This window comes from Myotis myotis, unplaced genomic scaffold (genome assembly GCF_014108235.1).
Source record: "Myotis myotis isolate mMyoMyo1 unplaced genomic scaffold, mMyoMyo1.p scaffold_m19_p_3, whole genome shotgun sequence".
Classification (NCBI taxonomy): Eukaryota; Metazoa; Chordata; class Mammalia; order Chiroptera; family Vespertilionidae; genus Myotis; species Myotis myotis.
In genome coordinates this window covers 207,783,064-207,852,565 of record NW_023416335.1, presented here as the reverse complement: position 1 = coordinate 207,852,565, position 69,502 = coordinate 207,783,064, and the positions used below count along the sequence as shown (strand labels likewise).

At 53.9% G+C, this 69,502-nt stretch overlaps 2 protein-coding genes and 1 long non-coding RNA gene across 5 annotated transcripts; 2 read left to right on the top strand and 1 right to left on the bottom strand.

Annotated features, from left to right (window-relative positions):
* Window positions 1-14,985: 14,985 nt before the first annotated feature.
* On the top strand, window positions 14,986-32,342 carry CBX7 (chromobox 7). 3 transcript variants are annotated; one of them, XM_036299097.1, is made up of 6 exons: window positions 14,986-15,293; window positions 17,536-17,579; window positions 23,768-23,833; window positions 27,675-27,741; window positions 30,070-30,421; window positions 30,790-32,342. In XM_036299097.1, the coding sequence occupies exons 1-6, from the start codon at window positions 15,225-15,227 to the stop codon at window positions 30,975-30,977; spliced, it is 786 nt and encodes a 261-aa protein (XP_036154990.1). In that variant the 5' UTR covers window positions 14,986-15,224; the 3' UTR covers window positions 30,978-32,342. The 3 variants fall into 3 exon arrangements, with proteins under 3 accessions (XP_036154990.1, XP_036154991.1, XP_036154989.1); XM_036299098.1 differs by having other exon boundaries at window positions 14,988-15,293; window positions 30,247-30,421; window positions 30,787-32,342; XM_036299096.1 differs by having other exon boundaries at window positions 14,989-15,293; window positions 30,787-32,342.
* Window positions 32,343-40,042: 7,700 nt separating this feature from the next.
* On the bottom strand, window positions 40,043-62,762 carry LOC118650761 (DNA dC->dU-editing enzyme APOBEC-3F-like). Its single transcript, XM_036299056.1, has 7 exons — window positions 62,601-62,762; window positions 57,585-57,870; window positions 57,244-57,358; window positions 47,704-47,842; window positions 41,416-41,701; window positions 41,075-41,189; window positions 40,043-40,188 (listed from the first exon to the last, which is right to left on the bottom strand). The coding sequence occupies exons 1-7, from the start codon at window positions 62,745-62,747 to the stop codon at window positions 40,182-40,184; spliced, it is 1,095 nt and encodes a 364-aa protein (XP_036154949.1). The 5' UTR covers window positions 62,748-62,762; the 3' UTR covers window positions 40,043-40,181.
* Window positions 55,028-56,284, top strand: LOC118651330. The gene is made up of 3 exons (XR_004966198.1): window positions 55,028-55,573; window positions 55,669-55,778; window positions 56,086-56,284. It is a non-coding gene; the product is annotated as an uncharacterized LOC118651330 (long non-coding RNA).
* Window positions 62,763-69,502: the final 6,740 nt, after the last annotated feature.

Sequence of the window (69,502 nt, the reverse complement as noted above, 5' to 3'; positions counted from 1 at the left end):
GGGCGGGGGCGGGTGCTGCACCTGAGGGCTCAGGTGCCGGAAAGGATGTGCCTGCCCACACCGTCCTCCTGCCTCCTCATCCGGTGCCCCGCACGCACCTGCCCGCGTGGGGAAGGACACGGATCCCTTCCAATCCTGGGGGAAATCCTCGTGGGGGTGTGGAGATGGGCTGCAGGAAAGGGACAGGGCGCGTGGGCGGCCGTGTCTGCAGCAGGTGAGGGACAGGAGGGGCCGCTGGGGGACGATAGAGCAGCAGGTCTCCTAGGACGGGGGCGGGGGGGGGGGTGGCAAAGGGTCGTCACCAGTAGCTGAGGAAGGGCCCTGGCCTTGCAGCCACGGAGCCGAGTCCTCCTCTCGCTTCTGCTCCACACGGGGGATGGGGGGGTAGGGGGGAGGGGGGTGGGGGGGGAGTTGTTCTCTCTGGGCCTCAGGGTCCTCGCCTGTGAAGTGAGGGGCTCTGGCTGTAGGCAGAGGCAGCAGGCCGGTCTGTGCCTACGAGTGTGGGTTGGCAACTGGATTGTCGGGACGCAACCCTGGCCCCACAGCCACACCAGACAGACCGTGGGGAGGCATGTTAATAGCACACGGTGCAGCCTGGCCGGCGTGGCTCAGTGGCTGAGCATCGACCTATGAACCAGGAGGTCACGGTTCGAGTCCCAGTCAGGGCACAGGCCCGGGTTGTGGGCTGGATCCCCAGTGGGGGGCGTGCAGGAGGCAGCCAATCAGTGATTCTCTCTCATCATTGATGTTTCTATCCCTCCCTCCCCTTTCCTCTCTGAATCAATAAAAACGACACACAGTGCAGTATGGTCGACAGAGTGGAATGTTCTGGCTCCTGCGCTCACTGGCTGTGCAGCTTGGGCAGGATGCTCAGCGTCTCTGTGCCTGTTTCCCTGCAAGAAGAGGATTGTCACAGCACCCACCCGCTGGGCTGCCGGCCGCGGAGTCAGTGCACCTACGCCGGGCAGGTTGTGGGTGCCCACAGAGCCACCCCAGGGTGCTTCTCCCTGGGGTCCCCGGAACAGCGTCACTGCCAGGCCCTGTGTCCGCCCCGGCCCTCGGGACAGAGATGGGAGCAGGTGGAGGAGCAGGAGGCGAAGTGGGAAACTGGCTGACCCAGAGGTTGGAACGGTCGTCCTCGCCTCGGTCTCCCGGCCCTGACCATGGTCATCCTGGGGTGGGGCCCCGGGTCCGGCTGGCTCTGTCCGCCCCTCTCCCTGGACTGAGCCGGCGGGGCCTGCAGAGGAGCTGGCTGGGCGGCGCACGGCCCCAGGGAGAGTGCGTGGCCTGTTTCTCAGGCGGCACTTGACCCTCGGGCTTCAGCGAGCGCCTCTGTAAAAGCAGAGCAAGAGGACCCGCGCACATCACCCAAGGGGGGCCTGCGGGCCTGCGCCAGGAGGTGCCCCCAGCCTCCTGACCGGGGCCTTCCCTTCCCGAGTCCAGCTCCCCCTCTTCCACCGGCTGCGCCCTCTACTGGTTGTCCCCCAGCAGCTCAGAGACAGGCTCAGTGTCTGCCCTAAAGCAGCGGTTCTCAACCTGGGGGTCGAACGACCCTTTCACAGGGGTCGCCTAAGACCATCGGAAAACACATCTATAATTACATATTGTTTTTGTGATTAATCACTATGCTTTATGTTCAATTTGTAAATGAAAATACATCCTGCATATCAGATATTTACATTACAATTCATAACAGTAGCAACATTACAGTTATGAAGTAGCAACGAAAATAATTTTATGGTTGGGGGTCACCACAACGTGAGGAACTGCATTAAAGGGTCGCGGCGTTAGGAAGGTTGAGAACCGCTGCCCTAAAGCAAACGAGCCGTGACCCCAGCTCCCACCTATCCTTCTCCCCTCTCCCCTTTGTCTGCACGCCCTCTCCCCATCTTCCCAACGCACTGCGGTTGCTTCGTAGCTGTCACATCTCTCCCGAGCCTGCAGCACCTTCCGTGAGCCCCTCCCGCGGGGCCCCAAGATGCCTCCTCTTCATTCTCCTCCGACCCCTCGTGGCTCCCTCTCAGTCTGGTTGGCTTCCCCTGCCAGCCTGGACCCTCTGGCCTTGTTCCTGGGGCCTCTGCCTCCACCCCCTGCCCTCCTCCCAGTCCCAGGCTCCGCATCCACATCTAATCCCTCTCCGGCAGGATCTCGTGGGCCAGAGCCCACCTCCTCGCTGTGTGACTTTGAGCCCGATACTTAACCTCTCTGTGCATCAGTGTCCTCCTCTGTAAAATGGGGCTAACGGTGGTTCCTACGGCGGTGGAGGGATTCACTGAGTACCAAAAGCACTCAGAATATGCCGCGCACAGCACGGCCCAGCCCCCAAGTCCCACAGCCAGTACGAGGCCCAGTGGGCGCTTGAACCCAGGACCCATGCTCCGCCATTTTTTTCTTTTGCTTGTTTGACACGCCTGTCACCCAACACACTCTCCCCTGAAAGGTTTTGCAGTGTAAAGCCGGCATCCCATCTCCTGCGGTGGGAGCTCGGGCACAAACAAGCAGATGGAACACGACCCCTGAGGACTGGACGTGACATCAGGCCAAGAGGACCCTGTTGTGCGGCTGCTGGGCATCCTGCAGGAGGCTCTGGCCTCCCTGGGACTCCATCTCAGGAGGGAAGTTGGGGACAGCGCCCAGGGCAGCCAGACACCTGGGAGCCTGGCGCCACCTGGTGGTTGGAGCGAGTCCCACTGTCCTCCGGGACTCGCCCTGGGACCTCCGGCCCAGCATCCTGCCGCCAGCCCTCCGCGATGGGTTTTCCCAACCCTTTTATCAGCCCCACCTTGAGCCCTCGTCCCCGTGCCCTGCTGAAGGCCGGCCTCTCACTGAGTATTTGTTTATTCACTCAAGAAGCACTACCCCCTCTTGTGTGCCTGGCCCCCAGCAGAGCCCCAGGATGGTGAGGTGAGATGAATAAAACGTGTTCCCTGTCCTGGGGCGCTCCCAGTCTGATGGGGAGACACACCCGGACTGACAGCTGAACCAGGACTGTGACTGAGAGAAGCCCAGAGGCTCTGCTGGGGGCGGGCAGAAGGGTAGTCCAGGGGGCTTCATGGAGGAGGAGGCATTGGGAGGAGGGGTGCGGACTGGCAGGAGGAGAACAGACAGCATGAGCCACTGAAGGGTGGCCGGTGTGTGTGTTTTCCGACACCACCAAGCAAAAGTCACCTCTTCAACACAGACTCAGAGGTAGTCAAAGGGTTCGTTATGAATATCAAGACACCCTTACCACTCTTATCACTTAGGCACTTCCAAGGGTTTTGGGAGCTCTGTGCTACAAATGGGGAAGAAGACCAAATATATATATATAAAATATATATATATATATATAATTTTTTATGATAATCACAATAATTAGTATGGAGCAATGCTGTCACTCTGGCTGCCAAAGCTAGAGGTGGCAGGGGCTGAAGAGAGAGGTGCTGGTGGCTTGATCTGGGAGAGGGGGTGGTGGTGGTGTGGTGTTGACTCCAGGGGTTGGGAGAAGGGGTTGGAATTGAGAGGTGGGTGGGAGGTGAGCCAGAGGAGGGTCTGGGACACCATTCAGGGTCTGAGAATCTGCATGTTTATATTTAAACATCAAACTTTAAAAGAATATATTTAATTTTATTATTGATTTTAAACATCAAATGTTCACTCGCCATTTGTATGGCGAGAAAATATTTGCAAAACAGCCTATCTAATAAAGATGTGATATGCAAATTGACCACCACACCATCACAAATCAATTAACTGAACAATAAAAAACATGATTATCTCAATATATTCAGGAAAAGCATTTGACAAAATTCAACACCTATTATAATAAAAACCCTCAGAAAACTAGGAATAGAATGAATCTTTCTCAATCTAATAAAGGGTGCCTACAAAAAAAAATCTGTAGTTATAGCTGATATCAAAACTATTGGTAAAAAATATGAGTGCTTTCTCCCTAACATCAGGAAAAGGCAGAGATGTCTGCTTTCAATACTTATGGTCCTCGTTGTACTGGAGGGCTTAGCCAGTGCAATAAGGCAAGAAAAAGAAGGGCATATAGATTAGAAATAAAGCAAAACTATCTTCACAGACATGAAATCTGGGTGGAATTTACAAAAAAGCTCATAGAACTAATAAATGAGTTTAGTGATATTGTAAGATATAAGGTCAACATTAAAAAATCACATTTGGGCCCTGGTTGGTTTGGCTCAATGGATAGAACATCGGCCTGCAGACTGAGGGGTCCCAGGTTTGATTCCAATCAAGGGCACCTGCCCAGGTTGTGGGCCCAATCCCCAGTAGGGGGCGTGCAGGAGATAGCCTATCAATGGTTCTCTCTCATCATTGATGTTTCTATCTCTGGCTCTCCCTCTCCTTCCTCTCGGAAATCAATAAAAAAATATTTTTAAAAAAATCACATTTGGGCCCAGCTGGTGTGGTTCAGTGGTTGAGTGTCAACCTATGAACCAGAAGGTCATGGTTTGATCCCCAGTGTGGAGCGTGCAGGAGGTGGCCGGTCAATGATTCTCTCATCATTGATGTTTCTCTCACTTTCTCCCTCTCCCTTCCTCTCTGAAATCAATTTTTAAATAATCAAATTTGCCCTGACCGGTTTGGCTCAGTGGATAGAGACCTTGACAAAACATATACCTATATAGAAAAAAAAATGAACCTCACATCATATACAAAAATTAACTCATAATAAATCATACACCTAAATGTAAGAGCATTTGTCTTTTGAAAGATACAATTAAGGAAGTAAGCCCTACAGTTTTGGCTCAGTGGATAGAGGGTTGGCCTATGGACTGAAGGATTCCGGGTTCGATTCCAGTCAAGGGCACATGCCTGGGTTGCGGGCTTGATCCCCAGTAGGAGGTGTGCAGGAGGCAGCCGATCAATGATTCTCTCTCCTCATTAATGATTCTATCTCTCTCTTCCTCTTTCTTCCTTTCTGAAATCAATAAAAATATATATAAAAAAGAATTCCTAAAAAAAAAAAAAAGACAGAAAATAAAAGACAAGCCACAGTATGGGAGAAAATATTTGCAAAACATCCTATCTAATAAAGATGTGATATGCAAATTGACCGTCACACCACCACAAAGATGGCGGCACCCTGTCCCCTCAGCCCCACTGGGGGGCGGCAGGTGCACAGTGCGGCAGGACCCACCCACTGCCCCCCATCCGACCCAGGGCGGGCCTGAGGTGCAGGCAAGCCTTTGATGTCGGCTGCCCAGCTGCCCAGGGCCACCTGAGGCTCAGGTAACCAGGGCCAGCCAAGGCTTGCACTGCTGGCAGTGGTGGAAGCAGAGGTGTGATGGGGGCGTTGCCTTCCCCTGATGGCCAGGTCTTCTCCTGCCCCTGAGGGCTCCTGGACTGTGAGAGGGGGCAGGCCGGGCTGAGGGACCCCCCTCCAGTGCATGAATTTTCATGTACTGGGCCTCTAGTATATGTGATAAAGGACTTGGAACATATAAAGCATTCTTATAACTCGAGAATAAGAAGACATACAACCTGAGTTTTAAAATGGACAAAAGATTTGAAAACACAGTTTATCAAAGAGGATACATGAGTGGCAAATAAGAACATGAAAAGATGCTTGTCATCACTAGTCATTGGAGAAATGCGAATTCTCTACATTATATCAGTACGCATGCTATAAATAGTTAAAATAAAAAAGACTGCTGGTATCAAGTGTTGGCAAGGCTATGGAGCATCTAGAACTCTCAAATAGTGTTGATGGGGATGTAAAAGAGTCCAGCCATTGTAGAAAACAGTTTGACAGTTTATTTATTACTATTAATGTTGACATACGATATTATATTAGTTTCAGGTGTACAAATTGTGACTCAACATTTATATATCTTATGAAGTGATCACTACAATTCTAGTAGCCTTCATCACAGTACAAAGCTACCACAACTGCCTCATAGGGATCTAATGTACAGCTTAGGGAATATAATTAATAAGTAGTGGTCTGGTGCACAAAATTTGTGGATGGGGGTGTGTCCCTCACTCTGGCCTGCACCCTCTCCAATCTGGGACCCCTTGGGGGATGTCCGACTGCTGGTTTAGGCCCGATACCTGTGAGATTAGGCCTAAACCAGCAGTCGGACATCCCTCTCGCAATCGGATCGCTGACTCCTAATCACTCACCTGCCTGCCTGCCTGATCTCCCCTAACCACTCCACCTGCTGCCTGCTCGCCCCCAGCTGCCCCCCTTGTCAGCCTGATTGCCCCCAACTGCCCCCCCTGTCAGCCTGATTGCACCCACCTCTTCCCCCGCCAGCCTGATCACCCCTAACCACCTCTGCCTCGGCCCTGCCACCATGGCTTTGTCCAGAAGGTCTCCCAGCCTAATTAGCATATTACCCTTTTATTAGTATAGATATTGCAATGCCTCTTACGAATGTTTTGTTGGATGAGAAAAGTAACCTCCTATTTGTTGAAGGCACTGCGTTGTATTTTCGGTCACATAGAGCATTTTTAACTGGCCCCAAGGTTAGGATTTTAGATTCAAAGTAATTTTCCCTTAGAATTTGCAGGACTTCCTTTGCTGCCTCTCTGTTATTGGTGATGCCAGACTAATTCCTGTTCCTCTCTTTGTGATTATTTTTTAACAGAAAGCTTTTAAATTCGTGTTCTTTTTCTTCTTGATATTCAGACATTTCTTAGTGTGTCTAGGTGTTGGTCTTAAAAAAATCTATCCTGCTTATCACTTGACAAGCTTTCCAGTTTGGTGTCTGCGACCCTGTTCAGTTCTGGGACATTCTTTTCCACCATCTCCTCCCCTTTGTTCTCCCACCTTCTCTTTCTGAAAACTCCTGATAGCAGATGCTGGGCCGGGATCAATCTTTCGAGTTTTGTCTTTGCTTTCATATTCTCCGTCTTTGTGTTCTCTGCTCTAGGGTCCACTAACTCGTCTATTAATTTTTAAATTTTCAACAATGTTTCTGATGTTCAAGAACTCGTATTTTCTGATTGCTCCTTTCTCATAGCACCTCGTTCTGGCTTTCTGCATGTGATGTCTCCTAAAACAGCTCTGAGGCACTTTTACCACAAAGTTATCTTTTATATCCTGAATTATTTTTATTTCCTTTTGAGTCAGTTTTTCCCCCCATTACTCTTAGTATTTCTCTTCCAGCTACAGTTCTCCCCCAACTCTCAGTATTTTTAGGATAAAGATAAAAACCCTTAATATAGCTGAACATGCTCTGTATAGTATGGCTCCTAAATTTTTTAAAAAGATCCTCTTCAGAGGATATGTTTTCTTATTGATTTTAGAGAGAGTGGAAGGGGGTGGGGGAGAGAGAGAAAGAAAGAGAGAGAGAGAGAGAGAGAGAGAGAGAGAGAGAGAGAGAGAGAGAGAGAGAAATGTCGATGTGAGAGAGAAATACGGATTGGTTGTCAGGGACCAAACCCACAACCCAGGCATGTGCCCTGACTGGGAATCGAACCGTGACCTCCTGATTCATAGGTTGACACTCAACCACGGAGCCACACTGGCTGGGCTGCACTCCTGCATTTTTGTTCCAGTAGGTTGTCTGTCCTTCATATTGATCCCAGGGATTCTGTCCATGGTCTCCTTGGTCAATTCTGTGTGTTTAAAATATCTTCTTTATCTTTTACCCCTTTGGAGTCTTTCAATAAAACAAGTTTATAATTTTAATGTAGTCAAAGGTATCAATGTTTCCATGCTCTTTGCTTCTTGTGTAAGAATGATTCCCTAGCCTGGCCAGCATGGCTCAGGTCAGGCAAATGCCTGGGTTGCAGGCTGGATCCCCAGTGTGGGGCATGCAGGAGGCAGCCGATCAATGATTCTCTCTCATCAAGATGCTTCTATCTCTCTCTCCATCTCTCTTCCTCTCTGAAATCAATAAAAAAAAAATATATTTTTTAAAAAAGAAATGATTCCTAGCTCATGTTAATAAAGATATTTTAAAATATCATCTAACAGTTTCAGTTTTGCCTTCCACATTGAAGCTTTGAAGTAATATGGAGTTAATTTGGGGGATGTAGGAGGTCAAATTTCATCCCCCCCCCCCCAATATGGCTAACTAGTAACTCCAGCACCATTTATTGAAAAGCTCATACCCCCTGACCAGCAGAGTTTGTCTCTCTCTGTCTCTGCCTCTGTCTCCTGTAAGGGCTTTCCTTTTTGTTCCATTGTCCTATTTGCCTATTGGGTCAGTAGTGCACTGCCTTATTTGCTCTTGTTTATAATGTCTTGGTATCGGCTAGAGACGATGCCATCGCCACCATCTCTCCCTCCTCCTCCTCCTCCTCCTCCTCCTCCTCCTCCAGGAATTCCTTGGCTAGTCTCAGCCCACACACGTCCATGTACATCTTCATTCAGCTTATCCCCTTCCCCCCAAAATGCCCGGTGAGTTGCATCAGGATGGTCTTAAATCTATAGACCAATTTGGAGGAAACCGGCATGGTTCCAACACTGAGTCTTTCAGTCCATAAATTTGGCCGAACCCTCCATTTTTAGATCTTCTTTAATGTCTCATAATAAAATTTTATGGTTTTATTCCATAAAGACCTGGTACATGTTCATTATACTCCTAGGTACTTTATATATTTTTTATTACATTATAAGTGATATATTTTCCTCATTATAGATTTCTTTTTGTTTATTGCTGGCTTAGAGAAATACAAAACAACATATTTTTGTATATTGATATTTTTTTAAATTAAATCTTTATTGTTCAGATTATTACAGTTGTTCCTCTTTTTCCCCCCCATAGCTCTCCTCCACCCAGTTCCCACCCCACCCTCTGCCCTTACCCGTCCCGCTGTCCTCATCCATAGGTGCACGATTTTTGTCCAGTCTCTTCCTGCACCCCCACACCCCTTTCCCCCTAAGAATTGTCAGTCCACTCCCTTTCTATGCCCCTGGTTCTATTATATTCACCAGTTTACTCTGTTTATCAGATTTTTTATTCACTTGGTTTTTAGATTCACTTGTTGATAGATATGTATTTGCTGTTCATAATTTTTATCTTTACCTTTTTCTTCTTCCTGTATATTGATATTTTAAATTGACTAATTAATAACTTGGAGATTTTTTTGGATTTTCTATATAAATCTGAAAATAATGACAGTTTTGCTTATTTCTAATCTTTCCACCTTTGTTTTATTTTGTTATCTTACGCTCTAGGACAGCACTGTCCATATATGCAGGCCACATGTATAATTTTAAAATTTCTAATAGCTACATTAAAAAATTACATAGGCAGGTGAAATTAACTTTTATGATATATGTCATGAAACCCTATGTATCAAAAATAATATTGTTTTAATATGCAATCAATACAAAATTATTAATCAGGTTTTCAGTAGTTTTTTTCATACTAAGTCTTTAAAATCCAATGTGTATTTAATTTTGCTCTTACATCTCATTTCGGACTAGTCACATTTCAAGTTCTCAGTAGTCACAGGTGGCTAGTGGCTACCGTACTGGGCAACACAGGTCTGGGATAGCCAGTGCAATGTTTATTGGAAATGGAGTTTGCAGCCACCCCTGCCTTGTACCGATCTGAAGGGGAGTGCTTCTAACAGTCATTAGGAGAGTTGCTGTAGGCTTCTCGTAGACACCTTTACTAGGATGAAGACATTCCTTGTATTCCTAGTTTGCTACAAGCTTTAAAACACAAACAGGTGTGGGTACAGAGCCACCACTCCCCACCTTTCACCCCAGACCTCCCATTGAGGAGATTGAAGAGTTAATGCAGGGCAGAGCCAGGGGTCTCTTAGGCTCTGCTGGGTACCATGAGAGGAACGATATGCATTCAGGTTTTCTTTTGTCAGTTTTGGTAAGTTATACTTTTTTACGAATTTGCCCATTTCATTAAAACATTTAAGCTATCGTAATACATAGTTATTCATAATATCATTTATATTTCCTTTTTTTCAATGTCTGCAGCCTCTCTAGCTTTCCATTCTTGGTATTAGTTAGTGGTGCCTCCCCTTTTTTCTTGATCCATTGCCGGGAGCTGGTCCATCCTTGCTGTTTCAAGGGACCTGGCATATATGGCATACTGTTCTTAAAATGTTTGCTCACCTTCTTGGCACTATGTGTTTTAACCAAGGTCTCCTCTCTGAGAAAGGTTGTTTCCCCAGGTAGGGATTTTCCCCTGAAGTTAGGGAGGGAATAAAACCTCTTAACTAAGTGCCAGGCGGGTAATTAATCACTTTAACTACGAACAATCATGCTTAAGCTACATAATCTTTACTCCCTGGAATGGAGATAAGAAACGCCCTAACCTTTGTGATAGAGATTGATAGGATTGAATCAACTGGTATAAATACAGATGTAACTAGACAGCAAGAGACAGAACTTAGAACACAGAACTTAGAATACAGAGCTTAGAACACAGAACCTACAGACAGAAGAACTTCGCTGGAGAGAACATGGCAAAAGATCCTGGACTGAACCTGACTACAGAAATTGGCAAGAGAACCTGACTGGAACCTGGTGACTGAACCTGGCTGGAGAACCTGGACAGGACCTGGCTGGAGAACCTAGCGAGGGAACATGGCTACAGAACCTGGCTGGAGAACTTGGAGAACCTAGCAAGAGAACATGGACACAGAACCTGGCTGGAGATCCGAAGCAGAACTTCGCTGGAGATCCAGACCAGAACTTGGCTGGAGATCCTGGCTAGAGATCCTGGCTAGGCTGCTGATCAACTGAACGCTGTCTCCGTGTCATTCCTTCTTCACCGACTCCGTCCACACCTTTGGGGACCCCTGGACCTGCTGGGGTTGGACCCCAGCATCTGGCGCCCGAACAGGGACCCCTAGGTAAGCACCTCGCACTCGGGACGGATTGGACTCCACCGTAGGAAGAGGGTGGATAGTCTTCGCCGACTCCGTCCACACCTTTGGGAACCCCTGGAACAGGATTCCCCTGGGTAAGGCCCCCCCCCATTGAGAACCCCACACTCGGGACGGATAGGACTCCACCAGGGTACTGCAGACCCCCCTATAGAGGATAAGTAGGGTAAGAAGGTGGATAGTACAGAACTTAGATTGAGAAGATGTGCCATACTGAGTCCAAAGAAAGAAGACTCTGTATTGATCTTTAGATTAAGAAGATGTGCCATACTGAGTCTAAAGAAATAAGACTCTGTATTGATCTTTTAACACATATGCTTGCTAGCAGAGGAATTAAGGTTACTCCTAGTCAGAACGTTTTATACAAGAAGTATGTCCATGCTTTTCTGAGGAAGGAAAGGTAAATGTAATGGCATGGGAGAAGGTAGGCCCAAGGAGCCTTATCCTTAACCCCACTGCAGCCTTTCCACCCCGGGAAAGTGCAGGATTGGCAAGCTCTCCCTGGGGTGATAGATCAGGATTCAGGTAATAGCGGAAAGCGCCAATCCTACTCTTAAAATGGATACAAGAGAGCATTTCAGGTTTTTCTTTTAATGCCTGCTTTTAAAAAATAAAAAAGGGGGAATTTGCCGGGAGCTGGTCCATCCTTGCTGTTTCAAGGGACCTGGCAGATATGGCATACTGTTCTTAATATGTTTGCTCACCTTCTTGGCACTATGTGTTTTAACCAAGGTCTCCTCTCTGAGAAAGGTTGTTTCCCCAGGTAGGGATTTTCCCCTGAAGTTAGGGAGGGAATAAAACCTCTTAACTAAGTGCCAGGCGGGTAATTAATCACTTTAACTACGAACAATCATGCTTAAGCTACATAATCTTTACTCCCTGGAATGGAGATAAGAAACGCCCTAACCTTTGTGATAGAGATTGATAGGATTGAATCAACTGGTATAAATACAGATGTAACTAGACAGCAAGAGACAGAACTTAGAACACAGAACTTAGAATACAGAGCTTAGAACACAGAACCTACAGACAGAAGAACTTCGCTGGAGAGAACATGGCAAAAGATCCTGGACTGAACCTGACTACAGAAATTGGCAAGAGAACCTGACTGGAACCTGGTGACTGAACCTGGCTGGAGAACCTGGACAGGACCTGGCTGGAGAACCTAGCGAGGGAACATGGCTACAGAACCTGGCTGGAGAACTTGGAGAACCTAGCAAGAGAACATGGACACAGAACCTGGCTGGAGATCCGAAGCAGAACTTCGCTGGAGATCCAGACCAGAACTTGGCTGGAGATCCTGGCTAGAGATCCTGGCTAGGCTGCTGATCAACTGAACGCTGTCTCCGTGTCATTCCTTCTTCACCGACTCCGTCCACACCTTTGGGGAACCCCTGGACCTGCTGGGGTTGGACCCCGGCAATCCATCTCATCAGAGGTTGTCAAAACTATTAGGCTTTCCCTAGAAATATTTTTTTTGGTTTTGCTGATCGTATTTCATTCTTTTCTGCACTTACCGTTATTTTTATTTCCTTTTGTTTTCCAGTTTCTTCAGATGGGTGCTTACTTATTACTTTCAGCCTTTTATTTTTTCTTAGTTTATTGCAAGCCATAAACTTCCCTTTAAGTCTTGTTTTAGTTGTATCTCACATTATTTTAATGTAATATTTTCACTCCCATTCAGTTACATACATTTTATAATTTCCATTATGATTTTTTAATCCATCAGTTATTTAGAATGTACTTCTTAATTCCCAAACATATGGGGCTTTTGAAGTTAGCTCTGGCTTATTTGTGTTGTGGTAAAATATATATATATATATATATATACTATCTGATTTCACACTTGAAATTTCTTGAGATTCACTCGTTTTGTAAATATTCCACACATCTTGCGAAGGGGAGTATTCTGCAGCTGAAGCCAGGGTGTTCTAGAAAAGTCCAGTAGACAAGTTTCTTAATCATATCCTTATTGAATATATATCTGTTTATTCTACCAATTCCAGAGGAATGTGTTTTAAAATCGCCCGCTATAACTGTGGATTTGTCTATTTTTCTGTGTAGTTCTCTTCTTTGTGTTTCTTATATTCTAAGACTATTTGCATGCAAATTTGAAATCGTTCTATCTTTCTTGTGAATTGGACCATTTTCATTCTGAAGTGACCTTCTTTATTTCTGTGATGGCTTTTCCTGACATTAACAAACTGCATTAGCCTTCTGTTCTGTCTCTGCATGCCCTTTTCCCATCCGTTTACGGCCACTCTTTCAGTGCCCACATGTTTCGGAAGTGGCTCCTGTGGGTGTCTCTTGCAAACTGCACACAGTTAGTTGGATTTTATCCAGGTGAGAATCTTAGTATTTTAACTACAACATTGAGTTCAGTTACATTTGTTGAATTATAGTATATCTGTCATCTTTCTGGCCCATTGATTTTATATTTTTCTCTCCATCCTTGCTTACTTTAGGATTGATTGGGTTTTCTCATTCAATTTTTGCCCTCTCATAATTCGGATAAATATCATATACTGCAATTTCAATCTTTTAATGTTTACCCTGTAATGACAGTTGCATTATTAATTCATCAAAGTTTAAGTGTATTTGGTATCTATCTTCCCTTTCCTCTTGAAGAATAAGGAGCTCAGAACACTAACTCCAGTCGCCCTAGTTCTATGCCATTCTTTTGTGTAGTTGAGCTCTATTTCGATCCAGAAGACAAGGTTATTGTTTTGTATTTTCAATGTTCTCCATTCCCTGTTGCATTAGACCTCGGTCTGTGATCGGCTTCCTCCCGCCTGAAGTACCTCCGCTGAATGTCCTTCAAGGAGAATCTGCTAATGATAAAAATCTTAGTTTTTGTAAATGTTATTTCCCTTCGTTCTGGCGAGATATCTTCACTGGATATCTAGTTTTTGGAAGAAATTTTCACTGGGTATAAACTTCTAAGATGATGTTATCTTCCAATTCCTCTGCCTTCTGGCTTCCACTGCTTCTGATAAAAAGTCAAATATAAAGTTGTCATTTCTTTTTTTTCCCGTGCCCCAGGCAAGCAGCGTTTGGACGTGGTTCCGAGAGGAATGGGGAGTTGGGGAAGTTTTTAAGCGCTGGGCCGACCCAGCCCGCTGCGCCTTTTAGGAAACGCCCTCGGGCTTTGTGCGGACGCCGGTTGGAAGGACGCAGCCCGGTCGGAGGGATGCAGCTCGGAGAGGGTCGCTGCTGCGGTGCTGAGATGGACGAGGCAGAGGGTGTGGAGGGAGGAGGCCCCAGAGGCGGGACTGGGGAGGACTGCCCTGGGCGCTGGGAGCCACAGGGGCGCGGATGACTGCGGTTCCTCGCGAGGATGGATGGCGGTGCAAAGGGGAAACGTAAGGGTGGTGTGGATGGGTGGCTATAAGGAGTTTGTCCCGGACCTCAAGATCCATTCATGCCACCAAGAGCTGAACACCTAGTGTGTGCCGAGCGCCGTGGGGCCGCCAGGCAGCCAACCCCGTTCCGTGCGCACTTTCATCCGCCGCGGCCGCACCTGCCGCGAATTATTGCTTCGCCCGGGGCCCTCGAGACTGCACCCGGCACCCGGGTCTGACCCGACGCGTCTGCACTACCGCTACGGACCGACGGACAGACGGACGGATGGAACGATGTACGTGGAGGGGCCTGCTCTGCGGTGGCCGAACGGTGCGTCTCCGCAGCTTGGATCTAGGGAGACCGCGGTGCCGCGATGTCACGACAGGTGGGGAAACCTGGGCCGTGCCGCCCTTCCGCAGCGCGGAGTCCGCGGCCCCCTGCTCTTTAGTGGGAGAACCTGTGCCCGCTTCCTCATCTGCCCAACCCGGGCCGTTCCGCTTCCGGCCCATCAGAGTCCCCGGGAGGATTTTGGAAACGCATCTCGGCGTTAAGACCTCGCCCGGCTGGGAGCCGAGAAGAGCGCGCGCCGAGTTAAGTTCCGCGGGCTGGCGGCTGGGGCGCTGCGCGGACCCTGCCTCCCCGGCGGGCGGGGCGGGGCGGGGCCGGAGGTGAGGGCGGGGCTCCCGCGGGGCGGGGCCGGCGGAGAGGGCGGGGCTCCCGCGGGGCGGGGCCGGCGGAGAGGGCGGGGCTCCCGCGGGGCGGGGCCGGCGGAGAGGGAGGGGCGGGGCCTGCCGGGAGCGAGCCGCGCCCCCGCCCCGCCCACTCCCGCGCGCTCCTCCGCTCGCTCGCGCCGAGGAAAACGTTGCGCAGGTTCAAAAATGGAACGTCGTCGGCGTGAGGGAGCGCGAGGGGGTGTGCGCGCGTGCGCGTGCGCGTGCGCGCCCGGGCGAGGGTGACCGGGACCCCGCCGCCGGCCCGAGCATCGCGCGCCGCAGCCGCGGGCCCGCAGCTCCGCCCCCGGCCCGGCCCGGCCCGGCCCCGGGCCCGCTCGTCCGCCGCCCCGCATGGAGCTGTCAGCCATCGGCGAGCAGGTGTTCGCCGTGGAAAGCATCCGGAAGAAGCGCGTGCGGAAGGTGAGGCTGCCGGGGGGCGGCTCCCGGGACCCCAGTGGGGTCCCCTCGCGTTCCCAGCCCCGTCACCTCCCCGCTGGGGGCGTGGGGAGATGTGTGGTGGGCGGCCCAGGCGGCCCCGCGCGGCTGGGCCTGTCCCCCCAGCCGGTGCCTCAGTTTCCCCCGGCACCTGGGAGGGCGAGTGGAATAAAAGTTGTCGCCCCGGGATGCTGGGGGCCGCTGAGCCGCCGAACTGGAGACTGGGCTCAGACGTAGGGGTCCTGGACGCCATCCTTCCCCCACGCCCCGCTTCTGAACGTGGGGAGACTGAGGCCCAAGTCGAGGAACCGGCTTGCCTAGTGCGTTCGCGTGGGAACTGGGTCTCGAACACAGGACTCTGGACTCTTGGTACCAAGACCTTTGAAGTTGGAGGCGGGGCTCCGGGACAGCTCAGCCTCCGAAGTCGACCTGCTGGACTTGGACCTCCTCCGCTCCTCTCCGCTCCCACCTCCATCTCCTCCTCCGCCGGCGCACGCCCCTCCGGCTTCCCCGCCTCAACTTTCCGCCCCGCCCCGCCCCGCCGGGCCCGGCGCCGCCCACGGTGCGCGGCTCCGCCCCCTTCGCCGCCGAAACGCCCACCTGCCTTCGAGGACGGCCCGGCCGGCGCGGGTCCGTGCTCCCGGCTGCAGAGCGGGGTCGCCGCAGGCGGGAGCCGGGGTCGGAGTCGCCGGGGAAGCTCCCCTCCTGCGCTCACCACCGCCTTCTCCCCGCGCCTCTGTGCAGCCCCGAGGGACGCCCCCGGCCGGGCTGGGCGGGTTCAGAGGCCACCGCCCCGCTTTGACGGAGGCAGAAACCCAGGCCCAGGCCCAGGCCCAGGCCCGGGAGGTGAACGGATCAGAGTCACCGGGGAAGTCAGCGATGGAGGGAGAGCGAGGAGCCCAGGGCGGCTGGCGGCTGGCGGCCAGCCCCTCTTCTTTTGTGATAGAAAACTCAGTCTTGGCATCTTGGGCTCAAGGTCACGGTGGTCCATGAGCTTCTTTTCTTTTTTTAAAAATATATATTTTTATTGATTTCAGAGAGGAGGGGAGAGAGAGATAGAAACATCAGTGATGAGAGAGAATCATGGATCGGCTGCCTCCTGCACGCCCCCTACTGGGGATGGAGCCCACAACCAGGGCACGTGCCTTTGATGGAATCGAACCCGGGACCCTTTAGTCCACAAGCCGGTGCTCTATCCACTGAGCCAGACCGGCTGGGCCATGAGCTTCTTTTCTTCCCCATCTCTGATGGGGCTGAACACGGTCCTGAGGTTGGGCTGCCCTCCCCCTTCTCCCCTCCTCCAGTGTGTCCTCGATTTTAATTTATTCCCCAGAGCCCAGCTGGTCATGGAGTGTAGCCCAAGCAGCTGCAGTGGGTACCCTCTTCCAGGCCAGGCCGGAGGGGTAGTGCCAGCGTCATTCCTTCAGCCATTCATTCAGTACAGATTTACGGAGGATCTGTTATGTACCAGCCGCCATTCTAAGCTCCAGGGAGGGATCACTGAGCTGGCATCCTGGCAGAGGAGACGCACCGTGAATGAGGAAATAAACACAGATGCCCTCCAGCGGGCTCCATGCTGCACACCGTGAGGTGGGGGGGATGGCATTCGAAAGCATGGCCGGGCCAGGCCTCTTGGAAGAGGTGGCATCTTGGTCTCAAAGTTCCTGTGTGGACAGGAAACTTTTAAAGGCCCCTGTCAGCTCTGAGGAAGGGAGGGGTCTGCTCTGTTTTCTAACTCCTGGAGGAGTGACCATCGTGTCCGTAGGTGGAGGTTTTGTCAGCCTTCTCCGGGTCCTGCCGGGTCTTTTGAGAGACGCACTGGCCTGTCACCTCTGGTCAGAGGCAGCCTCTCGGAAGGGGCTGGTGGGATTGGACTGAGGAGTTTTCTGACCTGGAGAGTCTTCTGACCTAAAGATGGTCTTAGCACTCGGATTCTAGACACTGGGTCTTTGGTGACCCCATGTGGTCTCAGTTTCCCCATGTGTCACAGGAGCCCCAGAGGTGTCTGGGGCCGGATGCACTTCTGTGCTCTAGTAGGGAGGACATCTGGGGTGGTTGCGCAGCAGCCAGAGTTTGGGGGGTCTCTGGATTGGTGGGGGGTCTGGTGGGGGGTCTCTTGTATGTGTTGGGGGACATGTATCTGTAGAGGGGGTTAGGCCGTACTGTCCTGTGGGTGGTCATCGGCGCGGCTGTGCATCTCACTGTGTCTGCTTCTCTTTCTTCCTAGGGTAAAGTCGAGTATCTGGTGAAGTGGAAAGGATGGCCCCCAAAGTAAGGTCCTTTGTGTGTGTGTCTGCCTGCCTGCACCTCCCTCCCCCCGCCGGTGCCCTCTCTCCTGCCTGACTTTCAGCTCCAGCTGCTCTAGCTTGGCCAGCGGGCCTTGATGAGATCATCTTCTCTAGCTTTCAGTTGCCCCTCTGCCAGCTGAGGGGCTTGGAGCACATGAGGGTCAAGGCGGGCCCCAGTTGCCCTTCTCACCTCCCTCAGGTTAAGTTCCATATCTGGTTGGAGGCACCCCCCTCCCTCCCCCGCTTTCTGGCTTTTCTTGGCACCTGGGAGGTGAAGGCCCAGCATCTAGGGTTCAGAGATGCCTGCTGGAGGAGTGGAGGGGCTGGGCAGGGGTTTATGAGACTGGGTAAGACAAGGCTAGCCAGCGGCGCATGAGTCCTCAGTGACAGAACTAGGGACAGTCTGAGCCCACCTTGCCTTTGGACCGCTCTCTCCAATCTACAGAGCAGGTTCCCATTCAGTCTTGTGAGGCAGGTGGGGTAGTAATCTCTCTAAAAGATATAGAAACAGGCTCAGAGAAGGTAGGCAGCTTGCCTTGGATCACACAGCAAGTGAGGTCAGAGTTGAACTAGGCCATTTTCAGGTACCTCCTCTGTGCCTCCTCCATCTCAGAGTTGGGGGGCAGGGAGCTGGTCTAGGACCTCTCCCAGTCTCTCCACCTCTCATGCTGAGACCCAATTAGAACCTTCACACCAGCCAATCACCTCCCAGCAGGGAGTTATTTGAAGAGGGTGGGGAAGGAGGGAGTCGTGGGGCCTTCCCATTGGTCTGTAGGTGCCCCACCCCCCTGCCCTGCCAGTAGAAACTGGCTCCTGGAATCCCCCTCTACTCAGAGCTGCTGCTGTCTGTGCCAGGCACTTTCTGCAGTGCTGTGCTGAAAGGGGGTGGGGGGTGACGACTGACCTGTATTGGGTCGTGGAAGTGTCTGGGGGCATGGTGGAGAAGACAGCAGAGAGGACAATGGCCCATGCTGCCTCAGCATCCTTATGTGCAAAATGGGTTCAATAGTCAAGGCCCTGCCCCTGCCCCCACAGGCTTCTTTACCTTGTGGGGCATCCTGAAGATTCGAGTTGGTGGCTGGCCAAGCAGATAATGCATTTGTCCATTCCTCCTGTCCCTCCTGCCCCTTCCCAAACACCCCAGGACTGAAGGAGGGTCCCTTACTCTCTGGGCAGATGAGGCGTGGACTTCCAGCCTGGGTGCAGGACAGTAAGAGTGCGGGAGGACTAGACAAGGGTGCGGGGGCAGCAGGGGCATGGGCTCCCTGAGCACTGGCGCCCCTGGCTTCTGCGCCGGAAGGCATCCATGGGAGTGTGGTCCCAGCCCAGTAGCCTTCAAGGCACTGTTGGCTATTTTTCCTCCTCTAGACTCCATCTCTTGAAAGACTTCCTTCTTTAAACAGCGGCACTTATCCCACTTTTATTAATCCCAGTGAATATGTCTGCCCACCGGAGCTTCCATCAGCAGGAAGGACGCAGAGCTCTAGGAGCAGTCCCTCCCTGTTTCTGCTGGCGGAGCCCCAGCCCTGGGGCCCACTTGTTTCTTAACATGATGGGACCACTAGATGGGCTTCCATGACCTTTTATGACCCCCTCAAGGGGTTCTGGGAGCTCTGTTTGACCAGATGACAGGTGCACTTCTGGCTCCCCCACACTTTGGTCCTGGGTTCCTATCCACCTGTGAGCCCCAGGAATGTAGTTCCTAGAAAGGTCATAAGAAGAGAATTGCCAACTCCATGCAGCATGGTCCCCACTTCATGCCATTCACTGTGTCACCCACTTCACTTGGGGGAAACAGCTTCAGTCAGAGGGAGAAGCAGGAGCTCCTTTGTAACCATTTGGTCTTCCCTTTCCCCTCGCCAGGGGGTCTGGCTTGGACCCCAGCAGGTGGGGAGTGGGGAGTTGGGCAGGCTGCAACCTGCAGGCCTGGGAGCCTTGGCTAGGGCAGTGCCAGCCTCAGCGGGGAGGGGATCCAGATCCTCCCGCTCCTCACCCTGGCCAGGCAGGCCTATATTAACGACAGAAACGGCAGAATGCTCTCCCTGTGCCTGTTCAGCCACAGGCTTTGCCTGTTTTCTCTCCAAACGGCAAAAAAAATGACTGCCCTTCCTCCCCAGCAGGTGGGGCAGAGGAGCTGTCTTGCTAGTTATGGAAGGTACAGCAAATAGCACGGAAAAGGGCTGCGGTCACAGGGCAGAGGATGTTAAATCAGCTACAGGTGCTCTCAGCCCCGAAGAAACCCTCAGACATACTACTCTGATTGCAATCTGCCCAGGACTGCGGCCCTTCCTTCCGTTTTCACTAGTGAATGCTACCGCACCTTCTAGGGTGGACCGCCTCCATGGAGCTTTCCTAATGTTACTGTCAGTGGACACAGCAATAACCAGGCTGCTCAGCAGTCAGTCCCTAGTATGATCAGACATTGCCTATTGATTTATGGCAACCCATTTTACAGATGGGAAGGCAGAAATCCTCAGCAGAGGAGCCCTTGTCCAGGGCGTACAGCTGGGATGATCTGAGTGACGGGATGCCTGCCCCCAGGGCTTGCAGGTCTAGCCCCTTTGATACACAGTGGGCTCTGGCCAAGGTGACCCAGGGTGATGGCCTGATGGTCCACTCAGTGGGACGTGCTCAGGCTGTGGAGTCAGATTAGGCTGCCTTTGAACTCAGTTCTATATATTTAACAACTGTACGACCCAAGGCACAGCCCTCAGTCCCTCTGCATCCGTCGCGCTACTTGTAAAAAGGAGGCCCCGGCGCACAGAGCCCACCGCGGGCTGCCCCGGACGGCACACGGTTCCTAACGGTGTCGGAGGGACGCAGGAAGGGCGCTTCTCCCTCCTCCAGGACGGTTTGGAGCCCAGGATGCGGGCCTGGCAGCTTCTAGTGCTCTCTAGGCTTTCGAAATGGATTTAATGAATGCTTATTTGCTTTCATTATGTACCGTACTGAACGAAGTGCTGCACAGGCTAACACAGCTAATAGTCACATCAACCCTAGGGACTATTTTGGTAGCCCCCCTTCACGCAGAGGTAAAGCGACTTGAATCACTTGCTCAAAGCCACCCCTGCGGGCTGGCCACCAACCCCGCGGCTGCATCTCATTTGAGCCGCATTACTTTGGGGGCGAGGCGGGACCGGGCCTTGGTCAGTGGGGCGCCCCCCCCCCCAGCATAGCCGGAGTCTGCGCACACGGGGCTGGAGCAACTGCCGCTGCCTGTTTACCCAGCCGGCCCGGCAGCGGTCACGTGGCCGTGTTTACCTCCCAGCGGGCACGCGCCGTCCCCGCCCCCACCCCCCATTGGTTGGCCCGGTCATCCGGACGCGCCTCCTGCCTCCTGCGTGCGCGCGCGCGGCTCCGGTGCTGCGGAGAGAGGGCGGGCGGGGCCCAGTGGTCCCCCGCCTCCCACGGAGCGCCCCGTTCCCGCCCAGCTCGTACCCAGTTCCCCAGCCCGCCTACTGTCGCCTAGGTTGTGGACCAAGCCGCCTCCTGCCCTTGCGCCCGGCTGTTCCTGAGTCGGGTTTGCCTCTGGATCACCACTGAGGAGGGGCCCTGTGGCCTCCATTTTGGGGTGCCCCGGTGTTCGACAGATACTTGTGTAATCCACCTCCCCTTGCTCGCCCTTCTCACGGGGCAGGGCCAGGCCTCCTGCTGCCAGGTCTGACCCTGTGCTCTTGCCTCAGGTCCCACGGATGGATGCCCCAAGCTAATAACAGGCCCCCCTGAATCTACCAACCTTTTCCGTGCACCTATTGTGTGCCAGGCCCCCAGGTCAGACACTGAGGACTTGGTTAGTTAGGCAGTGCCCCTTTCCCAAGGACATCCCAGCTCAGTGCATGACATGTGAGGTACCTGAAGGTAGAGCGTGGCGGAGATTGAGCTGAGTTCCAACCACAGACTGCCCACTCGCTGTCACAGTGGCCTCGGCAAGATGCTACCCTCGGGCCCAGTGTCTTCATCTATAAAATGGGTCACCTACCTCTTCCGGGTGTTGAGAGGAATGGATGAGTCCCCGGCAGTAGTCTGCGCTCACTCCTTGCTGTTGATGGCTGTGGTGCTGCTAGTGATTCTAAGATGAGGAAACTGGGATCCAGAGAAAATTAGGGACTTGCCAGGAGCCTAACAACACTGCAGCAACGTGAACAAAACTGGGTGAGGAGGTGGGGAAGTGGGCAGGGCAGAGAGGACTAGAACAAGGCAGGGACATTTCAACAGCCAGAAAAAGAGGAGGCAGCCACAGCAGGAACACAAAACTCCCCCTATAACTAGTTTCAGCTGAGAAAACCCAACCTTGAGGAAATAAAACTATGAGCCTCTGGTTGGTCATAGTTTGGGTTTTACCAAAATATACATTTAACCAGTTTTAGTTTCACTTTCTTTTCTTTTTTTTTCTTTTTAGTTTCACATTTCTTCGGGGTGAAACTGCAGTGGCTTCTAGAGCCATTCCCAGAGCACCTGGTGGCTGGGCCTGGGCTGAGTGCTTGGGGAGGGGTTACATCTGCCCACCAGGGCGCCAGCTGCATTCAGTCATTATGGCAGGTGCCCAGGGCAACGAGGGGAGAGGGGATGAGAGGACCGTTCGTCCTGGGAGTGGCACAGCTGGGAGAGGGGCGACAAGAACCTGGCTCTTGAAGAATGAGTAGAGTCCTCTGGAGGGCTGTCCACGCGGACCGCATAGCGTGTACAAAGGAAGAGAGGCGACCGTGCCTGCTCAGGCTGAGCATGTGGCACTGGGTATGGCTATGTGGTCCTCAGGGCACGGCCCTTCGTTGCTGAGTTACGGGCCGGACGGGCGACACGAAGTAGCCGTGCAGCAGTGTCCGTGGAGAGAAGGAGCCGAGGAGCCTGTTCTCGGGCAGCTTGTTGTTTGTGTCCGGACTGGACACCTGTAGGTTTCACAGTCCCAGGACCGTGGAAGATGAAGTTTCGGCTTAGCTTGTGTGGAGGCCACAAGGCAGGGCCATGCCCAGCCTCCTTCTGCTTCGTAACCCTCCCCTGAGACCTGCTCCTCTCCCTTCTTACCCAGCGGAGCTGGTGCCGCCTCCGCCAGGATCACAGTCCAGCGCTTAGGTTTTGTCTGTGCATGTGCATGTACATGTGCACAGACACCCAAAGGCATAATTGTACGTTTGTGTGTATATTTATTTGTATGCATGCACATATGCACACATACATGTTTTAAAATTTTAATTTTTAGGCACTAGCATCTGTTTATAGTGAGTGGTACTGTTTTATCCAATTACAAAAGTCATATACAGTTAGTTTTTTAAAAAATTTAATAGATGAAAAAGTGAGCGGCTTAAAGGCAGATTCTAAGTAAATAACGGAGCAGTGGAACACGGGTGGCTGAGCTCAGGAAGTGCCGCGCCATCTCAGTCCAGGCCTGTCCCTGCAGGGAATACGCTCTGGTCCGGAGTGGAGGAGATCCCCTGGGGAAAATCCTAGTGGGTCCTAGCCCTATGACCGGTGCTAGACATTTACCAAATTCCTGCTGTGTGCCAGGCCCTGCCACCAGGCACTTCACAGCTGGCCTCGATGGCACAGATGTGCGCCCAGAAGGAAGGGAGCAGCTCAGCCTGACAGAGGCTGTGCTGGGTCTGGGGTTTGAGAAAGGAGTGGGGATAGCAGCAGTGATAAACACAGAGCACTTCCTGTGTGTCAGGCCCTGCTCTAAACACATAGACACTTGATGCTTTTTCCAGCACAGAGTCTTTCGCACATGGGGAAATCGAGGCACAAAGACCTTAGGGAAATCGTTCAAGGTTTTACAGCTTCCAAGGGCAGAGCTGGGATTTGAACCCAGGCAGCCTGTCTCAGAGCCCCTGCCCTTTATTACGGGCTCTTACCTCTTCTAGGAAGGGCCTGTGGGACGTACCGCCCTGCCCTCCCCTGAATTATATCCCATGAGCTGCTGAGGTGGACATAGGTCTCATCACACCTTTTGTAGGTAGTATGGTGAGTGCTCAGAATGAGGGGGTTCTGGTGTCATTGGAACCCCTAGGAGGCCCTGACCTCGCTTCACTGGCCTGGGACAGCTCTGAGGAGTAGGTGACAATTTTCTGGACCAGGAAGGGGCGAGGGCCTGCAGACAGTGGGCCCTGGCGGAGCAACTGTGGCTTCTGTGAATGCAGGGGAGCGGGGGGCAGCTCTGACCTGTCGTTTCTCTCCCAGGTACAGCACGTGGGAGCCAGAGGAGCACATCCTGGACCCCCGCCTGGTCATGGCCTATGAGGAGAAGTAAGGGGCTCCGCCTGCTCGGGCCGGGCGGTCCACAGGCCGCTCGGGGTTTCCTAGGCAGCCTGCTCGGCCTTGGCTCTGAGCAAGGCCCGGGCACGGGCGGGGGAGGGGTCCTGGCAGGGACACTCCCCTCGTGTCTGCAGCTGGGGGAGGGTGGTGGGCACCAGCTCCAGGGCACCGGGGGCCCTGGTTACCTTCCTGTTGCTGGGTGATGTTGGCCACTTCCCTCCCCTCCCCAGGCCTCGGTCTCTCTGCTGCCACGGGGCCACCCCAATAACTCCTGCTGCGGCTTCTCCATAAGGTAGGGGTTTCAGTCACCGTGATGAATGTGAAATGTGTCCTAGTGATGCCCTACGTGTGAGGAGCAGCAATATCAGTAATGCCCAGGCAGCCCTGGGGGAGAGACCAGAGACACGCACCCTGGAGGTCCCTTAGCAAGAGAGGACCACCTGATGAAACTCAGGGAAGGCCTGTGAGACGGCTGGTTCTGGTCCTCCCCACTCTGCCCCCTCCTAACTGAGTGGCCCTGGGCAAAGCCACCAGGGTCTCCATCTCCCACGTCTGCCAGCGCTCTGCTGAGATTCCAGGGTGGTTAGTGATTGGCAGCTCCTCCCATTCCCATGAGGGCTGCTCTCAGCGGGGAGCCTTGGACAGCAGGTCCTCTCTGCTGGTGTGGGGCCCTGTGAGCAGATCCAGCCATTCCCTCTGCTGTGAGGCCAGAGTTACTGAGCTCCTGCCAGCAGGCAGCCCGCAACCTGCAGCTTCTCCCTCACACTGACCTGTCAGTGCAGACTCTTTCCTGAAATCAGTCCCTCTGGTCACCTCCTGAGGCAGGGAGGAGGGTCATCTGACAGCTGGGGAAACTGAGGCCCTGAGGAGCTGTGGGACTTGTCCAGCAGCCCCCCAGCTGGGAAAGAGCCCGGCCCAGGCTCCTGACTGTACAGGGGAGGCCCTTCCTTCCCCCCTCGGGCCCCCTTCTCCCCTCTCCCCCCAGGACGTCTCCTGCTGCCGACTCGAAGGACCAGTTCTCACTGCTCCTGCCTTTAAAGATGAGGGTGACCTGTCCCACAGCTTCTTGCTGGTCCCCAGTGCTCGTGCGGCCTTGACCAAAGTGGTGTGGCCCTGGGAGAGAGTCGGGCAGCATCACAGGCCTGGGTTAGAGTCCTGGCACCTGGCTCTGCCACCCACCCGCTGTGAGGTGCCAGGCAAGGCCTTTCCCTCTGAGCTCAGCCTCCCCATCTGTGCGATGGGTATCAGGGGCCGACCTTTGGGGCTGCTTGGGAAGCAAAGGTGTGTGAAAGCCCTCTGCAGCCCGTGCGTGTGGGCTCACACGTGTGAGTATCTCCTGATGGTAATTAGGGGTCAGCCAGTCATTCTTTGGTTTCTTCAGCAAGTCTTGATTGAGATCACAGGATGTGCAGGCACTGTTCCAGCGCTGGGGTCCCAGCCAGGCACAGCAGCCACCAACGCCCCTGCCCCATGTGGCTCACATCCGTGTGGAGACACGCAATAAACAGTGCTCTAACATACGTGTACCGTATCAGAGGCTGACCCCTGCTGCAAAGATAGGGAGAGGGGTGCTGGTTCCTGGGGAGTGAGCCGGGGGTGTCTGAGCAGGACCTGAGCGAAGTGAGGGAGGGAGCCCGGTGGGTCCTTTAGAGAACACCCGGGTGAGGCACAGGGAGTGCAGAGGCCCTGGGGTGGGGGCCTGTGTGTGAGGAGCAGCCTGGAGCCAGTGTGGCTCTGAGTGTGGCGCCCGGAGTGGGTGAGCTGGAGGCTGTGGGGTGAGGGAGGGTGGGGACAGTGTGGGAGGCAGGGGCATCTGAAGGAGGGGGTGGCACAGCTCAGGGAGGGCAGCGTGAGTCCTGGTAGATGGCTGGCGTGCTGCTTTGAGTCAGAAGTCGATAGTTCAGGACAAACTCGGAGACTTCTGCAGGCCCACTGTGTGACACTCTCACTCCTTCTCTCAGTCTTGGTGAAAAGGAAGTAAAAGGCAGTGAGGCCCATTTAACACGTGCTTTGCAGGGTTTTAATGAGACCCAGGGGGCCAGTGAGGGGGTTTCACTGGGGGACCTGCACACCAGGGGCCACTGAGAGGGCACTGGGCTTGCTGGGGCCCTGACTCCTTGGCCGTCTCAGCTCTTTAGCCCTGGACACAAATGGTCAGAGCGTCTGACAGATACCAGGCTCTGAGTTGGTAAGGTTGGACAGAATGCAGGCCCCTGCCTCACCCTCTCACCTGCACTCCCTGCAGTTTGAAGACAAGAAAGGGGGAGGGGCTGCATATTAGGAGCCAGAATCATATGGCCTGGGCTCCAGGCCTGTCCTGCTGATCCTGCCTGGGACCCTAGGCCTGACCTCCCCGGTTTGGAACCAGAGCTTAGCATTTTCACCAGTGGCGGGAGGTGTAACAATGTATGTTACTTAACCTCTCCGTGAGGGTAGTAATAGTACCTCCCTCGTAGGATGGTGTGAGGGTTAAAGCTTTAGAGCAGTGACTTGTCCAGTGTCCAGTATGTGATCATCATAATCAATAAGTCATGTAAATGTAATTGACATGCTGTTATTTTCCCCTGAGGCCCTTCTCTTTCCGCCTCTGCTTCCCCCCCTTCCTCTCTCTCCTTTTTCTCCCCTTTCTCTTCTTCCTCTTTATTACTTTAGCCTCCTACTTTCCGTTTTCATAAATACCAGGGACATCTCTCACTCCTCTTGAGAGCCTAGTGATGAGCTGAGAAGGGAGCCTCTCGCTCCAGACAAGGACCCTGAGGCCAGAGAAGTGACCAGCACAGCCTCCTGTGGGTCAGTGCAGAGCTGGGCCTGGAGGGGGCGCCTGGCCCCCAGCACTGGGCTCTGAGAGAAGCTTGTCAGCGTGAAGGCTGGGAGGGCTGTCCTGGTGAGCTGCCGGGAGCGGAGCGTGTCACAGCGCCCTGTGCTGCTCCCAAAGGCTGCTTCTAGGTCCCCAGCGCCATGGGAGGGAGGGCTCCACCACACATGGCCCCTGCTGTCACCAGGTCTCACTCTCTGGAGTTTGATTCACAACATCTCAGAATGTTTCTCAGGGCGAACTCCTGCCCTCACATTCTACGACCACGTGGCCTCTTCGGCCCGTTCACACTTTCTGAGTGTGAAGGAAGTGAAATGGGCAGAAGGAAGTGACTGGGTTTTCCCACCACTCGGGCCCTGTCGGCAGCTCTGTGGTGACTCTGGTGTGTGTTGTGTGTGGCTTTGTTTGCAGCCTCACGTGTGCCTGTGTTTTGCACTTGGGATTTGAAAAGGCCCCCAGCCGTCGGTCATCTCCTAGGGACTCAGCACAGGCTAGTTTCTCTCCCCTTCCCCGGATCAGACAGTAAGAGAGTTGGGCGCTGTTCTCCCCACCAGTCACGCAGATCCCAGATGGGGGCGCAAAGGTGGGAGGGATCCTTCCCGTTCTCGTCAGTGCCCTGGGGCACTCAGGCAGCCTTAATTGACAGGTTCTGCACGACTCTCCAGAGTGGAAACTAGAACTGTACTCTTTGGGGGGAGGTTGCTCCCAGTAGCATGGGGAGCAGAGCTCTGGCGTGACCTGGGCCCAGTCAAGAGCCACACGCTTTCGGAGATTCCACCCGTGGCTGTGCTGCTGCCTGGGCAGCTGGGAAGACCGAGGCTTCGGGAGTTCAACATGTGGCCCCGTTGTCGTGGCCTAAAGAGAGCAACAGGGAGGAGGCCCTGTCCTGGCACTGGGGGGTGGTCTGTGAAGGATGCCCCTCCCCCATAGACTGTGGAGGGCAGGGTGGAGGACCCCTACTTTCCCTTAAATGTCACCAGTGTTTCCTTTTCTTCCTCCATCTGCTCTGCACCCCAGGGAGGAGAGAGACCGAGCGTCGGGGTATAGGAAGAGAGGTCCGAAACCCAAGCGGCTTCTGCTGCAGGTAACCGGCCGGCGTTGGTGCCCACCCACCGGTCCCCGTGCTCCCCCGCCATTGCCCAGCTAGTTGAGCTGAACCGCTCCCCCTCCTCAGCCCGCCCAGGGTGCTGTGAGTGGGAGGCACTGGGGGGGTAGGGCCCATGGGAGTAGGGGGGGAAGTCGGAATGTGGGGCTGGTGCTGCAGGAAGTGGGAGGATGCTGGGGGGAGGAGAGTGGATGGATGGCTCATGGGCTCCTAGGACTTTAGAAGCTTAGAACTTTGTAAGCGAGCTTTTCTGATATGCAGAATCCCTACAACACAAAATTATAATATTTGAGGTCCTGAGAGACAAAACTTTAGAACTGAGGAAGCATGAGAGCCTGGCATTTTAGAATTCCAGCAAAGGCGCCTCGGCATCCTGGACCCACCGTCGGGGAAAGTCCTAGAAAGGTGTCACCCTTTCCGGTCCCTGCCGCAGGTGGGTCTAGACGCTGTGGCATCTGGTGCCCAGGTCTTGGGGGCACTGTGCTGACCTCCCTGCTTTGCACTGAAAGGAAGGTGGAGTCTGAGTAACGCAGTTTTGTGGTTTGAGGCCATCATGCTAGGTGATCGGCGTCTCAGAGCCCGAGTTTTCTCCTGTGAAAGCGGAATGGTGGGACACCGCTCTCCTTCACTTACAGCCCATCCAGGGACTCGGAACCAAAAATAAGTCTTCTTGGTCCGCGTGCAGGTGCGTCAGGTCCAGCCGCCTGTCCGCTCTTGATTGTAGACCCCCCGAGGCTTTTGCAGACAGATGGCCTCCCTCACGCAACGGGCGTGTTCCCTGGGCTCCGCATCACTGGGTCCCAGGAAGGACAGGGACGCCTGTCAGACGTCTCCGTGCTCAGCTCTGCGCTCAGTGCCCTTCACAGGGGACACACACCTCCAGGGAAGGGGTATTATCATCTGTGTCTGTGTAACGATCCCCCCTAACTAAGCGGCTTGAAGCAGCAAACACTGTGATTCCCATAGTCTCCGTGGTCAGGAGTCCAGGACTGCATTCGCTAGTTCTTCAGTGATTCTAGTTGGGGTGCAGCCATGATGTCGGCCAGGGAGCTGCTTCCGAAGTGCTCCTCACAGCAGCGCTCACGGGCGTGTCAGATGTTGCAGGGCCTGTTCTTACCCTGTGGACCTCCCAGAGGGCTGCTGAGGGCCTCACGGTGGGCCACTGGCTTCCCCCAGAGTGGGCGATCCAAGCAAGAGGGAGGAAGGAGCACAGTGTCTTTAACGACCTCGCCTTGGCAGTCCCACCGCACTGTTCAGCGCCCCCCCCCCCCCCCCCCCCCCGCGAGGGGACTCATGGGTGTGCGGTCCTGGGGCGGGTATGTTGGGGCCGTCTTGGAGGCTGGCTACTACAGCTGAAGCTTGGGGAGGCCGGTAGTCTACCCAGGGTCAGAGCTGTAAAGCCCAGATCTGACTGCTGCTCCTGGGTCCCTGATAGCAGTGCTCTCCTGGTGAGGCGGAGAAGGACAAAGATGAGTCCACCTGGCAGAATTGTGGGAGGGTTTACTGGGCTTGTGGTGGCCTGCAAGCCAGGGTGAAGGGTTTTGATAAAGGTACATACAGGATAAGCCCTCCTTGCATGGCAGTATTTTCCCAATGCCCTCCCAATTCTGCCGTCCTCCCATCACCAAGACAACCTGCACCCCACACCCCCAGAATGAGCATTAGCAGGTAGGACTAGAACGGAGCCTGCACCTGTGCTCTTTGCTCCCACCTGGAGGTGTCTGGCCATGGGTCCCATCTGATGGCCTCGCTCTCTTCCGGGAGCTCTTTCCTCTGGTGAAAGGTGGCAGTAGAAGGTACTACCCCAGAGTTATCTAGGCCCTCCCAACATTTTAGCACAAGGATCTTTCCTGGACTTGTGTAAGTTACCCCAAAGCAATAAGACAAGTCCCCAAATGGCAAAACACCAGCCGTGAGAAGTGGAGGAACCTTCCTTTCAGCCCATTTTGACAAGAATGAGGCAGGGTGTCAACAGAGGCCTAGGCCTGCATACTCACTCTGCTTCCTGAACCCAGATGGATTTCTCGTGCCTCCTGTGCATCCTCCGCTGTGTACCCCAGACCTGTGCCTGTGGCCTCCGACCCTGAGCCCCTCACAGCCCCCAGGGAGATGAGGCTGCCCTGTGGGGCTATAGGGCTGGGACTGGCTAAGGACGGCTCTCTAGGCTGGGTTGGGGTGGGGTGATGGCTGCCTCTGGGCCATGAAACATGGGGAAGGGCACTCCGGCGGGAGGAACAGTATGAGCAAAGGCGCGGCAGTGGGTGGGAGGGCTGGGCTGACCCGCCGTGCCCTGGCTTGCCCCCGCAGCGGCTGTACAGCATGGACCTGCGGAGCTCCCACAAGGCCCAGGGCAAGGAGAAGCTCTGCTTCTCCCTGACGTGCCCACTCGGCAGCGGGAGCCCCGAGGGGGTGGTCAAGGCGGGGGCGCCTGAGCTGGTGGACAAGGGCCCCTTGGTGCCCACCCTGCCCTTCCCGCTCCGAAAGCCCCGAAAGGCCCACAAGTACCTGCGGCTCTCACGCAAGAAGTTCCCGCCCCGCGGGCCCAACCTGGAGAGTCACAGCCATCCACGGGAGCTCTTCCTGCAGGAGGCACCGGCACCGGACGTCCTGCAGGCAGCCAGCGAGTGGGAGCCTGCTGAGCAGCCCCCCGAAGAGGAGGGTAAGGTGCCCAGGCCCAGAGACCCTCGGGGCTGGAACCATCCCTTGAGTCATCAGGTCCAGTTGGCCTAATGCCCGGAGCGGGCATGGGGTACTCTGGAGGCCACACAGCCTGCAAGGACCCGGGCACCCAGCCCAGGGCTTCCTGTGGTGCTGCCCAGGATGAGTTCTGGTCCTGCCGGGAAAGAAAGGTCATGACCTCCTCCCATGTGTCCAGCCCTGCGCTGGCCTGGCCTGGCTGGAGGCTCAGAGGACAGCCTGTTGCGGGGGGTGGGGAGTAGTCCGCATGCTGCCACCCGTTCCCACCTTCCCGCCCTGTTGTCAGCGCTGTCCTCCATCTGTCCGTCTGTCTTTCTCCCATGGCAGTAGCAGATGCAGACCTGGCCGAGGGACCCCCTCCCTGGACACCCGCGCTCCCCACAAGTGAAGTGACAGTGACAGACATCACCGCCAACTCCGTCACCGTCACCTTCCGCGAGGCCCAGGCCGCTGAGGGCTTCTTCCGAGACCGAGGCCGAGACCGAGGCCGAGACCGAGGCCGCAGCGGGAAGTTCTGAGTCCCCGTTTTTACTTCTTAGACTGTTTTCTTTTGGGCTTGGGGTGGGGACTTCCAGAGGGGAGGAGGGGTCTAGGGAGGGTAATTATTTTATTTAAAAATACGAAATAGGAGGGGGAAGATCCCAACACTCTCCCACCATCCTCCCCTTGCTCTGTGGGGGATGTTTACAGAGAGGCCTCCGGGTCTGTTTCTGGCAGGGGTGGGTACCTGGCACTGCTCTGTCAGTTTGGGTACCATCTCCAGAGCAGAATGGGGACAGGGCCACCCCTGCACACCTCCATCACCCTTCTCCCCAGACACAGAGCTGGCCCTGGGAACCAACCGCAGGAGTCCAGCCTCCCCCTCACGGCGCCCAGCCCTGAGGCTGATTTTGCCTTTGCCTCTCTGGCAGAAAGGGGTCTGTATTTTTATCTTTGCACTCCAGCTTGCGGTGGGATGGCGGCTCCTTTGCCCAGAGGGAGGGTCAGAGAGAAGGGCCAAAGGAAGGGGTAGAGATGGCTGCAGTGTCCTGAGTCCGTACCCTTCAGAGAGCCTCTACTTTCCCTGGGGCAGCTGCCAGCTGAGGCCTCCTGCTGAGAGCTTCCCCAGTCCCACCCTGCCCTCCTGCCCCGTGAGTGTGTTCATGTAACTGCAGACGTGTGCGATGGGTCCTGCAAATCTCCTGTTTAGAAACCTTATCAGGTGAATGTGAGGTGATCACAGCACAAAAGAGCTTGTCACGGGCACCACACACTCACCCCACCTGGCATAGCCCATCACGTGACCAGATCTGGCCCTACTCCGCTCTTTGTTTGCTGGAAGCTGTCGGCAGGGGTCTGGCATGGCAGATGTCCTCTGCTGCTCTGGGCAGACGTGTGTGGCTTCGCCCGGCAGGCATGGGAGCGTCTGCAGGTGGGCCTGCGCTTCCTCCTGGGGGCTCTGTTCTCTCTGACTCAGGTGACCTTTCAGCCCTTCCCACTCCCCTCTTCTGCCCTCCCCTCAGCTCAGCCAATGGTGGGTGTGGGTGGTCAGGGAGGGAGGGAGTCCCACCACCTTCTCAGGGCAGCCTTAACTCCCTCCATCCCTCCTCCTTGCATCCTGTGCCCCCTCTGCACCCCACATGCCGAAGCTGGGCTGGCCTGTGTTCTGTGGTGGGGCCTCTGCCGTGTCTTCCTGCAGTCAGGGTGCGGGGGGAGGGGGGGGCGGGAGGGAGGAGGGGCAGGCTGTGCACAAGCCCAGGCCGCCTCCAGCACAGGCTGTGTCTGCCAGCGGGAGGGCACTCGCTTTCTAGTTTGCACCAATGTGCCCTGTGGACTGGTAACTCCCCTGGCAGTGAGGAGTGGCTTCCGCCCCATCCCAGCCCTGTAGGCAGAAAAGGCCACAAGGCGGGGGTGGGGGTGGTGGTGGGGGGGGGACAGGCGGGAAGTGCAGGAGGGCAAGTACAAGCCTGGCCCTCCACCCTCCGCCATTCTGCCTGCCCTCCAGGGCCGCCCTCCCGCTGTGTCCTGAGGCAGGATAGGGCTATTCCTTCCCCAAGCCCCCCTCCCCAGTTCCCAAACCAAAGACACCGCGCCCCATTTCTGTGTTGGGTGCCCTGTTGGCAAGATTCTCAAATCCCTGATCTCTCTGCCCTTCTTCCTTATTTCTTCACTGTCCAGGGTCAATTCAGTGCTTCCATTGGGGACAGTCCCCTCTGGGGGTGACTTGATTCACCCCAGCCTGGGGAGTTGAATCTAGAGGTTTAAGTGGGGGTGAGTCAGGGGAAGGAGGGGCAGCTGTGCCCCTGGGAGGGAAAGGCAGCTGGAGTTGGGACCTTCCCAGGACAGAGGCTCCCAGCCCAGGCGAGGCGTGGAGGGGGGTGGGCTGGGAGGTCTCTAGTGGAATGCTGTTTGCTCATGGCTTTGGGACAGGCTGGCAGCTTCTAGTATAAGTCATACTCATTCCCCAGGGGACACAGGACCTCGTCCTGGCTCATGGGCCCTCCCAGAGAGTGTGTTAGGTCCGCACCACCAGGAGCCAGGCCAAGAGACAGAGTTTAAGAATGTTTACGTTCTCGCCACGGGCTGAGCCCCGTATGCCCGCGTCAGCGAGGGAGTGTTTGTGTTCCCTTATACAGGCCGGGGTCAGGGCTGCTGCCTGAGCAGGATGTCCTTGGAAGACAGCCGGGTGTCTGGGGAGGGGGCACGTGTCCACCAGACAGAGGGAGCGCCGGAGTCGGCGGGGAGTGGATCTTATTTTGCTTCTGCAGGTGCAGGCTGTTTGCTTCAAGCTATGGGAAAACACTGTAACAACATCTCAGAAAACATGGCCAAGGAGGGGCCGGGCAGTGCGTCCCGATAAGCTGTGTGTGTAGAATTTGCAGAATCGGGGTGTGGGGGCCTGTTGTGGAATGAGGCAGCAGCAACCAAACCCTTCTTGCCTCTGACTCAGCTCTTTCTGGCCCACGGGTGTCCTGTGTCTCAGAGAGGGCTGACCCTGCAGAGCCTGTTCCCTGAGGGCTGTGGCCTGTTAGGACCCCGCCCCCAGCACATAGACCTCAATGAGGGGTTGGGTGTGGCCTCCTCCCAGCCCTGAGTGTCCCCGCCTCCCACCTCGCCTCCCTTCCACACTGAAGGCCAGTACTCCAGGGAGTGGATGCTTCGAAAGATTGGACCTCCTGCCTCCCTTGGTCCACCCCCACCCATTTGTACTCTCCCCCCGCCCCCCCTCGTGGGATCGGGCAAGGCCACTCCTCATGCAGCAGCCGAGCCCATGATCATCACCCCATAGAGCCCGTTGCCAATGTCCCCTCCTCCCCTGCTGGGGAAGACGCTATGCTTCCGCGTAGCTTCGCTTTAGAAGTGGCCAGCCTGGCCTCCAGGTCTCAGCACAAGAACGCTTCCTTTGCACAGAATGAGCAGTGAGCTTTGTTCAGACGAAATGAATGTATTGGGAGGGGCTGGCACGAACCGTCCCCAGCACCTGCCTCGTGTGAGTGGGTGCGTGCTGGGGGAGCCGGAGTGGATGCAGAGCTCGGGTTTATTTTTGTACTGATATTGGTAACAGACTGTATAGCATCTATTTATTTAGATGATTTATCTGGTAAATGAGGCAAAAACTATTAAAAACACATTAAAGATGATTTTTAAAAAGGTGATTGGGCATTTGCTTCCTCCTTTGATGGTGTCACAGCTATGCCGGGGAGAGCTCCGCCCTCAGGGCCCAGCCTGGGGTTTAGGTCGCGGGTCTGCCCGGGCTGAGCATGAGCACGGACAGGTCCATTTTCTGTGGCTCCAGATGCAGAGTGAAGAGGAGGACGGTGATGGGTGGGGAGTGGTTGGGAACTGGAAATGAGTGCAGATGGGTGCGTGCCCACCTTTGTGGTCAGGGTTCAAAGGAGGGGTGGGCGAGGTGGGTTTGCCAAGGGTGTGCTTCTGTTGCCTCTCAGTTCGTGGCAGGTGGGTGGGTGGGGGGGCAGCGGCTGGCCTTGCTGGCAGCTCCTAGGTAACTCCCTGTAGAGAGTGGGGACTGAGCGTGCCTTGGCCTTAGCTTTGAGCATTGGCCCTAATTTTGGATCCTCAAGAAAAGTCCCGTGGGCCCCCTGGTACAAAAGCCCGCCCTGCCCCTCAGGCATGTTTCCTGGGCACAGCCTTCTGCGCGGGCACGACTGCGTGGTTAGGGTGGCCGCTGGCCGGAGGCAGTCCTCTCGTCCTCGGCTCTTGTCTCCTTGTAGGAGGAATTTGAACAGGAGACAGCACGCAGCAGCCACAGCAGGTGCAAGTTTACTTGCAGGAAAGGAATGAACTCACACACAGTCTTAGCAGAACACAGCCAATGTAGGTGCCCCACTGAGGTGGGGGTTTGGGGGACTTATACCCCCAGGCTGGAGTGTCCCTCAGCAAGTCTCCCCTCCCTCATTTCTCAAAAACATATACGTCTCCAAGCGATAGGCTCCTTCGCCCCGGTGAGATGCACTCCTCTCCTCACAGACGGGTCTGTCGCCTTCATTCTCTCATTTTGTTTGTCTTGTCTCACACGTATCCCCTCCAAGCCCCAACGCCCTACCCAGCTCTAACAGGTGGAGACGAGGACTTAGGTTATAGTTAGTAACACCAGGTGCGTGGCCAGGAGGTCCTGAGCCAGGAATGTGAACCGTGTCTCCTACAGCGGCCCCCATACCCACGTTTTACTTTCCATGGTTCAGTTACCCACAGTCAACCATGGTCCGAGAATAGTAAATAGAAACTTTCTGAGATAAACAATTCATCTCTGCTGGTGTGGCGCAGGGGCTGAGCCTCACCCATGAACCAAGAGGTCGCCGGTTCGATTCCCAGTCAGGGCACATGCCCAGGTTTCTGGCTTGATCCCCAGCAGGGGTCATGCAGGAGGCAGCCAATCGATGTTTCTATCTCTGTCTCCCTTCCCTTCCTCTCTCTCAAATCAATCAAAAAATATTTTTAAAGAGAGAAATAAACAATTCATATGTTTGAAACTGCCTTTCTGAGTTGTGTGATGATGTCTGGTCTTCCCTGTGTGCCATGGCCAGAACAGGATCACCCCTTGGTCCAGTGCTTCTGCCCTGTGCATGCAGGCAGCCACCCTCCCCCACACGAGAGTCACCTGGCTGTCTCCGTGACGTCCAGGACTAGGACACAGGCCCTGGTGGGATGTGACCCCAGCAAGCCCAGTGCCCTCTCAGTGCCCCCTGGTGTGCAGGACCCCCCACCCCCCAGTGGAGCCCCCTCCACAGCCTCCTGAGTCTCATTAAAACCCTGCAAAGCACGTGTTAAATGGGCCTCACTGCCTTTTACTTCCTTTTCACCAAGACTGAGAGAAGGAGTGAGAGTGTCACACAGTGGGCCTGCAGAAGTCTCCGAGTTTGTCCTGAACTATTGACTTCTGACTCAAAGCAGCACGCCAGCCATCTACCAGGACTCACGCTACCCTCCCTGAGCTGTGCCATCCCCTCCTTCAGATGCCCCTGCCTCCCACACTGTCCCCACCCTCCCTCACCCCACAGCCTCCAGCTCACCCACTCTGGTCGCCACACTCAGAGCCACACTGGCTCCAGGCTGCTCCTCACACACAGGCCCCCACCCCAGGGCCTCTGCACTCCCTGTGCCTCACCCGGGTGTTCTCTAAAGGACCCACCGGGCTCCCTCCCTCACTTCACTCAGGTCCTGCTCAGACACCCCCGGCTCACTCCCCAGGAACCAGCACCCCTCTCCCTATCTTTGCAGCAGGGATCAGCCTCTAATATGGTACACATATGTTAGAGCACTGTTTATTGCGTGTCTCCACACGGATGTGAGCCACATGGGGCAGGGACGTTTGTGGCTGCTGTGCCTGGCTGGGACCCCAGCGCTGGAACAGTGCCTGCACATCCTGTGATCTCAATCAAGACCTGCTGAAGAAACCAAAGAATGACTGGCTGACCCCTAATTACCATCAGGAGATACTCACACGTGTGAGCCCACACGCACGGGCTGCAGAGGGCTTTCACACACTTTTGCTTCCCAAGCAGCCCCAAAGGTCGGGCCTTTATACCCATGGCACAGATGGGGAGGCTGAGCTCAGAGGGAAAGGCCTTGCCTGGCACCTCACAGCTGGTGGGTGGCAGATCCAGCTGCCAGGACTCTAACCCAGGCCTGTGATGCTGCCTGACTCTCTCCCAGGGCCACACCACTTTGGTCAAGGCCGCACGAGCACTGGGGACCAGAAAGAAGCTGTGGGACAGGTCACCCTCATCTTTAAAGGCAGGAGCAGTGAGAACTGGTCCTTCGAGTCGGCAGCAGGAGATGTCCTTGGGGGAGAGGGGAGAAGGGGGCCCGAGGGGGGAAGGAAGGGCCTCCCCTGTACAGTCAGGAGCCTGGGCCGGGCTCTTTCCCAGCTGGGGGGCTGCTGGACAAGTCCCAGGGCTCCTCAGGGCCTCAGTTTCCCCAGCTGTCAGATGACCCTCCTCCCTGCCTCAGGAGGTGACCAGAGGGACTGATTTCAGGAGAGAGTCTGCACTGACAGGTCAGTGTTAGGGAGAAGCTGCAGGATGCGGGCTGCCTGCTGGCAGGAGCTCAGTAACTCTGGCCTCACAGCAGAGGGAATGGCTGGATGCTGCTCACAGGGCCCCACACCAGCAGAGAGCACATGTTGTCCAAGGCTCCCCGCTGAGAGCAGCCCTCATGGGAATGGGAGGAGCTGCCAATCACTAACCACCCTGGAATCTCAGCAGAGCGCTGGCAGACGTGGGAGATGGAGACCCTGGTGGCTTTGCCCAGGGCCACTCAGGAGGGGGTAGAGTGGGGAGCACCAGAACCAGCCACCCTGGCTCCAAAGCCACCCACCAGACCCAGCCTTTTTCTTAAAAATATATTACTAGAAACCTGGTGCACAGATTCGTGAACTAGTGGGGTCCTTTGGCCTGGCCTGGGCCCTCTTGCAATCCGGGAGGCATGCTGGCTGGGGAGGTACCAACGAGGTGTCCAGGGCATGTCCAGCTATCTCACCCAGTCCCCAATTGGCAGGACCACACCAGCAAGGTAACCTACTGGTTGGGTGTATTCCCCCTGGTGGTTAGTGTGTGTCATAGCAATTGGTCAAACGGTCGAATGGTCAGACACTTAGCATATTAGGCTTTTATATATATAGATTGATTTCAGAGAGGAAGGGAGAGGGAGAGAGGGAGATAGAAATATCAGTGATGAGAGAGAATCATTGATTGGCTGCCTCCTGCACACCCCACACTGGGGATTGAGCCCGCAACCCGGGCATGTGCCCCTACTGGGAATCGAACTCTCACCTTCTGGTTCACAGGTTGATGCTCAACCACCAATCCATGCCGGCCAGGCCCTAACCTTAACAAATTACCACACACCGGGTGCTCTTAGCAGCAGAAAGCTATCCTCTCACAGCTCTGGAGGACAGAGGTCTGAGACCAAGGTGTCTGCAGGCTGTGCTTTCTCTGAAGGTTGCTGTGTCTGCTACAGCTGGGCCTGTCCCCCCTGGTGTTGCCCTAAGTCCTGGACTTGTAGAACCTCCCTCCAACCTGTCCTCACATGGCTACCCCCTGAGAGTCCGTGTCGCCTCTTCTTACAGGACACCAATCAGATTAGAATAGCCCCCCCCCCCCACCCCACACACACTTCATATGGCCTCACCTTAAATGACTCCATCTGCGAGGACCCTATGGCCAAATAGGGGCGCATTCTGAGGCTCTGAGCAGGACGTGATGTGGAGGGGATACTCTCCAATCCAGCACATGCATGCTTCCCATTTACTGCTGAAAATCTCACATGTGTGGTAGAGACGACGCATGTCCCAGTGTTAATGCTCCTGTTTCAGCATGTATAGCCCCTGATGCTTACCCAGTTACCCAGCATGAAGGCTCCATTTCCTGAACTCCTTTGCTGCCAGGTGTGGCTGGGTGACAGTCCTGGCCAGGAGATGTGGAAATAAACTCCATATGGCAGCTTGTGGGACCTTCCTCAGCAGCGGCTAGCTTGGTCACCTGCCCCTTTCTCCCCCTCTTCCCCCAGCTCGCTGACAGGACACAGGTGTTCCAGGCAGCTGCACAGTGGGCCCCGAGGACCCAGACCTCATTATCCTGAGGCTGGCCTAGCAGTGAGCTGGGAGCCTCGTGGGTCCCACGTGACTGTGGAGTTGTTAGGGGCAGACATCGAGGAGTGGGGACTAGCTGTAGTTGTAAGAAGCATGAATCATGCTCTGGTAGTGGTGGCTGTTCTGTTCTGATTAGAGGAAGCACATGCTGACCTGGCTGAGACTTGTATCCCCGGGACATGGGAGTTAACCTGGGAATGCAGCCCATTCTCCTTTTTTAAGAACTGATTCACCACCTTGTTGTTGAAATAATCCAGTTCCGAGACGCCCTTCCTTACTAGTTCCCAGCCTGCACTGCCTGTAGCCTGCACCATTCCCCTGGCCTGCTCCCCAACCCGTCACTCCTACTTCCCATGTAATCTCTGTCCTTCTACCCAGTATCAGCAGCTGGTTTATGGGGAAGAGCGTATTTTCATGGATGACCTGCCGCTCTCCCACACTGCCGGCCTTACTGGAATAAACTCGCATATACGACTCAACCCTGTCTCTGCTGACCTGGCTCAAGTAGTGACAGGCAGCCCGGACCCATTGGTTGTCTGGCTTCAGAGTCATCGCCCAGCTCTGCAGCTAACAACTGGCCTTTCCTGTTGGAGGGAAGCGACCACCCAGGGCGGCCGGGCTGCATGGAAACAGCGCTCCCGCTGGCCTGGAGGGTTCCTGCACCACCTCAGCTGGGCAGAGTGCAGGTGTGCCAGGAGCAGGAGGGGCTGTTGGGAGAAGATGCCCTTGAGGTCCCCATGGATCTCTGAGACTGACCTTCTGCTTTGGTCTTCATCTCCAGGTGGAGGAGAGATTCTGAGCCGACCACTTTGCCTGGTTCGATGACCCAGTCAGTCAAGAGTGTGGTCCACACCTGTGCCTCCCTCCTTGTGAGGAGACGGAAGGAAGCCGGTAGGTAGGGGCGGGTCCACGGCAAAGGAAGTAGAACCGGGAACCCAATGAGGCGGAGTTACTAAGGCACCCAACTGGGCGGGGAAGGAAGGGCACTCGCGAGAGAGGCATGAACTTTAAAATGTATGGATACTGCTGAGATCGCATGCAGATAACCAATCACAAGGCAGTAAGGCATATAAGCCAATCCCAAGGACTTTGCCTAGGCAGAATTCTTTGAAAAGACCAATTAGGAGCTAGCAAGACTGCCCACCCCCTAAAGTAAAAGGCCCGCACTTCCTCTCGCCCTCTCTCTTCTCCCTGGCAGCAATGGCTTCCTGACGTTCCTTCCTGTGTTGGGGGAGCCCACCCCTGTGTCCACCTGGCCTCCACACATGGACTATTAGACTTTAATTAGCTTGGACACCAGACTACTCCCCCCGTCACATGGAAAGGAGGCTCCAGACACCGGCCTGCACTTGGAACCCCAGCTACCCCTTCTCCAGGACTGGCTTCTCCCAGTAAACTTTGGTTCCATTAATTGGGGGGGTTGGGGGTGGTTGTGGAAGGCCCTGGGTGGTTGGCGGACGGGCCCCGCCCCCTGGTTGAACTGGTCAAGGGGACAATTTGCACATTAGCCTTTTATTGCAGAGGGACTTGGGGAGGGGAGCTTCAGGGAGAGAAAGCTGTGCTGCTTCAGTTTTCCGGGAGCCAGCCGCTTGGAGACATCATTCTGTCCCAAAAATAAAGTCATGATTCCTCCTCAGTCCCTGAGGAGACAAAACACACATTAGCATCTAATGAGGACCTTCCTGAGGACAAAGGGAGTTGAGCAGGAAGAGCTTTTACCATGTGAACAAAGGCCTAATTAAGCAAAGCTGTTCTGCCCGACCAGTTGGCTCAGTGGTTGAGCAATGAGCTCTGAACCAGGAGGTCAAGGTTCCCCATCAGGGCACATGCCTGGTTTTCGAGCCCAATCCCTAGTGTGGGGCGTGCAGGAGGCAGCAGATCAATGATTCTCTAACAGCGGTTCTCATCCTGTGGGTCGCGACCCCTTTGGCGGTCGAATGACCCTTTCACAGGGGTCGCCTAAGACCATCCTGCATATCAGATATTTACATGACGATTCATAACAGTAGCAACATGACAGTTATGAAGTAGCAACGAAAATAATTTTATGATTGGGTCACAACATGAGGAGCTGTATTTAAAGGGCCAGAAGGTTGAGAACCACTGCATCATCATTGATGTTTCCATCTCTCTCTCCCTTCCTCTCTAAAATCAATAAAGATATATTTTTTAAAAATAGTTGCCCTTAATACTAGGCGCATTCACATCACAGGGGCTGGGCTACAGTTTGTTACTAAGGAAGCCCTAGCCACCGAACGCAGGCATTCTCTGTCTCCTCAGTCTTCTGATGGCCACACTCATACACATTCATGACCACTTGTGTTCGGTTTAATAACAACATTTAGTTAATGTGGTGAGATGGGAGGACCGAGGAGGGGGGAGCACCTTTGCTGGGGGAGAGGGAGGCGCTGAGGGGTGGAGGGAGGGAGGGTCGGGGTGGGGAGGCACCTGAAGGAGCAGAGAGGCCCAGACTCAGGTGAAGGTTGTGAGACGTAAGGGGGGGAGGTGGGGGGAGGAAACCCATACCAGAGGATTTCATCAAGCTTCTGCTGCAGACTACTAAAATTTCTTCGCATATTCTTCCAATATGTGAACTGCCATCCCCCGTTGTCCACAAAGTTATCCCAACAGTATTTAAAATCTGCAGCAAAGAGGGGAGAAAGCAGGCAGGTCAGGCCTAGGAGCCTTTCTCTCCTGAGCTTCCCCTGGGCAGCCCCACTCAGGGCCCAATTTCCTCCTTGCCAGGTGTCTTCACTCCTGCCTCAGTTTCCCAAGTTCCCCTGCCACTCACTCTCCCTGGGTGCCTCTACAAGCCCCCCCCCCCCCCTCCGCTGCACCATTCCTGCCCCAGCTCCCTCTGCTCTCACCCTTTGGAGCCATCATGGCCACCTTGGCCCCTGCAGCAACCAGATCTCGAAGCCCCTGCTCATCTTCGTCCTCACACAAGTACAGGCGGGCGGCGGAGATGCTCAGGTACACATTCTCGTTCTCATTCAGGAAGCGAGCCACCTGCTCTGCACACTCGAAGCAGGGGCTCCAGGATATGTACCAGGTGACATGGTATTGCGCATCAGGACACTGAATCTCATCAGGAAACAGAACCTTCTCATGGAACCAATCCAGGAAGCAGAGTTCAGCGTGGCCAGGATACAACTGGGAGAGATGGAGAGAGGGTGGGGGGACCCTCGTAACAAAGCAGGCATGTGACAGAGCAGGCATGTGACAGGACTGAGGGGTGGGCACCAGGAGACAGGGAGCAATAGTCTCAGGGTCATGTTGTTGATTGATTTATCCCCTTTTTATTTTTTAAAAAATGTGTTTTTATTGATTTTTATTTTTTAAAATATATTTTTATTGATTTCAGAAAGGAAGGGTGAGAGGGATAAAATGTCAATGGTGAGAGAGAATCATTGATTGGCTGTCTCCTGCACGACCCCTGCTGGGGATTGAGCCCACAACCTGGGCACGTACCCTTGACCTGGATCAAACCCAGGACCGTTCAGTCCGCAGGCTGATGCTCTCTCTATCCACTGAGCCAAACCAGCGAGGGCTATTTGTATTGATTTTTAGAGAGAGGAAGGGAAAGGAGAGATAGAAACATTGATGAGAGAGAAGCATGGAACAGCTGCCTCCTGCACACCCCCCTCTGGAGATCAAACCTGCAACCTGGGCTTGTGCCCTGAATGGAATCTAACCAGTGACCGCTTCGTCCAGGGGTCGGTGCTCACCCACTGAGCATCCCCAGTGGAGCTATTCATCCCTTTGTAAACTCCTCCCCTCCCTAATGTTTTATTTCCGCATCCCTTCCCACACGCACCCAAGAACTGCAACATCCTGAGGGCCCGCTCCAGGCCAGGCCGCTGGGTCCAGGCTTGTTCCCTGGGTGCTGTCTGCCGGGAGGGCCCAGAGCCGTGCTGCCCACAGGGAGCCACTAGCACAGGTGTCTGCTGTGCTCTTGAAATGCGGCTCACATGCACTGACGTGCGCGACAAATACGGAATACACTCCTTATCTCCGTGACATGGTATGGAAGAAGAGTGTAAACTATCTCACGAAGAACTTTTATATTAACTACTAGAGGCCCGATGCATGAAAATTCGTGCAAGAGTAGGCCTTACTTCCCCCGGCTGCCGGCACCGGCTTCCCTCCTCTGTCCCCTGGCAGGCATCGGGACCCAGGTGGCTTTGCCAGGCCCGGCTTCGTCCGGAGGGACATCAGGAATGGTGTCCAGAAGGACGTCCGGTCTAATTAACATATTACCCTTTTATTATTACAGATATGTTGAAACAATATCTTAGATATATTACAAAGTACGTTATCAACATTAAATTGATCGATTTCTCTGAAAGTTTGACCCCTGGGTACTAGAAAAGGTTACATGACCTGAGTGACCCTGATTACGCGCCCACGGGAAAGTACTGCCCAGTGACACCATGTCCATCAAGAGGGGCTCTGAGACATCTGCAGTCTGGGTGGAGAAGGGAGGGCTGGCGTGTGCTGGACGCTGCACAGGAGACCTTAGTGCTTGGCTCAGAGTGGGCGGGAGGCAGGCAGGAAGTGGGTGTGGGTTCTCCCCTGGGGGATCCCACATCCTGGGCCTGGAAGAGGCAGGGGGTAGCTGGGGGAGGACCTAGCCAGCAGAGCACTTCCTACGGCCCCATAAGGCATTGGTCACAGCAGCCCCAACTGTCCTAGACCCTATTTCTTTTTTTTTCTTTTTTGCAATCAGCATTTTAATAACAAAGATACTATTTTTAACATGGTCACGTATACTTGGCTAAGTCCGGATTTTAAAAAACATAAGTATTCTAGCCCAACAGTTCGACCATACAGTTTTGTACAGAACATTCCGCAGGTCAACAGAAAATGCATTTCAGCACAAAAACTATTTAAAGAGAATCTCTAAGCACCATTTTATTTCTGCAAAACAGATATATATCTTGTACTGATTAAATATCTACAAGTGCTGCCCTAGCTGGTTTGGCTCAGTGGATAGAGCATCAGCCTGTGGACTGAAGGACCCCATGTTAGATTCTGGTCAAGGGCATATGCCCAGGTTGCGGGCTCGATCCACAGTAGGGGTGGGCAGGAGGCAGCCTATCGATACTCTCTCATCATTGATGTTTCTCTCTCTCTCTCCCTTCCTCTCTGAAATCAATAAAAATATATTAAATATCTACAAGTCCTTTTCCTTTACAAAAATACATATATTGTTGATGGACTGAGTCATTAACAATGACCTGGTCATCTTTCACTTCAAGTTGAATGATTCATAAGCTAAATCTTACAACCACAAAAAGGATTTTTTCTTTTTTAAATATATTTTATTGATTTTTCACAGAGAGGAAGGGAGAGAGATAGAGAGAGTTAGAAACATCGATGAGAGAGAAACATCGATCAGCTGCCTCCTGCACATCTCCCACCGGGGATGTGCCCGCAACCCAGGTACATGCCCTTGACCGGAATCGAACCCGGGACCTCTCAGTCCGCAGGCTGACGCTCTATCCACTGAGCCAAACCAGTTTCGGCCACAAAAAGGATTTTTATTTGCATTAAGATGTTACCACTTATGGCAAAAAAAAAAGCTTAAAATATTTTATATTTCAAAGAAAAATCAGCAACACAACTGTACACTGTACTTATGGTGGTTTTTTTTTTAACGTGAGGCCTCCTCTACCAAACACTGATGCTCGCCGGGGCTGCCCCCCGCCAGGGCGCAGCAGAGCCCGGGCTCCCTCACTGGCACGTGTCGTGGACGACAGCTTGATAAGGACACTTAGGCCCCCACCCTCGTTCTAAAGAACACAGCAAAGGAAAACTGACCCCAAACACAGGAGGCTGATCCCTTTACATTTCCAATGTGCCGAACCCCTGCTCCAGTGGACTGAGGTGCGTCTGTGGATAAATAATCTGTTTGCTAACTCTGCTGTTACCCAGAAACATTGACTCTTCATTTGTACTAGATTCGTTTCTTATTCCCCGAAGCCCTGGAAGATGGAGGAAAACTAGACCCAGCGTGTAACAGACGCCAGTTGCACTTGGTTCTGGGTTTAAAGGTAATGAACATTGAAAAGCTGCTGAACAATGTCTCAGAGCTGGCTCCTAGGGAAAGGGGCATAGCAGATTCACGGACACTTTTAAATGAGCATTTACAATGAAATTATTTTTAAGTGTAATGTCGTAACTTTCTGAAAAGGAAGTGCTCAAGCATTTTAAGTGTTTGAAAGCACAGAGAAATACGAAGAAGAAAACACACGATAAGTGACAACTACATTACTGGGAAGAGAATCACTTTTCAATTATTGGGAAAATGCCATTGCTGTAGGGAAAAAATGGTGAAAACCTTGTAATGCGTATTTGAGTACATTTTAAAAAATATATATTTTATTGATTTTTTACAGAGAGGAAGGGAGAGAGATAGAGAGTTAGAAACATCGATGAGAGAGAAACATCGATCAGCTGCCTCCTGCACACCTCCTACTGGGGATGTGCCCGCAACCAAGGTACATGCCCTTGACCGGAATCGAACCTGGGACCTTTCAGTCCGCAGGCCGACGCTCTATCCACTGAGCCAAACCGGTTATGGCTATTTGAGTACATTTTAATGAGATTTCAATCTCATGTTTTTCCATCAAAACTCAGCTGAACTAGGTCTGTCAAGTCAATCCAGCATTAGTTGGTTATTTTGTGCTTTCAAAGGGTTCAGAGTCTCCAGTATATTTAATATTTTCCAACCCTTCATATGCCAGATCTGGCAGACATGCTATGTCCCTTTCTGTGTGTGTGTGTGTGTGTGTGTGTGTGTGTGTGTGTTTGTGCGCGCATCTCATTTATAACTAGAGGCCTGTTGCACGAATTCAGGGACAGGTGGGGTCCAGCCAGCCTGCCACCATTTGGAGTGGTGGGTGCTGATCAGAGTGGGGCCTGCCCAGGAGAGGGGCAGTGGGGGATTGGCTGACCCACCCCCAATTACAGTGGGGGGGAGGGGGAGATGATCAGGGCCACAGTGTGCATCAAAGCAACTGGTCGTTCTGGTGTTCAGGTCGCTTGGCTTTTATATATATAGACTGAAGGCCTGGTGCACGTATTTTTGCACCTGTGTGGGGGTGCGGCCTGTGAGGATCAGCCTACTGTGGGGGCACTGCTCATCCCAGTCAGCCAAGCTCCGCTCCCACTGTTGAATTGCACTGACCACCAGGGGGCAGTTCATGTATTAAGCGTTTGCCCCCTGGTGGTCATTGCACATCGTAGTGACTGGTTGACTGGTCATTCTAGTCATTCTGCCATTCGGTCAGCAGGCTTTTATATATATAGATAGCATTTCACATTTTTGTGGTTCTAATCCAGGTATTTAAAGTATGGCAAACACATTCATTTTTGCAATTCTCCTACAACAAACATCTTGAATATCAAGCTTAGCCTGTGGAAAATTCCTTATGATAAACCATCTACACTAATAAAAGAGAAACATGGTAATTGGCGTACGACCGCTACCCTTCCCATTGGCTAATCAGCGAGATATGCAAATTAACTGTCAGCCAAGATGGTGGCAGGCAGCCAGGCAGCTGAGAACAGGAGGCTTGGTTGCCCCAGCGATGGAGGAAGCCAAGGTTCCCCGTCTGCAGCTGCGGGGCTCTGAGTTCCTGAAGCAACAACTCCAAAAGATACAATGCTTCAATTATAGAAGCTAAAAGATGGCGGTTAATTTGCATACTCAGGCTCCAAGCAGAGCGAAGCCAAACAGCCCTGAAGCGGCAGGGCAGAGAGGCCTCAGGACCCTGGGATCAGCGGAGCCGAGAGGCCTCCCAGCCCCAGTTATCAGCAGAACCAAGAGGCCTACTGGCCCGGGATCAGCGGAGCTGAGAGGCCTCCTGGCCCAGTTATCAGCAGAGCCTCGAGGCCTCAGGACCCCCAGATCAGCGGAGCCGAGAGGCCTCCCAGCACCGGGATCAGTGTGACAGGGGGCAGCGACCAAACCCCTGATCGCCCTGCGGGCTCTGGGTGTGACAGGGTGCGGAGCCCCAACCCCCCTGATGGGCCCTGCTCTGTGCGTGACAGGGTACGGAGCCCCAACCCCCCTGATGGGCCCTGCTCTGTGCGTGACAGGGGGTGGCGCCGAACCTCCCTATCGACCCTGCCTTGAGTGTGTCAGGGGGCGGTGCCCCAACCCCCCAATCGGCCCTACCCTGAGCGTGACTGAGTGTGGCATTGCAACCTCCAGATCTGCCCTGCTCTGTGCATGACAGGGGGCGGTGCCCCAACTCCCCAATCGGCCCTTCTCTGAGCCCGACCAGGGGCTGCACCTAGGGATTAGGCCTGCCCTCTGCCACCCGGGAGCAGGCCTAAGCCAGCAGGTCGTTATCTCCTGAGGGGTCCCAGGCTGCGAGAGGGCACAGGCCGGGCTGAGGGACCTCCTCTCCCCACCCCGAATGCACAAATTTTTGTGCACTGGGCCTCTAGTAGTACATAACAGAGGATTACATACGGCCTATCAGAGAGATGTCAGGATGTGACCATTAACTCTGAGGTGGCCCACAGCCTGAACTCCAAAGGAGAATGGTGTAAGAAGAGTGATTATTTTGATGTATGTATGATCTAGATCTGAGACCCATTTTGCTAATTTGGCTGAGTGGCTGAATTCTAATAACAGTAGAGCAATCACGGAGAAACAGGACAGGGAGGTGAAACAGGTCTTTATGAAAATTTTGCTTTTGAATATGGAAAAAGCATTTATGTATGTGAGTCCAATCGAATGTACTCTTTTCTATACACGTAAGCCTATCAGCACTTTTACCCACGCCTAGATGCTCTTTCCTCCAAGACAGTTTGAGGTCCCTGGAAGAGGTGGAGACTGAGGGCCAGCAGGTTCAATAGACTCTAGTGACTAGAGGAGGCCTTGTGGATAAGTCAAATTCCATTGTCTATGGCAGCAGTCACCAATCTTTCAGCCCTCACGGGCCATTAGTGGTCCACAGACCAACCGTTGGTGACTGCTGGTCTATGGTGATTTGGGAGGGTCAGGCAGGGGCATCCAGGGCTAAAACACAGGACAGTGTTGTGGGAAGAAGCCTCTGGCATTTTCCATATTATCATCTCCCCACATTCTTCCCTGGCTTAGCTCCTGCCTCTGATGACAGCATCGTGGGGGCACATACCTGGTTTCGAAAGACACCATTTTGATAGTCAAGAAATGAGCCATCCTTCCATCTTTCCACTTCAAAGCAGAGGAAGGTAGACTTCCGCCCATAGCTATTTAGGTTTTGGAAGTTGAAGTCGAAGGTGTTGGGATACATGCTTCTCATTGGGTTGCAGTGGGCAAGAGAGAAAACAGACAATTCAGTGTTCCTATGAGTTTCACCCATCCAGTGACTCCTGAACACACCCCATGGACAACCTGGGCACCCTGCCTCCCAGTAACCCCTGCCTTCAGCTGGGGGAGAGCAGGAGAGCAGGGGCTGCAGAGACAGTGGGGCGGGGGGGTGGGGAGAGGAGAGGGGCTCCTGTCCTCACCCTTAGGGACCGGCTCTGCTGCTTCCAACAGTACACGTCCAGCTCCTTACCCCAGTCATTTGAATACAGAAATGAGTAATAAAACTGCCTCTACCCCCTAACATTAGATTTTCATATTAAGGTGCAATTCATGATTCACCTTTCACCTATGTATGTTTATTATTATTATTTAATGTCAGGCTAACACCTAAATACACAGGCTCTGGCTAATGTTCTAAGAGCTCCTTGTATCTAAACTCCTCTATTCCTCCCCAATTCAGGGGCCTCACCCCATTTTATAGAGGAGGGAACGGGACACAGAGAGGGGAGTAGCCTGTGCAAGTCACAGGGCTGCTGAGTGACAGAGCCAGTCCCTTGCCCAGGCAAAGCCATGTCCAGCCCTTGCATGACGTCAGCTGGCAGCGGGGCCCCATTGGCTGAGAGGCTTTTCTCCCTCATTGCACTATAAACGCGAGGGCGGGGATGCCTCTGGGCACAGCCTGACTTTGCTCTTCTGCTCACAGTGCCAGCACCTTGGGAGACAGGATTTCATGTCCTGCTCAGCGAGTCCCTCTCACTCTGAGTGGATATCGGGGTCAGTAGCACAGAAAGTGGATCCAAGTGCTTCAAGCCAAATGCCCCCAGTGCTCCACTCAACCTTTAGTGCAAGTCTCATGGCCAAGAGGGCACAGGAAAGGCCACAGAGCAGCAGCCCCGCGGGCAGGGAGGGGACAGCCAGCCCACAACTGGCAGACTGAGAGGAGGACCAAGTGGACAACAGGCCTGGGCGAGGGGCAGGAGGGGCCATTCAGAAGCAATTGTGGAGGCTTCCCCAGGAGAGGGCAAAGCCCCCATGGAGTGGGACCTGCAGAGAAGGTGCCCAGAGCGGGAAAGAAGCCAGGCTAGACCAGGGGGAGGACAAGGCTGAGGACAGCGTCACCTGAGGGCCCCCAAATAGAAAGGGCTACAGAGGAGGACAGAGTGGGGGCAGTACCTGGGCCAGGGCACCGGAGTGAAGTCTTGGTTCCCTTGTTGCTGCTGCATTGCCCTTGGTCCCCGGCGCTGGTGCTGCACTTCTGCTCACAGGCTAAGGTTTTAGGAAAGTCCCTGTATAAACAAACTTCCCGCCTTCTTAGCTGGGCCCCACCTCCTTCCAGCTTTGGCTGTGAGGGGTGGGGGGGTGGGCGGGTCCTTGGGTGTGATCTTCCTCAGCCTCAGACCAACCTTCCCTCCTCCTCTGGGGCCCTCCCTCTGGACAGAGCTGACCTCTGCTGGTGACAGGCTCCTCTGTGCAGCAGGACCCAGGCTGCTGGCAAAAGGAAAGTGAAAGTGATGATGGCAGGGAGAGGGGATGAGACAGGCCCTGCTCCCCTGGGAGGGCCAGGCTGGAGCCCTCCCCACACCACCCTGCACCCAGCCCAAGCCTGAGCCCAGTGCAGGCTCTCCACCTGCCTCCGGCTGAATGACGGGAACGTGTGGACCTTGGATCAGGGACAGATGTGCGTTGAGTTCCTCGTTCTGGGCTTGGTCCTCTGCTTGGGTCCCTCTGCCTTCACAGGGTGGGGAGGACACCGCAGGCAGCCTCCTGTCCCTCTTGCTCTAGGAGAGCTTTCAGACAAGCTGGATAGTGACCCTTGTCAGTTACACTGCAAACGCTTTCTTTCAATGTGTGGCTAGGGTCTCACTTCATGAAGTCTTTCCATGTATACATGCCTTAATTTTTAATGTTTTCAAATGTATTCATTTTATCATGTATGTATATGACATGACATAGGCATGTCATTTTTTATTTTGTATTGAATAGCCAATACAAGGACATTTAATGACTTTCCTTCCCTGTCATTTTGTCCTACTGGTGTGCAATGCCACAACCTTAGTGTGTGTGTGTGTGTGTGTGTGTGTGTGTGTGTGTGTGTGGTCTCTGACTCTCTCATATGCTCCATTGCCTCACCTGTCCATGCTTGGGTGACTACCCCACTGATCTTCCAGAGATTCAGGGTAGATCCAATATCTGGTACGCCCATCCACCTTAGCCTCACCTTGGAAGTTCTATTGGCCTGTACAGATCTACATGAATTTATGCGAAAACATTCCTTAAAATATGTTTTATAAATTGATTTCAAATCAGGAAGGAAGGGGGAGAGAGAAAAAAAAATCAGTGATGAGTGAAACATTCATTGGCTGCTTCCTGCATACCATCTACTGGGAAAAGATACCAGAACCTGGGCAGGTGCCCATGCATGAACCTCCTGGATCACGGGTCCATGCTCAACCACTGAGCCAAACCAGCTGACTGATGGACAAACTTTTCATGTTTCATGCGATACCCTATTATCAATGTGTAGAGCAATCTTGGCAGGCATAGATGTCTCTGAGGCCCTGAAACTCTCCATCCATGAACATGGGATATATCTCCATTCCTATGGGCCTTCTTTTATGTTCTCAGTGAGTTGAAATGAAGTTAAAGGGGAAGCTGGAAGGGAAGGAAAGAGGCAGCCATGAGGGCAAAGAAGAGGAAAGGGAGCACGGAGAGGAAGAAACAGGATCAAAAAGGAGGATACACCACTCTGGGCAGATGGAGGGAAGCAAAGCAGGGAGGAGAGAGGAAAGAATGGAGGGAGGGAAGGGGCAGAGAGGGAGGGTGTGAATCCGGGCTGAATCTTGTCTCCCTGCAACCTTGGGAAAAGGGAAAAAGAACTTTGCCTCAGCAATCTGGTGCTCAGTAGTCATTCCCTGCTGAGAGAATTGGTGCAGTCTGGACAAGCTTGGGGATGAAAGGGGCTTCGCCCAGGTCCTGAGACACAGTGAGTCTGCACCTAAAGGCAGAGTGAATTTAAAGCAAAGGGAATGGAGGCCCCTCTCAATATGCCCTGCTCACTGGGGCATGGTGGCATCGCTTCTGGGGCTGGCATTCTCCCTGGCACACCTGCAGCAGGGGAGGGAGGAGACACAGAAATGAGGGCAGCAGCCCACAGGACATCTGGGAGTCCTGGGGAGAGGCCAGGCGAGGCACAGGGTCAGGAGACAGGAGGATCACACAGGGGTCAGAGCAGGAGCTGGGAGAGGATAAGGAGGGAGTCCCCATCAGGGAAGGCAGGAGGAGGGGGTCCGGAGCAGGGGTCAGCCCTGTCCTGGGTCTCAGCCTTGACCACCTGCTGAGACCCCTAATGCTTCTTATCACCACTTCTTCCCAGCACAAGGCTGCACATGGTGTGAGCAGAAACTGCTGGAGGACGGAAGGATTATTTGAAAATTGATTGATTGAACCAGAGTCTTCCCCTCTTCTTTATTATTACCTCATCCTTTGTTGGAGACTAACTATCTTCTTTGTTAGACATTATCCCAAATGCCCCACATTTAACTGTCACTACAGCCCCCGAGATCAGTCATGGTTACTCTCTATGTGTTACAGTGAGGAATCCAAGAGGCAGCCTGTTCCCTCTGCCACACCCACAGGGTCTCCACAGGAAGGAAACACCACTGGAACCTGACTTCTGGGCTGCCCACCAGCTGCCGTTCATGGTCAGTCCCTGCTATTGTCCATGGAGAGGACGCACAGGCTTGAAAGTTCTGTGGTTGGTCCAGTCCTCTCTCTGCCCCCTGGGACTGAGGCGTGATGAGTGGACGTGGGTCACCATCTGAGGCTTGGAGGAGACCAGGAGGAGAAGACAACCCCCGAGAGCTGAGCTGGGGGTGTGGGGTGTGGGCCCGGTTTAAACAGCATCAACTGAGCGGCTGACCAGGCCCACACTGTCCTCCTCCTCCCACAGGGCTTGTCCTGAAAAAAAGCTGACTTTCAGCCCCTCCATGGCGGCCACAGTCCCCTGACAACCCAGCCCTCTGTCCTTGATCTCATTCCTGTCCCGTGTCTCCCACCATTGGCTCCCGGCCCTGCTTTGCCCCACCCACCCCACCACACCCCACCCCAACCCACCCCACCCCACACACCCCACCCCACCACACACACCCCACCCCACCCCACCCCACCCCACACACCCCATCCCACCACACCCCACCCCAACCCACCCCACCCCACCACACCCCACCCCACCCCACACACCCCACCCCACCCCACCACCCCTCTCTCCCCTCCTCCCCTCTCCCCTCTTCTTCCATCTCCTCAGGTCACTTCCATCTCCTCAGGTCTATCAAGTCTTCCCTCTGGCTCTGCGTCCTCCTGACTCAGTCCCCTCCTACTGCTTTGGTCACAAGCGTATGACTGTCCTTATTCTCTATCCCTCCAATGTCTCTCACTAAAGGACTCAGTCCCAGTCCCTCACAGTCCTGTGTGAGGCTGTGACCGGGGGGTCCGGACATGTGAGCAGAAGCCTGTGGTGAGAGACCTGGAGCCTTGGTTGCCTGGAAGGCCGTGTGCAGGATGCCCAGCTGCCAGGGGCACGCTCAGCATGATTCAGGCTCCACAGAGACACGGCAGGACAGACAGCTGCTGCCTGCACTGCATCCTGCCTGGGCCAGGTCCTGGGAAGGGCAGAGGGATCCTGTCTGCAGGGAAGCCCCTCCCTCCAGCGTCCTCTCCAGGGAGTGGAATTAGAAAGGCCTGAGGACACAGTAATCCCCAGCCCTTCCCTCAGCCTGGCACATCCTGTGATCTCAATCAAGACCTGCTGAAGAAACCAAAGAATGACTGGCTGACCCCTAATTACCATCAGGAGATACTCACATGTGTGAGCCCACACTCACGGGCTGCAGAGGGCTTTCACACACCTTTGCTTCCCAAGCAGCCCCAAAGGTCGGGCCCTGATACCCATCGCACAGATGGGGAGGCCGAGGCTCAGAGGGAAAGGCCTTGCCTGACACCTCACAGCGGGTGGGTGGCAGAGCCAGGTGCCAGGACTCTAACCCAGGCCTGTGATGCTGCCCGACGCTCTCCCAGGGCCACACCACTTTGGTCAAGGCCGCACGAGCACTGGGGACCAGCAAGAAGCTGTGGGACAGGTCACCCTCATCTTTAAAGGCAGGAGCAGTGAGAACTGGTCCTTCGAGTCGGCAGCAGGAGACGTCCTGGGGGGAGAGGGGAGAAGGGGGCCCGAGGGGGGAAGGTAGGGCCTCCCCTGTACAGTCAGGAGCCTGTGCCGGGCTCTTTCCCAGCTGGGGGCTGCTGGACAAGTCCAATGGCTCCTCAGGGCCTCAGTTTCCCCAGCTGTCAGATGACCCTCCTCTCTGCCTCAGGAGGTGACCAGAGGGACTGATTTCAGGAGACGGTCCGCACTGACAGGTCAGTGTGAGGGAGAAGCTGCAGGACGCGGGCTGCCTGCTGGCAGGAGCTCAGTAACTCTGGCCTCACAGCAGAGGGAATGGCTGGATCTGCTCACAGGGCCCCACACCAGCAGAGAGCACATGTTGTCCAAGGCTCCCCGCTGAGAGCAGCCCTCATGGGAATGGGAGGAGCTGCCAATCACTAACCATCCTGGAATCTCAGCAGAGCGCTGGCAGACGTGGGAGATGGAGACCCTGGTGGCTTTGCCCAGGGCCACTCAATTAGGAGGGGGCAGAGTGGGGAGGACCAGAACCAGCCTCCCTGGCTCCAAAGCCACCCACCAGATCCAGCATTTTTTTGGTAAATGTATTTTTACTAGAGGCCTGGTGCACAGATTTGTGAACCAGTGGGGACCCTCGGCCTGGCCTGGGCCCTCTTGCAATCCGGGAGGCATGCTGGCTGGGGAGGTACCACACGAGGTGTCCAGGGCATGTCCAGCTATCTCGCCCAGTCCCCAGTGGCAGGACCACACCAGCAAGGTAACCTACTGGTCGGGTGTATTCCCCCTGGTGGTTAGTGTGTGTCATAGCAATTGGTCAAACAGTCAAATGGTCAGACACTCAGCATATTAGGCTTTTATATATATAGATTAATTTCAGAGAGGAAGGGAGAGGGAGAGAGGGAGATATATCAATGATGAGAGAGAATCATTGATTGACTGCCTCCTGCATGCCCCCCACTGGGGATTGAGCTCGCAACCCGGGCATGTGCCCCTACTGGGAATCGAACCCTGACCTTCTGGTTCACAGGTTGATGCTCAACCACCAATCCATGCCGGCCAGGCCCTAACCTTAACAAATTACCACACACCGGGTGCTCTTAGCAGCAGAAAGCTATCCTCTCACAGCTCTGGAGGACAGAGGTCTGAGACCAAGGTGTCCGCAGGCTGTGCTTTCTCTGAAGGTTGCTGTGTCTGCTACAGCTGGGCCTGTCCCCCTGGTGTGGCCCTAAGTCCTGGACTTGTAGAACCTCCCTCCAACCTGTCCTCAAATGGCTACCCCCTGAGAGTCCATGTCGCCTCTTCTTACAGGACACCAGTCAGATTAGAATAGCCCCCCCGCCCCCGCCCCACACACACTTCATATGGCCTCACCCTAAATGACTCCATCTGCGAGGACCCTATGGCCAAATAGGGGTGCATTCTGAGGCTCTGAGCAGGACGTGATGTGGAGGGGATACTCTCCAATCCAGCACATGCATGCTTCCCATTTACTGCTGAAAATCTCACATGTGTGGTAGAGACGACGCATGTCCCAGTGTTAATGCTCCTGTTTCAGCATGTATAGCCCCTGATGCTTACCCAGTTACCCAGCATGAAGGCTCCATTTCCTGAACTCCTTTGCTGCCAGGTGTGGCTGGGTGACAGTCCTGGCCAGGAGATGTGGAAATAAACTCCATATGGAAGCTTGTGGGACCTTCCTCAGCAGCAGCTAGCTTGGTCACCTGCCCCTTTCTCCCCCTCTTCCCCCAGCTCGCTGACAGGACACAGGGGTTCCAGGCGGCTGCACAGTGGGCCCCGAGGACCCAGACCTCATGTATCCTGAGGCTGGCCTAGCAGTGAGCTGGGAGCCTCGTTGGTCCCACGTGACTGTGGAGTTGTTAGGGGCAGACATCGAGGAGTGGGGACTAGCTGTAGTTGTAAGAAGTATGAATCATGCTCTGGTAGTGGTGGCTGTTCTGTTCTGATTAGAGGAAGCACATGCTGACCTGGCTGAGACTTGTATCCCCGGGACATGGGAGTTAACCTGGGAATGCAGCCCATTCTCCTTTTTCGAGAACTGCCGATCATCATGGAAAGATTCACCACCTTGTTACTGAAACAATCCAGTTCCGAGACGCCGTTCCTTACCAGTTCCCAGCCTGCACTGCCTGTAGCCTGCATCATTCCCCTGGCCTGCTCCCCATGGCTGTCACTCCTACTTCCCATGTAATCTCTGTCCTTCTACCCAATATCAGTAGCTGGTTTATGGGGAAGAGCGGATTTTCATGGATGACCTGCCGCTCTCCCACACTGCCGGCCTTGTTGGAATAAACTCGCATATACGACTCAACCCTGTCTCTGCTGACCTGGCTCAAGTAGTGACAGGCAGCCCGGACCCATTGGTTGTCTGGCTTCAGAGTCATCGCCCAGCTCTGCAGCTAACACCTGGACGTACCTGTTGGAGGCAAGCGACTACCCAGGGCGGCTGGGCTGCATGGAGACAGCGCTCCCACTGGCCTGGAGGGTTCCTGCACCACCTGAGCTGGGCAGAGTGCAGGTGTGCCAGGAGCAGGAGGGGCTGTTGGGAGAAGATGCCCTTGAGGTCCCCATGGATCTCTGAGACTGACCTTCTGCTTTGGTCTTCATCTCCAGGCGGAGGAGAGATTCTGAGCCGACCACTTTGCCTGGTTCGATGACCCAGTCAGTCAAGAGTGTGGTCCACACCTGTGCCTCCCTCCTTGTGAGGAGACGGAAGGAAGCCGGTAGGTAGGGGTGGGACCACGGCAAAGGAAGTAGAACCGGGAACCCAATGAGGCGGAGTTACTAAGGCACCCAACTGGGTGGGGAAGGAAGGGCACTTGCAAGAGAGGCATGAACTTTAAAATGTATGGATACTGCTGAGATCGCATGCAGATAACCAATCACAAGGCAGTAAGGCATATAAGCCAATCCCAAGGATGTTGCCTAGGCAGAATTCTTTGAAAAGACCAATTAGGAGCTAGCAAGACTGCCCACCCCCTAAAGTAAAAGGCCCGCACTTCCTCTCGCCCTCTCTCTTCTCCCTGGCAGCAATGGCTTCCTGACGTTCCTTCCTGTGTTGGGGGAGCCCACCCCTGTGTCCACCTGGCCTCCACACATGGACTATTAGACTTTAATTAGCTTGGACACCAGACTACTCCCCCCGTCACATGGAAAGGAGGCTCCAGACACCGGCCTGCACTTGGAACCCCAGCTATCCCTTCTCCAGGACTGGCTTCTCCCAGTAAACTTTGGTTCCATTAATTGGGGGGGTTGGGGGGGGAGGTGGAAGGCCCTGAGGGGTTGGCGGATGGGCCCTCCCTCCTGGTTGAACTTCCGGTCAAGGGGACAATTTGCACATTAGCCTTTTATTGCAGAGGGACTTGGGGAGGGGAGCTTCAGGGAGAGAAAGCTGTGCTGCTTCAGTTTTAGCAAGGCTCTTCCATTCAGCCCCGGGAGCCAGCCGCTTGGAGACATCATTCTGTCCCAAAAATAAAGTCATGAATCTTCCTCAGTCCCTGAGGATACAAAAACACACAGACATTAGCAACTTATCAGGACCTTCCTGAGGACAAAGGGAGTTGAGCAGGAAGAGCTTTTACATCGTGAACAAAGGCCTAATTAAGCATAGCTGCTCAGCCCGACCAGTTGGCTCAGTGGTTGAGCAGCGGGCTCTGAACCAGGAGATCATGGTTCGACACCCCATCAGGGCACATGCCTGGTTTTCGGGCCTAATCCCTAGTGTGGGGTGTGCAGGAGGCAGCAGATCAATGATTCTCTTTCATTATTGATGTTTCCATCTCTCTCCCCCTCTCCTTTCCTCTCTAAAATCAATAAAGATATATTTTTAAAAAATAGTTACTCTTAATACTAGGCGCATTCACATCACAGGGGCTGGGCTACAGTTTCTTACTAAGGAAGCCGTAGCCACCGAACGCAGGCATTCTCTGTCTCCTCAGTCTTCTGATGGCCACACTCATACACATTCATGACCACTTGTGTTCGGTTTAATAACAACATTTGGTTAATGTGATGAGATGGGAGGACCGAGGAGGGGGGAGCACCTTTGCTGGGGGAGAGGGAGGCGCTGAGGGGTGGAGGGAGGGAGGGTCGGGGTGGGGAGGCACCTGAAGGAGCAGAGAGGCCCAGACTCAGGTGAAGGTTGTGGGAGGTAAGGGGGGGGGGGGGGGCGCGGGAGGAAACTCATACCAGAGGATTTCATCAAGCTGCTGCTGCAGACGACCATAATTTCTTCGCACTTTCTTCCAATACGGGAAGTCCCATCCCCCGTTGTACACAAAGTTATCCCAACAGTATTCAAAGTCTGCAGCAAAGAGGGGAGAGAGCAGGCAGGTCAGGCCTAGGAGCCTTTCTCTCCTGAGCTTCCCCTGGGCAACCCCACTCAGGGCCCAATTTCCTCCTTGCCAGGTATCTTCACTCCTGCCTCAGTTTCCCAAGTTCCCCTGCCACTCACTCTCCCTGGGTGCCTCTACAAGCCCCCCCCCGCCCCTCCGCTGCCCCATTCCTGCCCCAGCTCCCTCTGCTCTCACCCTCTGGAGCCATCATGGCCACCTTGGCCCCTGCAGCAACCAGATCTCGAAGCCCCCGCTCATCTTCGTCCTCACACAAGTACAGGCGGGCGGCGGACATGCTCAGGTCCACGTTCTCGTGCTCATTCAGGAAGCGAGCCACCTGCTCTGCACACTCGAAGCAGGGGCTCCAGGATATGTACCAGGTGACATGGTATTGTGCATCAGGACACTGAATCTCATCAGGAAACAGAACCTTCTCATGGAACCAATCCAGGAAGCAGAGTTCAGCGTGGCCAGGATACAACTGGGAGAGATGGAGAGAGGGTGGGGGGACCCTCGTAACAAAGCAGGCATGTGACAGAGCAGGCATGTGATAGGACTGGGGGGGCGGGGGGGCACCAGGGGACAGGGAGCAATAGTCTCAGGGTCATGTTGTTGATTGATTTATCCCCTTTTTATTTTTTAAAAAATATGTTTTTATTGATTTTTATTTTTTAAAATATATTTTTATTGATTTCAGATCAGAAGAGTGAGAGGGATAAAATGTCAATGGTGAGAGAGAATCATTGATTGGATGTCTCCTGCACGACCCCTGCTGGGGATTGAGCCCACAACCTGGCCACGTACCCTTGACCTGAATCAAACCCAGGACCGTTCAGTCCACAGGCTGATGCTCTCTCTATCCACTGAGCCAAACCAGCGAGGGCTATTTGTATTGATTTTTAGAGAGAGGAAGGGAAAGGAGAGAGAGAAACATTGATGAGAGAGAAGCATGGAACAGCTGCCTCCTGCACACCCCCCACTGGAGATCAAACCTGCAACCTGGGCTTGTGCCCTGAATGGAATCTAACCAGTGACTCTTGGTCCAGGGGTCGATGCTCACCCACTGAGCATCCCCAGTGGAGCTATTCATCCCTTTGTAAACTCCTCCCCTCCCTGATGCTTTATTTCCGCATCCCTTCCCACACGCACCCAAGAACTGCAACATCCTGAGGGCCCGCTCCAGGCCAGGCCGCTGGGTCCAGGCTTGTTCCCTGGGTGCTGTCTGCCTGGAGGGCCCAGAGCCGTGCTGCCCACAGGGAGCCACTAGCACAGGTGTCTGCTGTGCTCTTGAAATGCGGCTCGCCTGCACTGACGTGTGGGACAAATACGGAAGACACTCCTTATCTCCGTGACGTGGTATGGAAGAAGAGTGTAAACTATCTCACGAAGAACTTTTATATTAACTACTAGAGGCCCGATGCATGAAAATTCGTGCAAGAGTAGGCCTTACTTCGCCCGGCTGCCGGCACCGGCTTCCCTCCTCTGGCCCCTGGCAGGCATCGGGACCCAGGTGGCTTTGCCCAGCCCCGGCTTCGTCCGGAGGGACATCAGGAATGGTGTCCAGAAGGACGTCCGGTCTAATTAACATATTACCCTTTTATTATTACAGATATGTTGAAACAATATCTTAGATCTATTACAAAGTACGTTATCAACATTAAATTGAGCGATTTCTCTGAAAGTTTGACCCCTGGGTACTAGAAAAGGTTACATGACCTGAGTGACCCTGATTACGCTTCCTACGGGAAAGTACTGCCCAGTGACACCATGTCCATCAAGAGGGGCTCTGAGACATCTGCAGTCTGGGTGGAGAAGGGAGGGCTGGCGTGTGCTGGATGCTGCACAGGAGACCTTAGTGCTTGGCTCAGAGCAGGCGGGAGGCAGGCAGGAAGTGGGTGTGGGTTCTCCTCTGGGGGATTCCACATCCTGGGCCTGGAAGAGGAAGGGGTAGCTGGGGGAGGACCCAGCCAGCAGAGCACTTCTTAGGGCCCCATAAGGCATTGGCCACAGCAGCCCCAACTGTCCTAGACCCTATTTCTTTTTTTTCTTTTTTTGCAATCAACATTTTAATAACAAAGATACTATTTTTAACATGGTCACGTATACTTGGCTAAGTCCAGATTTTAAAAAACGTAAGTATCTAGCCCAACAGTTCGACCATACAGTTTTGTACAGAACATTCCACAGGTCAACAGAAAATGCATTTCAGCACAAAAAATATTTAAAGAGAATCTCTAAGCACCATTTTATTTCTGCAAAACAGACATATATCTTGTACTGATTAAATATCTACAAGTGCTGCCCTAGCTGGTTTGGCTCAGTGGATAGAGCATCAGCCTGTGGACTGAAGGACCCCAGGTTAGATTCCGGCAAAGGGCATATGCCCGGGTTGCGGGCTCAATCCACAGTAGGGGGTGGGCAGGAGGCAGCCTATCAATGATACTCTCTCATCATTGATGTTTCTTTTTCTCTCTCCCTTCCTCTCTGAAATCAATAAAAATATATTAAATATCTACAAGTCCTTTTCCTTTACAAAAATACATATATTGTTGATGGACTGAGTCATTAACAATGACCTGGTCATCTCTTTCACTTCAAGTTGAACGATTCATAAGCTAAATCTTACAACACCAAAAAGGTTTTTATTTGCATTAAGATGTTACCACTTTTGAAAAAAATAGCTTAAAATATTTTATATTTCACAGGAAAATCAGCAACACAACTGTACACTGTACTCTACGGTGGTTTTGTTTAACGTGAGGGCTCCTCTACCAAACACTCATGCTCGCCCGGGACTGCCCCGCACGAGGGCACAGCAGGGCCCGGGCTCCCTCACAGGCACGTGCCATGGACGACAGCTTGATAAGGACACCTAGGCCCCCACCCTCATTCTAAAGAACACAGCAAAGGAAAACTGACTTCAAACACAGGAGGCTGATCCCTTTACATTCCAATGTGCCGAACGCCTGCTCAAGCGGACTGATGTGCGTCTGTGGATAAATAATCCGCTTGCTAACTCTACTGTTGCCCAGAAACATTTACTCTTCATTTGTACTAGATTCGTTTCTTATTCCACGAAGCCCTGGAAGATGGAGGAAAACTAGACCCAGCGTGTAACAGACGCCAGTTGCACTTGGTACTGGGCTTAAAGATAATGAACATTGAACAGCTGCTGAACAATGTCTCAGAGCTGGCTCCTAGGGAAAGGGGCATAGCAGATGCACAGACACCTTTAAATGAGCATTTACAATTAAATTATTTTTATTTATTTATTTAAATATATTTTATTGATTTTTCACAGAGAGGAAGGGAGAGAGATAGAAACATCGATGAGAGAGAAACATCGATCAGCTGCCTCCTGCACATCTCCTACTGGGGATGTGCCCCCAACCCAGGTACATGCCCTTGACCGGAATCGAACCTGGGACCTTTCAGTCCACAGGCCGATGCTCTATCCACTGAGCCAAACCTGTTTCGGCTAAAATTAAATTATTTTTAAGGGTAATGTCGTAACTTTCTGAAAAGAAAGTGCTCAAGCATTTTAAGTGTTTGAAAGCACAGAGAAAGACGAAGAAGAAAACACACAGTAAGTGACAACTACATTACTGGGAAGAGAATCACTTTTCAATTATTGGGAAACTGCCATTGCTGTAGGAAAAAAAATGGGGAAAACCTTGTAATGCGTATTTAAGTACATTTTAATGAGATTTCAATCTCATGTTTTCCCATCAAAACTCAGCTTAACTAGGTCTGCATGTCAATTCAGCATTAGTTGGTTAGTTTGTGCTTTCAAAGGGTTCAGAGTCTCTAGTATTTTTAATATTTCCCAACCCTTCATATGCCAGATCTCACAGACATGCTATGTTCCTTATTGTGTGTGTGTGTGTGTGTGTGTATCTCATTTATAACTAGAGGCCTGTTGCACGAATTCAGGGACAGGTGGGGTCCAGCCAGCCTGCCACCAATTGGAGTGGCCGGTGCTGATCAGAGTGGGGCCTGCCCAGGGGAGGGGGTTTGGGGGGTTGGCTGGCCCATCCCCAATTAGGGTATGGGGGGGCTGATCAGGGCCACAGTGTGCATCAAAGCAGCTGGTCGTTCCGGGGTTCAGGTCGCTTGGCTTTTATATATATATAGACTGGAGGCCTGGTGCACGTATTTTTGCACCTGTGTGTGGGCGCAGCCTGTGAGGATCGGCCTTCTGTGCGGGCACTGCTCATCCCAGTCAGCCAAGCTCCATTCCCACTGTGGAAGCACACTGACCACCAGGGGGCAGTTCATGTATTAAGCGTTTGCCCCCTGGTGGTCATTGCACATCATAGTGACTGGTTGACTGGTCGTTCTAGTCATTCCACCATTCAGTCATTGGGCTTTTATATATATAGAGATAGCATTTCACATTTTTGTGGCTCTAATCCAGGTATTTAAAGTATGGCAAACACATTCATTTTTGCAATTCTCCTACAACCAACATCGTGAGTATCAAGCTTAGCCTGTGGGAGATTCCTTATGATAAACCAGAGTACATAACAGAGGATTATGTATAGCCTATCAGAGAAATGTCGGGATGTGAGCATTAACTCTGAGGTGGCCCACAGCCTGAGCTCCCAAGGAGAATGCTTTAAGAACAGTGCTTACTTTGATGTATGTATGATCTAGATCTGAGACCCATTTTGCTAATTTGGCTGAGTGGCTGAATTCTAATAACAGTAGAGCAAACACTGAGAAAGAGGACAGGGAGGTGAAACAGGCCTTTATGAAAATTTTGCTTTTGAATATGGAAAAAGCATTTATGTATGTGAGTCCAATCGAATGTACTCTTTTCTATACACATAAGCCTATCAGCACTTTTAGCCAAGCCTAGATGCCCTTTCCTCCAAGACAGTTTGAAGTACCTGAAAGAGGTGGAGACTGAGGGCCAGCAAGTTCAATAGACTCTAGTGACTAGAGGAGGCCTTGTGGATAAGTCAAATGCCATTGTCTATGGCAGCAGTCACCAACCTTTCAGACCTCATGGGCCATCAGTGGTCCACAGACCACCCGTTGGTGACTGCTGGCCTATGGTAATTTGGGAGGGTCAGGCAGGGGCATCCAGGGCTAAAACATAGGACAGTGTTGTGGGAAGAAGCCTCTGGCATTTTCCATATTATCATCTCCCCACATCTTTCCCTGGCTTAGCTCCTGCCTCTGATGACAGCATCATGCGGCACATACCTGGTTTCGAAAGACACCATTTTGATAGTCAAGAAATGAGCCATCCTCCCATGTTTCCACTTCAAAGCAGAGGCGCGTAGACTTTGGCCAATAGCCCTCTAGGTTTTTGAAGTTGGAGTAGAAGGTCTTGGGATAGATGCTTCTCATTGGTTTGCAGTGGGCAAGAGAGAAAACAGACAATTCAGTGTTCCTACGAGTTTCACCCATCCGGTGACTCCTGAACACACCCCATGGACACCCTGGGCACCCTGCCTCCCAGTAACCCCTGCCTTCATCTAGGGGAGAACAGCAGGGCAGGGGCTGCAGGGACAGTGGGGCGAGTGGGGGGGGGCTCCTGTCCTCTCCCTTAGGGCCTGGCTCTGCTGCTTACAACAACACACACCCAATCCCCCAACCCCAATGATTTGAATACAGAAATGAGTATTAAAACTGCCTCCACCCCCAAACATTAGATTTTCATATTAAGGTGCAATTCATGACTGATATTTCACCTATGCATGTTTATTATTATTATTTAACTAGAGGCCCGGTGCACAAAAATTTGTGCACTTGAGGGGAAGCGGGAGGGTCCCTCAGCCCGGCCTGTGCCCTCTCACACTCTGGGAACCCTCGGGAGATAACGCCCTGCTGGCTTAGACCTGCTCCCGGGTGGCAGAGGGCAGGCCCAATCCCTAGGTACAGCCCCTGGTTGGGCTCAGAGCAGGGCCGATTGGGGAGTTGGGGCGCCACCCCCTGTCATGCACAGAGCAGGGCAGATCGGGAGGTTGCGGCGCCACCCCCTGTCACGCACAGAGCAGGGCCAATCCGGGGGTTGGGGCGCTGCCCCCTGTCACGAACAGAGCAGGGCCCATCAGGGGGTTGAGGAGCTCCCCCCTGTCACTCAGAGAGTAGGGCCGATAGGGGAATTGGGGCACCGCCCCCTGTCACACACTGAGCAGGGTGGATCAGGGGGTTGGGACGTCACCACTCTCACACTCAGGGCAGGGCCAATGGGGAGGTTATGGCTCTACCCTGTCACACACAGAGCAGGGCCCGTGGGGGCGAGGGGGAGGTTGGGGCTCCGCACCCTGTGTCACACACAGAGCAGGGCTGATCAGGGGGTTGGAGTGCTGCACCCTGTCACACACAGAGCCGCAGGGCGATCAGAGGTTGGGGAGCTCCCCCCTATCAGGCACAGAGCAGGAGGTTGGGTCGCCTTCCCCTGTCACGAACAGAGCAGGGCGGATAGGGAGGTTGTGGCCCCACCCCCGTCACACACAGAGCCGCAGGGTGATCAGGGGGTTTGGGCGCTGCCCCCTGTCACGCTGATCCCGGTGCCGGGGGGCATCTCGGCTCCGCTGATCCCGGTGCTGGGAGGCATATTACCCTTTTACTATATAGGATAGAGGCCTGGTGCATGGGTGGGGCTGGCTGGTTTGCCCTGAAGGGTGTCCTGGATCAGGGTTGGGGTCCCCACTGGGGTGCCTGGCCAGCCTGGGTGAGGGGCTGAGGGCTGTTTTCAGGCTGGCAGGTGACGGAAGCTCCCAACTGCTTTTTTTCTTTTCTTTTTTTTAATTCTGGGCCAGCTTTAGCTCTGAGGCTCCAGCTCTTAGGCCTCTGCTGCTGAAAGTAGGTAATCAAAACAATGTATAACTCCAGCTCTGACTCCAGCTCTGAGATCCCAGCTTTCTGAAAGCTGGTTTCTGGGTTTATTTTTTAGCTTCTATATTTGTTAAAATGTTTCAAACTGCAGGCTCAGAGGCCTGCAAGGCAGGCGGGGAACATTGGTTTCCTCCATCACTGAAGCAAGCAAGCCACATGTTAGTTTCAAGCTGCCTGGCTGCAGGCCGCCATCTTGGCTGGCAGTTAATTTGCATATCTCCCTGATTAGCCAATGGGAAGGGTAGCGGTCGTACGCCAATTACCATGTTTCTCTTTTATTAGATAGGATGACAGGCTAACACCTAAATTCACAGGCTTTGGCTACTGTTCTAAGAGCTCCTTGTATCTGAACTCCTCTATTCCTCCCCAATCCAGGGGCCTCACCCCATTTTACAGAGGAGGGAATGGGACACAGAGAGGGGAGTAGCCTGTCCAAGTCACAGAGTTGCTGAGTGACAGAGCCGGTCCCTTGCCCAGGGAAAGCCATGTCCAGCCCTTGCATGACGTCAGCTGGCAGCGGGGCCCCAAAGGCTGAGAGGTTTTTCTCCTCTCATGTAAACAGCGTGTCCCCCACCGGTTGGTGCCCTATAAACGCGAGGGCGGGGATGCCTCTGGGGACAGCCTGACTTTGCTCTTCTGCTCACAGGCACCTTGGGAGAGAGGATTCCCCTTCCTGCTCAGCGAGCTCCTCTCACTCTGAGTGGATAACGGGGTCAGTAGCACAGAAAGTGGATCCAAGTGCTTCAAGCCAAATGCCCCCAGTGCTCCACTCATCCTTTAGTGCAAGTCTCATGGCCAAGAGGGCACAGGAAAGGCCACAGAGCAGGGCCCGCAGGCAGGGAGGGGACAGCCAGCCCACAACTGGCAGACTGAGAGGAGGACCAAGTGGACAACAGGCCTGGGCGAGGGGCAGGAGGGGCCATTCAGAAGCAATTGTGGGGGTTTCCCCAGAAGAGGGCAAAGCCCCCATGGAGTGGGGCCTGCAGAGAAGGTGCCCAGAGGGGGAAAGAAGCCAGGCTAGACCAAGGGGAAGACAAGGCTGAGGACAGCGTCACCTGAGGGCCCCCAAGTAGAAAGGGCTACAGAGAAGGACAGAGTGGGGGCAGTACCCGGGCAAGGGCTCCAGAGTGGACTCTTGGTTCCCTGTTGCTGCTGCATTGCCCTTGGTCCCCGGCGCTGGTGCTGCATTTCTGCTCACAGGCCCAGGTTTAGGAAAGTCCCTGGATGGAGAAACTCCCAGCCTTCTCAGCTGAGGCCCCACCTCCTTCCTGCTTTGGCTGCAGGGGTGGGCGGGCCCTGGGGTGTGATCTTCCTCAGCCTCAGACCCACCTTCCCTCCTCCTCTGGGGCCCTCCCTCTGGACAGAGCTGACCTCTGCTGGAGAGAGGCTCCTCTGTGCAGCAGGACCCAGGCTGCTGGCAAAGGGAAGTGAAAGTGATGATGGCAGGGAGAGGGGATGGGGCAGGCCCTGCTCCCCTGGGAGGGCCAGGCTGGAGCCCTCCCCACACCACCCTGCACCCAGCCCAAGCCGGAGCCCAGGAACGCTATCTACCAACCTGTTGAATGATGGGAAAGTGTGGACCTTGGATCAGGGACAGATGTGTGTTGAGTTCCTTGTTCTGGGCTTGGTCCTCTGTTTGGGTCCCTCTGCCTTCACAGGGTGGGGAAGACACCGCAGGCAGCCTCCTGTCCCTCTTGCTCTAGGAGAGCTTTCAGACAAGCTGGATAGTGACCCTTGTCAGTTACACTGCAAATGCTTTCTTTCAATGTGTGGCTAGGCTCTCGCTTCATGAAGTCTTTCCATGTATACATGCCTTAATTTTTAATGTTTTCAAATGCATTAGTTTTGTCATATATGTATATGGCATGACATAGGCATGTCATTTTTTATTTTGTATTGGATAGCCAATACAAGGGCATTTAATGACTTTCCTTCCCTGCCATTTTGTCCTACTGGTGTGCAATGCCACAACCTTAGTGTGTGTGTGTGTCTCTGGGTGTGTGTGTGTGTGTGTGTGTGTGTGTGTGTGAGTGTGTCTGTGTGTGTGTATGTGTGTGTGTGAGTGTGTCTGTCTGTGTGTGTGAGTGAGTGTGTGTCTCTTTGTGTCTGTGTGTGTCTGTGCGCGCGCACGTGTATGTGTGTGCGTGCATGTGTGTGCATGTGCATGCGTGCGTGCATGTGTGTGTCTCTCTGTGTGTGTCTGTGTGTGTCTGTGTGTGTATGTGTGTGTGTGTATGTGTGTGTGTGTCTCTGTGTGTGTATGTATGTGTGTGTGTGTGAGTGTGTCTGTGTCTGTGTGTCTGTGTGTGTTTGTGTCTGTGTGTGTGTGTGTGTGTGTGTGTGTGTGTGTGTGTGTGTGTGTGTAGGTGGTCTCTGACTCATATGCTCCATTGCCTCACCTGTCCATGCCTTAGCGACTACCACACTGATTTTCCAGAGCTTCAGCGTAGATCCAATATCTGGTACGCCCATCCACCTTAGCCTCACCTTTGAAGTTGTATTGGCCTGTACAGATCTACATGAATTTATGCAAAAACATTCCTTAAAATATGTTTTATAAATTGATTTCAAAATTAGGAAGGAAGGGGGAGAGAGAGAAAAAAACATCAATGATGAGAGAATCATTCATTGGCTGCTTCCTGCATACCCCCTACAGGGAAAAGATCCCAGAACATGGGCAAGTGCCCATGCATGAACCCCCTGGTTCACGGGTCCATGCTCAACCACTGAGCCAAACCAGCTGAGTGATGGACAAACTTTTCCTGTTTCATGCGATACCCTATTATCAATGTGTAGAGCAATCTTGGCAGGCATAGACGTCTCTGAGGCCCTGAAACTCTCCATCCATGAACATGGTATATAGATGCATTTCTATGGGCCTTCTTTTATGTTCTCAGTGAGTCTGAAATGAAGTTAAAGGGGAAGATGGAAGGGAAGGAAAGAGGCAGCTATGAGGGCAAAGATGAGGAAAGGGAGCACGGAGAGGAAGAAACAGGGTCAAAAAGGAAGATACACCACTCTGGGCAGATGGAGAGAATTAAAGCTGTGTGGAGACAGGAAAGAATGGAGGGAGAAAAGGGTCAGAAAGGGAGAATATGAATCTGGGCTCAACCTTGCCTACCTTGGGAAAAGGGAAAAAGAACTTTGCCTCAGAGCAATCTGGTGCTCAGTAGTCATTCCCTGCTGAGAGAATTGGTGCAGTCTGGACTAGCTTGGGGATGAAAGGGGCTTCGCCCAGGTCCTGAGACACCAAAAGGCAGAGGTTAATTTAAAGCAAAGGGAATGGAGGCCCCTCTCGATATGTCTTGCTCACTAGGGCATGGTGTGGTCACTCTGGGACTGGCATTCTCCCTGGCACACCTGCAGCAGGGGCAGGAGGAGACACAGAAATGAGGGCAGCAGCCCACAGGACATGCTGGAAGTCCTGGGGAGAGGCCAGGCGAGGCACAGGGTCAGGAGACAGGAGGAACACCCAGGGGCAGAGCAGGAGCTGGCAGAGGATCTGGAGTGAGTCCCATCCGGGAAGGGAGGAAGAGGGGTCAGGAGCAGGGGCCAGTCCTGTCCTGGGTCTCAGCCTCGATCACCTGTTGAGACCCCTAAGGCTTCTTGTCACAACTTCTTCCCAGCACCAGGCTGCACATGGTGTGGGCAGAAACTGCTGGAGGACGGAAGGATTATTTGAAAATTGATTGATTGAACCAGAGACTCCCCCTCTTCTTTATAATCCCCTCATCCTTTGTTGGAGACTAACTATCTTCTTTGTTAGACGTTGTCCCAAATGCCCCACATTTAACTGTCACTACGGTCCCCGTGGTCAGTCATTGTTACTCTCTATGTGTTACAGTGAGGAATCCAAGAGGCAGCCTGTTCCCTCTGCCACACCCACAGGGTCTCCACAGGAAGGAAACACCACTGCAACCTGACTTCTGGGCTGCCCATCAGCTGCCGTTCATGGTCGGTCCCTGCTATTGTCCATGGAGAGGACGCACAGGCTTGAAAGTTCTGTGGTTGGTCCAGTCCTCTCTCTGCCCCCTGGGACTGAGGCGTGATGAGTGGACGTGGGTCACCATCTGAGGCTTGGAGGAGACCAGCAGGAGGAGACAACCCCCAGAGCTGAGTTGGATGTGGGTGTGGGGGTGTAGGGGGGGTGTGGGGGTGTGGGCCTGATTCCAATAGCATCACTGAGGGGCTGAGCCAGGCCCACACTGTCCTCCTCCTCCCACAGGGCTTGTCCTGGGAAACAAGCTGACTTTCAGCCCCTCCATGGCAACCACAGTCCCTGACAGCCCAGCCTTCTGTCCGTGATCTCCTTCCTGTCCCGTGTCTCCCACCATTGGCCCCCACCCCACCGCACCCCACCCCACCCCACCCCATCCCACCCACCCCACCCCACCCCACCCCACCCCATCCCACCCCACCCCACCCCACCCCATCCCACCCCACCCCCCACCCCACCCCATCCACCACACCCCACCATACCCCACCCCATCCCACCCAACCCCACCCCACCCCACTACACCCCACCCCACCCCACCACCCCACCCCACCCCACCACCCCACCCCACCCCACCCCACCCCACCCCCCACCACCCCACCCCACCCCACCCCACCCCATCACACTCCACCCCACCCCCACCCCACCACCCCACCCCACCACCCCACCCTACCACCCCACCCCACACCACCCCACCCCACCACCCCACCCCCACCCCACCACCCCACCCCACCACCCCATTCCACCACCCCACCCCACCCCACCACACCCCACCACCCCACCCAACCCACCCCGCCCCACCCACCCCACCCCACCGCACCCCACCCCACTACCCCACCCCACCCCACCGCACCCCACCCCACCCCTCCCCACCCCAGCCAACCCACCCCGCCCCACCACACTCCACCCCTCCCCACCCCACCCCACCCACCACCACCACCCCTCTCCTGTCCTTTTTTTCCATCTCCTCAGGTCACGTTGTCTATCAAGTCTTCCCTCTGGAGCTGTGTCCTCCTGACTCAGTCCCCTCCTACTGCTTTGGCCACAAGCATATGACTGTCCTTATTCTCTATCCCTCCAATGTCTCTCACTAAAGGACTCAGTCCCAGTCCCTCACAGTCCTGTGTGAGGCTGTGACAGGGGGGTGCGGACATGTGAGCAGAAGCCTGTGGTGAGAGACCTGGGAGCCTTCGTTGCCTGTAAGGCCGTGTGCAGGTGCCCATCTGCCAGGGGCTCGCTCAGCATGATTCAGGCTCCACAGAGACAC

Bases quoted from the DNA above. Each gene is read 5' to 3' on its own strand.
- LOC118650761 (XM_036299056.1), bottom strand. From the start codon at position 62,747: ATGAGAAGCATCTATCCCAAGACCTTCTACTCCAACTTCAAAAACCTA. The intron at 47,843-57,243 runs GTATGAGTTTCC...CCCAATGAGAAG, and splicing joins CAGCTTGATGAAATCCTCTG to CATGTATCCCAACACCTTCG. The intron at 41,190-41,415 runs GTGAGAGCAGAG...TCTTTGCTGCAG, and splicing joins GGCCATGATGGCTCCAAAGG to ATTTTAAATACTGTTGGGAT.
- CBX7 (XM_036299096.1), top strand. From the start codon at position 15,225: ATGGAGCTGTCAGCCATCGGCGAGCAGGTGTTCGCCGTGGAAAGCATC. The intron at 15,294-17,535 runs GTGAGGCTGCCG...CTTTCTTCCTAG, and splicing joins GGAAGAAGCGCGTGCGGAAG to GGTAAAGTCGAGTATCTGGT. The intron at 17,580-23,767 runs GTAAGGTCCTTT...TTTCTCTCCCAG, and splicing joins TGGAAAGGATGGCCCCCAAA to GTACAGCACGTGGGAGCCAG.